Genomic DNA, 72,089 nt, shown 5'->3' with positions numbered 1-72,089 from the left:
GTATAGTGAGTTGTGGGATAATCAAAAGGAAACTTGTAGTAAGCGATTGAATTGATATGTAAATAAAAGGTTGGGCCTTGGTCATGAGAGCTGAGCTATGTAAATGTGTTGTCTGGAGATCTCCCGAGAAAGCATCTTGAGCAGAGGGCTGTCCAGAAAGCTGTCTCAAACAGAACACAGACTGTCAGCTTGTACCCCATGATTTGACTTTGAGGTTTTTTTCCCCCACCATTGTCAAATACCCATTCTCTCAGGAACCCCTTTGCAAGGTGAGGCTGGTCCTTGGCAGGGACAGTTTGTTACACAGCAATGTATAACCAATACACTGGATGAACCAACAAAATGATACTTGTATAGGTGTGTGTGTGTGTGTGTGTGTGTGTGTGTGTCTGTGTGTCTGTGTGTGTCTGTGTGTGTCCTGAAGAGTCCAGAAGAGGACTTTGACTCTCCTGAGTCTGGAAGTATAGGCAGTTTTGAGCTGCATGCTGGGAACCCAATTCATACTTTTTCAAGAACAGTACGTTCTCTTAACCCATGAGCCATCTTCCCAGGAGCCTAGAGCCATCTCCCTAGTCCCTCCTGGGGAGATGGCCCAGCTTTAAAATCATTTTGAGGACCTGGGTTTGTTTCTCACACAGTGGCACGTGCTGCACAGACAGGGAGATGAAACATATTCTGTTAAAAATGATTTTCTTCCAGGACAGGGTTTCTTTGTAGCCCTGGCTGTCCTCACTCTGTAGACCAGGCTGGCCTCGAACCCAGAGATCTACCTGCCTCTACCTCCTGAGTCCTGGGATAAAAGGCAAATGCTACCCCACATGGCTGAAAATAATGTTTTTAAGGAGAGGACTATTTGGGAAGAGGAAGAGGCCATGTGGAGGCTAGAGAGAAGTGACGGGGTGAACATGATCCAAGTATATGATATATGTGTATAAAATGTCATAAGGAAACATTGGTTTATAAACTTAGTCTATGCTGATAACCCCAATTTTCTCTGAAACCTGTCCTTTTTCTTATGCTGACTTCACAGTAACATAGGGCCTATGTTTAGGTTGTGTGCTCTCAGCCTGGGCATAAACCCCAGACTCCGGCCACGAATGGCTGGCATGAGCGAGCAAGCCGAGAGCCCAGGGCATAGCAGAGGAGCTACTTAACCTGACCAAAGTGCTTGTGTTTGCTATTTTCAGAGCATTTAAAGCACTTATTTTATTTTTATGTATGTTTGGCAGGGAGGGGGAGGGTTACCCACAGAAGCCAGAATAAGATGTTGGGTTTCCTGGAGCTGGAATCACAGGTGGTTGTGGGCCACCTGCCATGGGTGCTGGGAAGGAAACCTGAGTCCTTTGGAAAAGCAGCAAACAAACAAACCAAACCCTGAGCCATGTATCCAGTACCACCCCCCCCCCCCAGCAGCATTTTAACTTCTGTTTAGCATAGAGTAGGATTTTCCTGTGACAACTGACCCTTTAATTTAGGAAATTTTAATTACGGACTAATTGCCACTCCACCCTCACCCTGACTCCCCCCACCCACCCCAGTGACCACAGGGCTCACAGCTGCTGCTACTGTCATCTTCCCATGTGGTTGATGGGCAGCTTGAACATGTTCTGATAAATACGCCGCCAAGGGAACAATACTGCGTGATGCTCTTTCTGTGTTCAGACAGGCAGTGGGCTTGATGTGGAGCCAAAAGAAAGCTTTATGCTTTTTAGTAGGTCCCTGAGCTCCTTTCAAGGGGTCAGAAGTGTGTCCCTTTGCTTAGCATTCTGTAATGTAGTCAGTCGAAGTCACAGCCACTCATCCCCACATAGCTCACGCGTGTGACGGAAGAGGAAGTGGGACTGGTGTGGCATGTTTCCAGCGCCTGAGCCCACATGGTGCCGAGGTGTGGGAAGAGGTGCTTTCGTGCACCCCCGACTCAGACATCACGAGCTGAGGTTCAGGTTCTGGCTGTTGGTAATGACGAAGAGCTAGACGACTCAGTGTTAAACCAGCGCATCACAGAGAAACCCTGGGGGAAGAGCTGACATTAATGCAGAGGACATGAAGCATGCAGTGGAGAGGCTCACAGAGTATCTAAGAAGGCCATGGAGACTGGGGAGTCAATAGATTTGGGTCCAATCAGTAGAGATAAAATTGGGGTTTTGTTTCTTTTGTTCTCTGATGGGGATGGTGTGTAGAGGTGTTCAACATATTTGACATGTATGCCAGCTGACACAAGCTAGAGTCATCTAAAGAAAGGAGCTTCAACTGAGGAAATGCCTCCATAAGATTCAGCTGTAAGGCATTTTCTTAATTAGCGATTGATGTGGGAGGGCCAGCTCATTGTGAGTAGTGTCAGGCCTGGGCTGGTGGCCCTGGCTTCTAAAAGAAAACAGGCTGAGTAAGCCATGAGGAGCAAGTCAGTAAACAACACCCCTCTGTGACCTCTGCATCGGATCCTGCCTCCAGGTTCCTGTCTTGTTTGAGTTCCTGTCCTGACTTCCTTCAATGAACTGCTATGTGGAAGCCTAAGCTGAATAAACCCTTTCCTCCTTGGGTTGCTTTTGGTCATGGTGTTTCATCAAAGTGACGGTGGCCCTGACTGAGACATGGTGGCCCTGACTGAGACATGGTGGCCCTGACTGAGACATGGTGGCCCTGACTGAGGCGCCATCCACTGGGACACTCGGAAACCAGGCTTCTGGGGCGTCACTGGATGAGAACAGATAGTAGCTCAGAGAGTTTGGGCTTTGTTGTAAAGGAAGCTTTCTCTCTACCTTTTCACCGTCATGAGTTGACCAGTTTGCTCCACCAGGATGTTCTGCCTCACCACAGCCAGATCCAACAGGGCCAAGAGACTGTGAGCCAAATTAAATCTCTCCTCTTTTTAATTTTCTTGCTAATTTTGTCTCTCACATTACACTGTGAGATCTGAGGTCCTTGAGTAGACTTATTAAGTGGAAAGCACATGTCTGCAGTGTCAGTGCCCCGTGAACTAACCACGTCTGTGGCGAGATCAAGCAGGCTTTTGTCGTGAAGAAGCAGAAAGTGGTAGAGGTGTTAAAGGGATACACACAGCTATAAGGATAACATTTAAAAATAAAGCTGGCAGGCAGTGGTGGCACATGTCTTTCATCCCAGCACTTCGGGGGCAGAGGCAGGAGGATCTCTGAGTTTGAAGCCACCCTGGTCTACAGAGTGAGTTTCAGGACAGCCAGGGCCACACAGAGAAACCTTGTCTCAAAAGACAAAAAAAAGGGGGGAGAGATAAAAGAAATAAGGAAAAGAGAAGAAAGAAGAAAAAGAGAAGGAAGAAGAAAGAAGAGGGGGAGAAAAAAGAAAAGAAGGAAGAGGAAGCTGGCAATCATTTGGCTGGTGAAAGCTCATGCTACCAAACCTTAGTGGAAGAAGTAAACCATTTCCCACAAGATGTCTTCTGACCTCCACACATGCATCGTCTACCATAAAAAAAGAAATATATAAATGTGACGGAAGCTAGGAAGTCGACTCAGGGAGACGAACACTTACCTGCCACACAAGGTCCAAAATTTGGAGCTCACGAAATGGCGGGGTGTACTGACCACCTGCAATCCCAGTATACAGGAGAAAATTGCCAGGCCAAGATGGCTCTGGGAACAGTGAGGAACCCTACCTCAATGTATAAAGTAGAGAACAATCAAGGAAGACTCCCAACAGCAACCTCAGGTCTCCACAGGCTCATGCACACACACGTGTGTGTGCAACACATGAATGCACACACACACATGTATGCAAAAATGAGGTGGGCGCATGGTATGAAGGGCATGACTTTTCATGTTCACAGGTAGAGGTGTTGATGTGGGATGCCTTCCATTACATTTCCACTGATGTTGGAGACAAGGTCTCTCACAGAACCTGCAACTGTCCAATCTTGCTAAAATGTCTGAGCAGTGAGCTCGGGGGATGTTTCTGTCCCCTCTTCCCCGCAACACTAAAATTAGAGGTGTGCAACCACACACCCAGCTTTTATGTGGTTGTTAATCTAAACTGGGGTCCCTGGGCTTGCATAGCAAGCCCTTTACTGAAAAGTTATCTTTCCAGCCCATGGGCTCCACCTTCATAAATGGATTCATGTGTCTTAAGAGTGAGTTTAGCCTCCTCTGTTCTGGTCTGTAGTCGAGCCATGAAACACCTTCTATCATATGGTACAGCAGGAAACAGAACCATGAAATATGTTAAGATAAAGAAACACTGTAGCTCCATTAAAAACCACAATGCAGATGAATAACAGTACAGAAAGAACCCTTCATATATTGTTAGGTGAAGAGTGCTGGTTGTAAAGATACTGAATACGACATAGTTCCAATTTTAGAAAAACTATACAATATATTATGTAGTTTGAGTTTTTTTACTTATATTTTCCTTCCTTCCTTCCTTCCTTCCTTCCTTCCTTCCTTCCTTCCTTCCTTCCTTCCTTCCTTTCTTTCTTTCTTTCTTGTTTCTTTCACAGTGTCTTACTATGTGGCTCTGGCTGTCCTGGAGCTTGCTATGTACACCAGGCTAGCCTTGAACTCACAGACATCTTCCTGCCTCTGCCTCCCTAGAGCTGGGATTAAATGAAAGTGACCATGCCTGGCCTACATTCATTTTTAAATTATTTTTTAATATTTATTTTTTATTTTGTGTCTGTGTGTGTGTGTGTGTGTTTGTGTGAGTGTGTGTGCAAGTATGTATGCTTGTGAATGAAGGTGCTCTTGTAGGCCAAAAAATGGCACTGAGTTACCTGGAGCTGAAGTTACAGACAGTTGTGAGCTACCTGTGGTCCTGGGAATTGAACACAGATCCTCTGGAAGAGCAGTCATTGCTAACTGGAGCCATCTCTCCAGCCCGATATTGTTTCTTATACTATGTTTTACGTTGTTATAGGTTCCATTATGGTATTTCATGCATGTGTTACTGTATTTTCTCACTCTCACCCCTGTGATCTGTGTTTTGGGAACGATGTGCATGCATTATGATTTTAACACACTAACCATCTAGAGCAGGGCTCTGGAAGTACCGCATTATCCCAGAGCCTTATAACATCTGGGGCTCCTTTCGCTCCCCTGGGAATAATTTTCTCCCTCTGCATCTTCCCATCATCACACCACCTATTCCAGCAGCCCAGGGCCTTCGACCCTGGAGATGGCTGCGCATCAGTGATGGAGTGTCATTGCAGTGCTGCCACGGTGCTTGGCTGTGGGCGGGGCTGGTGTAGGTCTTCCTGCTCCCATTTTCTATACCCTGGGACTCCTCAGTTCCCATCCTTCCCAGGCTGGCTTTCCCTTTCCCACCATGCTCATGGGCCTCTATTAGGCTGTCAGCAAACCCTTTTCTCCTTAAGTGAGCCAGGGTCTATTTCTGTTGCTATAATAACAAAAACAATAGCAATAATAATAGTAAGTCTTCCCGATATACTAATTTTAACACCTAGATAATGAATAAAGGATTCCATTCTGTGACACCGCAGAGTCATTCTTTGGAGGGGTGGCTGAAACTCCAGCTGGCCAGACTGCAAATGTCAGGAGGAAATAGTAAACAACCAGGTTGTAGCCACAAAATGTCCACTGGATATTGGAAATGATCATTACATGAATTTTCTTAATTAACTCTTTAACTTTTTGAGACAGGGTCACACTCTGTAGACCAAGCTGGCCTCAAATTCACTGAGGAATGATGGTGTCAGAAGCCAAAGTCACTGCATCTGGCTCACTGACTTAACTTCAATTAGTTCAACGTCTAGTTATTACTGGATATCAAGTTGTTTGGCATACTATGACAACTGGTGATGATTTTCTTTTTGTGACTTGAAATTATTTATAATTACGTTTACTGTGAGAGAAAGATTAAACTATAGTAAAGCGAGACTTAAGTACAGATCCAGTCAGGGAACGCTAAATCCACTTCTGATTTTGCTGTGATGTTAGTGTCTTCCAAAGTCCCAGGCATTAGAGTCTGGTGCTACTGAGGATGGCAGGACTTTTATAGCTGTAGGAAGTCACTCCCCTGGGATGTTCTCTTGAAGAGAAGAATACTGGAGCCCTAGTTCCTTCCTCCCTCTCTAAATCTCAGATGCATGTGATGGACAACTTTGTTCCCCTTCTCACTCTCCACCATGATGAGCTGCTGTCAGAAGATCAAAAGCACTGGTTCTGGCTAACCACCAGTACTATGAGCATGTGTGTGTGTGTGTGTGTGTGTGTGTGTGTGTGTGTGTGTGTGTGAGCATGTGTATGTGTAAGCAAGCGTGAGTGTGAGCATGCGTGTGCAGACCAGATGACCACCCAAGGTGTCCTCAGGAATGCTGCCTACCTCATTTGAGAGGTCTCTCCCTCTGGAACTTTGAGGGTCTCTCACCTGCCTGCAGTTTACCCATTGGACTAAACTGCCTGGCTAGAGAGTCCCACAGGTCTTCCTGCTTCCATCTCCCTCAAGCTGGGATTACAGGCACATGCTACAATGCTACATGACTGGTGTTTTCATGTGGATTCTGGGGATGGAATGCAGGTCCTCATGCTTTGAAGCAAGCACTAGACAGACTGAGCTACCTCAACCCCAATTTTCCTCTTTCATGTGTGTGTGTGTTTGTGTGTGGCGCATGTGCATACATGTTCAGATGTGTGCACATATATGTATGTGCACATATATGTGGAGACCAGAAGTTGACATCAACTGTCTTTTTTAGTTTCCATTGTATCTTGTTTCTATTGTCTCCAGTGTGGATCGAGTCTTCCACTGAAACGAGAGCTCAACACCAGTTTAACTAGATTGGTTGGCCAGCAAGCCTTCAAAAATTGCCCTGTCTCAGCCTCTGCAACTGGGACTACAGCTTTTATGTAGGTGTGGAAGATTGAATTCAGGTCTTCAGGCTTGCTGACTTGAAGTAACTCACTGACTGAGTCATCTCTCCAGTTATAAATCTTCTTCATCTTGGTGTAAATATGCATGTGCTCATGGAATCCATGCGTGGCATATGCATGTATACCTACTCATGTATGCCTGTGTGTGCTGGGGTTTGCATATGTGTTGTCTTAGTCAGGGTTTGTATTCCTACACAAACATCATGACCAAGAAGCAAGTTGGGGAGGAAAGGGTTTATTCAGCTTACACTTCCACATTGCTGTTCATCACCAGAGGAAGTCAGGACTGGAACTCAAGCAGGTCAGGAAGCAGGAGCTGATGCAGAGGCCATGGAGGGATGGTACTTACTGGCTTGCTTCCCCTGGCTTGCTCAGCCTGCTTTCTTATAGAACCCAGGTCTACCAGCCCAGGGATGGCTCCACCCACAATGGGCTGGGCCAGGGATGGCTCCACCCACAATGGGCTGGGCCATGGATGGCTCCACCCACAATGGGCTGGGCCAGGGATGGCTCCACCCACAATGGCTGGGCCCTCCCCCCTTGATCACTAGTTGAGAAAATGCCTTACAGCTGGATCTCATGGAGGCATTTTCTCAGCTGAGGCTTCTTTCTCTGTGATGACTCCATCTGTGTCAAGCTGACACAAAACCAGTCAGTACATGTGTGTACATATGGAGTTTAGAGGCAAATGTTGAATGTCATTCTCTGTTTCTCTCCACCTTACATTTTTGAGACAGGATCTCACAGAACCTGTAGTTACCTGATTTGACTAGACTGCCTGGCCAGTGAGGTGTAGGGCTCTGCTTGTCTCTGCCTGCTGCCAGCACTGGGGTTATAACACGTCACTGCACCATGCGTTTACACAAGAACTGGGAGTGAGCTCAGTTCTGCATGCTTTACCTACTGAGCCAACTCCCAGAACCCCAGGGTCTCTTTGTAATATTGACCCAAATCATTTGTGTAGTAGAAATCTAACTAACGACATAGAGGGATAAACGTTGAACTTTGTGCTAGCAAAGTATGCCCCAGGACAGTCCACACTCCAGCCTTCGCCCGTCTGCTGACAGCAGTAATGTGTGCTGGGATTCTGTAAACCCCACCCCTCAATTACCTGGCAGTAGCCAGGTATGCTCCGCCCCAGTGACCTGACACTATAAAAGGGGCTCCTTGCCCCCTCCTCTCTCTCTTGCTCTCTTGCAACCTTGCTCTGCCCCTTACCCCTCCTCTTCCCTTTCCCTTCCCCCCTCTTTCCATGTGCTCATGGCCGGCCTCTACTCCTCTATTCCCCACCCCTCTGCCTCTACTACCCTCTTAACTCCCATGACTTGAATAAACTCTATTCTGTACTATACTGTCGTGTGGCTGGTCCCTCAGGGAGAAGAGATTCCCAACATGGGCCCCCCAGAGGCATCTCCCTTGCCCCCAGGCCTCGGCACACCTCCATGGGCCATATGCCCCCCACTCTCTCCATCCTTTTTCTAACAGTGTGCCCTTGGACACCTAACTTGGTAGCATGATACTACTTGTTTTCTAAGACTCTTTGAGCCAGTTATTAAAATGATTATAGCCTTGGTGCAGGAAAGTACTAGGTCTCCACGGAGCAGCCTTGGTCCTTAGCTTCCTAACAGTTTGGAAGTAAAACGCTTGTGTCCCCTAACACTCCTAGTTGTCTCTAGCAGTGCTCAAGAAGTTGCGAATCTGACCCAAAACGTGGATACATTTTAACACTTAGAGGATACAGTGCAATTAGGAGGCAAGCTAGAAATAATTGCTACAAATCTACTTTCACTCCCCGGGCAGCCTTTCTGATTCACAGGCACATTTCTTGAGGACAGCAGGACCAGTTTTACTTTATTCACTGCACCTCGGTTTGATGCACCCACAGAGAAATCTTCCTGAGTGACCGTAAAGGCAGAAGGAGTTTCTGGATAGCTGCTGTTGCTCAGCAAAGCCTCCCAAACACATAGGACTAAAACAGTCATTAAACAACCAGTGTCATACTTTCTCACATCCTGAGATGTGGACAGGGCTCGGTAGGATGGTTTTGTTTGTTGTTGCTGGTTGTTAATGGAGACCACAGCTGGGGCTCCTACCATAAAACACACACACACTTCCTCTTTCTATGGGCACATTGGCTTCCTCACAGCATGGTGGCTGAGTTTCACCTAGGCAACCTGGCTCCGCCATACCCCTGAGGAAGGGCATTGTGCAAGTCTGCCAAGATTGAACTCAGAGACTTCACGGATTGATGGGATGGCTGCAGACACTTTAAGAAAATGCGGGATTCTACCTGGACCTTCAAAAGCTACAGGAAGCAGCAGTAATATTCAGGAGTGATCAGGACTCTCTGGGAACACAGTGGCCATGGAATACTTTGACCAAAGAAATAAAATAGGACAATATATAAGGGTTCCAAGACTGCCTTTAGAGGAATCAGAAAGGAGGAGGCCAGAACTAAAGTCTCTTCTCTGATAAAGCGCCGAGACTATGAACCAGCCCATTTGGACAGACTGACGGCCCTCCTTCTCAGCATGAGGAGATGGTCCTTCCTCACTCCCTCCCTCCTTCATTCCCACCCACCCATTTTCCCTTTTTCATGGTACATTCAATAAAATAAAGTAAATACAAAAAAAAAAAGAACATGTGGAATGGAACTTACCGTGGTGGCCATGTTCATAAAGTCACTACAGCTGCAGTAAGGTGTGGAAGCTGAGACTTCATTTCTCTAAAAACCAGATGGTTACAGTGCTGCTGGTACTAAGCCTTTGAGTCACAAGAGTCTAGACTGCTTTTCTTTTTTAAATTAATTTACTTCATGTATGTGAGTATGCTGTCACTGTCTTAGACACACCAGAAGAGGGCATCAGACCCCATTACAGATGGTTGTGACCATGTGTTTGCTGGGAATTGAACTTAGGACCTCAGGAAGCACAGTCGGTGTTCTTAACCACTGAGCCACCTCTCCAGCCCTAGACTGCTTTTCGAAGTCAGTATGTGGATATTCTTCAAAGATGTTTTAGTGGTTTCCTTGCTGTTGCTGGGCTAACATACCAGGACAACAGGCAGCCTGAAGAGGAGGGAGCTTATTTTGGTTTGTGTTTCTGAGAAGACTCCATGATGGTGGCGTGGAGGCACAGTGCCAAGCTCGGGAATGGAGAATTCACATCCTTTACTATAAGCATAAAGCAAGGAGAATGAACTGCAAGAAGCTGGAGACTTTTTATCTCCACAACTCACCTGCAGAGATGTACTCACTCCCACCAGGCCACACCTCCTAAGCCTCCCAAAACATCATCCACCCACTGGGGACCAAACAGTCCAATGCCCTAGGTCTTGGGGACATTTCTCATTCAAACCACCACAGGGGCCAAGTAACACTTTATTTTATTTTTTGTTTTATCTTTTCTCTTCTTACAACAGTCCTTTATCCTTATCTTATTTACTCTTCTTTCTCTGTAATATCCACAAGGAAAGGAGAAATGCTTCATAAAGCTTTGGTTAGAGTCCTACTTTGTTTTCTGTGATAAGTAGCATTACCAAGAGGAACTTGAGGAGGAAAGGGTTTATTTTATCTCACGGCTTACAGTCCATCACGGAGGAAAGTCAAGGCAGAAGCTGAAGCAGAGACAGGGAGGAATGTGGCTTACTGGCTTGCTCGCAACTAACTGTCTTACGATTTTACTGCTGAGAACAGACACCATGACCAAGGCAACTCTTATAAAGACAACATTTAATTGGGGCTGGCTCACAGTTTCAGCGGTTCAGTCCATTAGCACCAAGGCAGGAACATGGTAGGATTCAGGCAGGCATGGCGCTGGAAGAGCTGAGAGTTTTACATCTTCATCTGAAGCTGCTAGGAGAAGAATGTCTTCCAAGCAGCTAGGATGAAGATCTTATAGCTCACACCCACAGTGATACACCCACTCCAACAAGGACACACTTCCTTGTAGTGTCACTCCCTAGGCCAAACATATACAAATCATCACATTCCACTTCCTGGCCCCCATAGGCTTGTTCAAACACATGAGTCTATGGGGACCATACCCACGGATAGCATAATAAAAGTTACATTTAGTCCAACTTTCAAAACCCCCGATGTTAAAAGTCCAAAGTCTCTTCTGAGAATCACCCAATTACTTAACTGCAATCCCCAAAGCAAGACAGGAAAGAAGCGGGGCAAACTCTAAACTCTGCATCTCCATGTCTGATATCAAAGCTGTCTTCAGATCTCCAATTCCTTTTTCATCTTTGTTGACTGCAACAAACTTCTTTTCCCTGGGCTGGTTCTACTCCCTGTTAGTAGCTTTCCACAGCAGATAGGTCACAGCTCTGGCATCTCAAACATCTTGGGGTCTCCAAGGCAACTTCAGTGTTACAGCTTCTTGTTTCAATGTCGGGGATCCACACATGCTCTTCTGGGCTCCTCCAAAGGGCTGACATCACATCTCCAGCTCTGCCCTCTGCAGCACTCTAAGCTCAGGTTGGTCCTGCCGCTGCTGTTCTTGGTGATCATCCATGGTACTGGCATCTCCAGTACTCTGGGGTCTTCAGTGCAACTAGGCTTCACCAATAGCCTCTCATAGGCTCTCTTCATTGTGCCAAGCCTTAACTTCTTTGCATGACCCCTTCAGTCCTGGGCTGTCAACTACAAATGAGGCTGCACCTTCACCAAACGGCCTTCCATTGTCTCTCAATGCCAAGCCTCAGCTGCTGTCCATGACTCTTCCATGCCTTCAAAATCACATTACCAAGGGCGACTCTTACACATTACCAAGTCCAGCTGCAGCATGAGGGACAACCTTGGCTATCTCTGGAACACATTTTCTTTGTGCTCTCAGAAAACACTTCTCAGAAGATTTCACCTCAGTGATACTGGTCTCTTCTTAATCACCACTAATTTTTTAGCTCCAACTAACCAGCACCAATTGTCCCAGTGGTCCCTTCTAGTTTGGACCCTAAAGCCAGAGCCACTTACTTCTGAGGCTTGCTGGAACTGGGATATGGTTCCCCTTATTCTATTACCAGCTTTCTATTTTCCAACTCCCTCATTGCCTAAGCTTGGCTGTCCTGGAACCTGCTCTGTACACTGATCTTGAACTCAGACATCTGCATGGCTCTATCTCCTGAATGCTGGTTTAAAAGTGTGTGCCACCATACCTGGATTTAAGCTTTTTCTTCTCCTAGAACCTACTCTGTCCCAGGCTGGCCTTGAACTCAGAAATCTGCTTGTCTTTGCCTCCTGGGATTAAAGGCTTGTACTACCATGCCTGGACCTAAATTTAGCTGGGTGAGATCTTACCCCAAAGTCACCACTCCCTTAATTCGATTTAATATCCTTGAACACGGGATTCAGCTGTTTCACTTCTTGGTGTCCCTTTAATACTCAGACCATATATTTTATATTTTTCCTTTCTAAGATTGCTATGCTTGCTCATAATGCTCTTCATGCAAATTAACCAGAGAACAAAGTCTGGGTGTTTCTGAGACTTCCTTTGCCAGTGCAGTGAATATAAATCTGTTTACTTTAGCCTCAGTTAGACTCTTCAGATAAGAGCAAAAAGCAGCCACATTCTTCACCAAAATACCACAAAAATAGTCTCTAGGCCACATCCTGAAAATTTTCTCCACTGAAACCTCTTGGGCCAGGTCTGCACAGTTCATATCACTCTCAGCAACAAAGTCTTCCATATTCCTACGAGGATGGCCCATTAAGCCCCACACAAATTCATTCATGAGACATTCATTCATTCAGCCAAACACCATACACATAAAATAATAATTTTTAACTTGAAAAAAGAAAAAAGAAAAGGGGTGAAAGAAATAAGAGAAAAATATAAAAGTGATGCATTGGAGAAAATATGGAGAGATCAGAATCCTTGTGCTCAAAAATTAAAAAAAAAAAAGAACTGTGATATTTTCCTGCAGTTATCATTGGATTACCTGCAATTTCTTCTGGGTAGATTCCTGAAAAGAAAGCAGAGGCTCACGTTCATAAAAAACCAGCTTGAATGTCTGTCAACAAATGGGTAGCTGTAATCGAACATACACAGTGGGCTATCGGTCTGTCTTACAAAGAAGTGGCTTGGAATTACTTCTGTCACATGCTGGAACCAAGATTGAAGCTGAGAACTTTATGCTAAATGGAACAAGCCAGTTACAAAGGGAGACACGTGGTTTCAACCAAAAAGAGGTATTTGGGATAGTCAGGCTTTTACAGAAGGGCAAAATAGTGCCTGTTCTAGGCTGGAGAGGACGTGGTAGACTCAGGAGGGCAAAATGGTGCCTGTCATAGACTGGAGAGGATGTGGCTGACTAAATGTTTAATGGGCACAGAGCTTCCACAGTGAAGGCAGCGGGGCTGGCTCCGTTGGTAATGGTGGAAACTTGTTTAAGCTTACAGGATTAGGACACAGAGATAGGTCAGGCCAGAGCAGAGGCACAGGTACCTTTCAAGGCCTGCCTCCAGTGACCTGCTTTTGCTAGCAGGGGTCACGATTCCAAATGCTTTTGGTAGTGGGAGTCTGGGCTGGGTTTCCAACTTCATGGCCTCTTAAGATCGAGAATAAAATGAAAGGCTGCGCAGATTGCAAAGTAGCGAGGAAGCTTTTAAAGCAAAGCTATGGGGTAGCAGACTAGAAACGCATCGTGGAGACCGACTGTAGGCTTAGTGAGTGATAGTCTTCAAGGACCCCATTATGGAGGCTCAGTTATTGATTTGCAGTAAAAGCTTGGTTCCTAAGGGCACAGTCTGAGTGGTTCCTGGTTGACAGATGTTATATAACCAGGTCTCTACTGCTCCTGCTCTTCACGTAAGTTCTGTGGACAGCGACCCCTTTCAAACACCCTCAAGCAGAGTCAGATATCCTGCATTTCAGACATTTACATTAAGATTCATAACGGTAGCAAAATAAGTTATGAAGTAGGATTGAAATAATTTTATGGTTTGGAATCACCACAACATGAGGAACTGAAATAAAGGGTTGCGCGGCATCAGGAAGGCTGAGCGCCACTGCCATAGGAATCTGGTTTTAATCAATGCATGCCCATAATTTATTATTATTGTTGTTGTTGTTGTTATCTATAGGCATAGAGGGTAGAGGATTTTTTAGGACACAGTTTGCTTATGTGTTTACTCAAAGCCAGTTTAAGCTGAATTGGGCCATTGACTATAGTTACTGGACCGGGTTCTGAGATGTGTTTGAATAAAGCATTATCATCCAGGGCTCTTAGGAGGAGTGACAGATTTCCACTGTTTAAAGCACATACGTGTGCAGCTAGATGCAGGTGGACTCCCATGTTGCTAACAAGTTGCTGGGTGCATTGTTCACAGAGGGTATGTGCATGTGGCCCAAGCTGAGGGGAGTCCTGGGTTGCTAAGTTATTCCTTCAGCTTGTCTGCTTCACAGAGATTCCATACACACACACACACACACACACACACACACCCAGTGCCACCAGCTAGAGACCGATATTCAAACATATAAGAGGAATTTCACATTCAAATCATGACAAGCTTGATTTCCTGCCTAGTCATGCTATAAGATGGAGATTGTCTTGCCAAGGTACGGAGGGTGACCCCAGACCCAATGAGGTTGCTAAAGAAAGGACCTAAGGAGCTGAAAGGGGAACCTCATGGGAAGATAACAACATTATCAACCAACCAAACCCTCCAAAATTCCCATGGAGTAAAACACCAACCTCTGTGTGCACTTTAAGAGACCTATTGATCCAGTTGTATATGTAGCTGAAGATAGCAGTGTCCGGCATCAATGTGAGAAAAGACTGTTCCAGAGAGGGCACGTTTCCCAGTGTAGGGGGATGCCAAGGCAATGGGGTGGAGAGGGTGATCAGGAGGGAGTGCACCTTTGTGAAGGCAAATGGAGGGGGAGGGGGGATGGGAGTGGGGGAGGGGAAAGTGATAACATCTCACATGTAAATACAGAGTTTCTAATTAAAAAAAAAAAAGATGTGACCCCAGAAAGGAGGTAGACATGACTATATAGTGGGGCCACTTCAAAGGCAAACAGCACAGTTTGGGCTGTGATAGAGGCACAGAGAAAATCCAGCAGGTACTGCCCTGGCTTCAGAGGATGTCGACTGACAGGGGGCAGCACACTGCCCACTGGTGACTTGTGTAGACCATACTGACCTGCAGGTAGAGACAGACAGATGGCACAACTACTTCCTGGACCATGATGCTCATATCTGACACAGCTGCCTGAGCCATAGGCCAGGTGAAGATCTGGAAGTGGCTGCCTAACCAGCATCCCGCCCTCAGACTCAAGAAGAGAACAGGGAGGGAGCAGTGGGTGCGAAGCCCTCCTGGAGGGGCTGATGTTTACACGAGGGCACTGACTGAGACGCTGAGACGTCTGGGCATCTAAGCAGGAGGCAAAGGGACAGAAAAGTGGTGACACCCTAGCTCCCTGTAGCACCTGCAGTGGCTCTCTGGTTGGCTGAGCACGAGGCAGCCTGGGGTATCTTAGCTGTGCACCAGGAAACGAGGAAAAGGTGGCTGAGGGATCTGTGTAGTAAACCTGAGGACACCACAGTGTGGGCCAGTCTCTCTGCTGTTTCCCCTCCACCCTTGTAAGAACTATTACACCAAGCTGAGTATGTTTGAGAATTGGTAATAACGGTTACTGTGATTAGTGCTAATTATCAGCTTGGCAGAATCTGACTCGCCGTGAGATGAAACCTGCCTGTGGGTTATCTTGATTGTATTAAGTTGGGAAAATGCGCTCGCTGTGAGTGGCACCATTCCCCGGCTAGGATCCTGCATCCATCGCTTTCTCTTCCTGGCTGTGAACACTCGAAGACCAGCAGCCACTGCCTGAACCTGAGCATCATGGTGGAGGTGTGAGTTACACACCACGTCTCGGCAGCATCCTGAACTGTGAGCCACAGCAGATCTTTCCTCTTTAGGCGTCTGTGTCAGGAAAAGAAACTGAGGCAGAGGGTTAGAAAATATCTTCAGTGGTCTGTTTATAGCCTTAGTCCATTTTCTTTCAGGGCCTCATACCTCTCTTTCTTGTTAATTTCCAAGAGCCTCATGTTTATTAAGGATGCTCACTAAGGTCACATGTTCCAACATCTGAATTTTTCTGAAAAGTCCTCTTTCGGTACATAAATTGGTACAAGATCCCTTGGTAAAGAGACATAACTTGGGCTGGAGAGATGGCTCAGAGGTTAGGAGCACTTGAGGCCCTTCCAGAGGTCCTGAGTTCAATTCCCAGCAACCACATGGTGGCTCACAACCATCTGTAATGGGATCTGATGCCCTCTTCTGGTGTGTCTGAAGACAGCTGCAGTGTACTTATATATAATAAATAAATAAATCTTTAAAAAAAGAAAAAGAGAGATGAATAAAGCCTTTAGTCCCAGAACTTGGGAGACAGAGGCAGGTGGATCTTTGTGAGTTCAAGTCCAGCCTAGTCTACAGAGTGAGACCCTGTCTTGGAAAACAAAACAAAAAAACCAACAAAAACAACCCAAGAAAAGGAGGGTGAGCACTATGGACCAGAGTCCATGTTGCCTGGTGTCATAATACACACTTGTGTCTCCAGCTATCCAGGAAGCTGAGAGAGGACGCTCGTGCCTAAGAAGCCAGATTGGGGAACATAGTGAAAGTCTGCCTCAAAACAGCCCATGGCAGCTGAAGTGCTTGGCAGGTAAGCCTGACGGCCCGGGGTTCAATGTAAGCGTTCCACGGTGGCGAGAAAGACTCATGAGGGCCTGAAGAGATGGGTCAGCAGTTAGTGCTTTCCCAGAGGACCTGAGTTCAGACCTGGTGGCTCACAGCCACCTGCTCTAGGAATCAAACCTTCCCTTTGGGCATATGCAGGCACCCCAACTCCACCCCACAGTGCTACCTAGACTCTAAAGGAGTTCATGAGAGGGAAAGTGCTGGGTAAGGACACTTGGACAGCAGAGGTGTGCTAGTCCCTGGGCTGTGTCCAATAACCATAGCCGTGGAGGACACAGCAGCATTTCCATGGTAACGGTGGGGGTTTCCCATAGAGATAGCTCTTGGAAACCAGAGTGACCTCAGTCTCCTGGAATGCTATGTGTAGGGTTGAGTGGGAAGAGTTTTGCTGTTCTGCCTCTGATGAGCCTCTGAGATGCGGCCTTCGGCATTCCTTAAACCTGGCATCTGTCCATTGTCCTTCTAAGAATGGGGGAAAGCCTCCCCTCCTGTAGGAGTCCTGTCTAGTGGTCTGGAGAAATGTCTCAGTCCCCTTGATAGGTGTGTGTGGGCCAAGAGTGGTATAGACCTTTGGATGGACTAGTTGTGACATCAGTATGGGAGGCACTTGGTCGTCTACACAGGTTTGGACCTCAGGATACCTGGAGATCTTTCAGTTTCTATTTCTCTAGCCCTAGAAGGAATACTCAGAAAGTACTAGTGTTCATGCACGTCTGAGACTGAGACAACAGACAGATTTCAGGTCCGTGTTTAAGCTGTTTGGGTCTCGTCGCACAGAAGAAAAATGCCTTTGTCACATCTAGTTGAATACTCTCAGTCTCTGTGCATTCTAATTCGCCTACATCTGCGTAAGACAAAAGTTCATTTTCAGAGCAGGGAGGCTGCACAATTCTAGTCATTGTACAGAAAAGCTGTGCACCCAGTGCTTCGCTCAGAGAAAATAATGTACCAGGGATGCTTAATGTGGTTATTTTCTGTTGCCCATACTGGTGGCCTCCTGTCTGTCTCAAACAATGGGCATTGATCTGGAGTTGTTCAGACTTTGCTGTGCTGGTCTCCATTTCAAACGGCTCTGAAATAAATGGGTGGGAAATGCTAATTTCTCAACCATTTTAAATGGTTGTCATAGATTTTAATTTTACCTGTGGTGGCATGATATTAATACTTTGGTAAGCTAACATAAGTTGAAAACTCTAAGCAAGTATTTTGACTTGGATCATGAAATAATCTTGCACAAGGATGTTAGTGGAGCTAGAGAGCTGACTCAGCGGAAAGGCACTGCCTGCCAAGGTTGAGCTTGGTCCTTGGGATACTGCAGAGAGAGGGAGGGACTCTAATATTGTCCTACACATGCATGCCATGGCACATGTATGTGCACAACCCCAAATAAGTAAATGTAATTTAAGACACTAGCTTTTCCAGTCCTGAACCAATTCTGTGTGCATTTTCTTGGGGATGGGGTAGGGGAGGGGGAGGAGACTCCTTTCAGTACAGTTACATACGGTATACTTGAAAGTGGCCCAGATGGTAAAGATTGTATGTATGTGATTTACCACATTTAAATAAAATGTTTCTCTCAGATCTTCGGAATCTGGAAGTACACATTTAACCACAGAAGTACTTACAATATCTGCTAATTTAACTCTGAGTAAGCTCCAGGTGAGTAAAATCCCAGAACTTGGGAGGCTGAGGCAGAAAGACTGAGAGCAGCCTGGGCCACTTAGTGAGTACAAGGGCCCACACAAGCTGCAAGCTAGACCCTGTCGCAGGAAAGATAAGATTACTGTGAAGTGGAGAGGAGGAGGCAGACAGACACGGGGCAGAGACCTACAGAGGCTCTAGTCCAGGAGCGGCAGGGCCTGTGCTCCACCTTGCGCCTGGGAACGGGACGGGACTAAACGTTCCCTCTTTTCAGTCTTTGGTTGGTGGTTGTCAGGACTAGGGAGCAAAACGTCAGGTGATGGATAAGCATCTTTCATGGCCTCCTTTAGTGACGGCAGTAGGGCCAGAATGTAGAGAGGCAAGTTATTTTAGCATGGCTGTAGATAACAATAGAGAACCTCAGATGACACCCTGTAGGATCGTTCCCATCCAGTCTGATATGAAGCCTTCATGGAAACAAACCCAACCCTTTGTCTGCTATATTGATAACTTCAGGAAAGGCCATTCAACCTCTCAGAACAAGTAACAAGAACCTTAGGTTTTCAAATGACAATTCATTGTTCCAAAGACGAAGAGGGAAGAATCATCCTGAGGCAAGATGCAGCAATGTTGGTCTGTCCTGCCTGTGGGGTGCCATGTGACCTGCTGCCTCCTCTCTTCTGACATGACTTCCCAGACAAGGGGAAGGACATAACCCTTTGGCTATGAATTGCAAGAAACTCTTCCTTCTCAAAGTAGCTTTCACCAGGCATTTTGCCATAGCAACAAGAAACTCGGACTGTCTGCCCAACCCTGGAAGGCGAGCCACAGGGTGACCAGCCACACGGCGACCAGCCATGTTTCCCAGGGGCAAGCAACCACTATCGTATTTTAGTCTCTAACTTCTGCTACTTCTGAATTATTCATCCTTGGGCAGTATCTATCATTCACCATGTAAGAGGAGAACTGAATTACCACCAGCGCCCCAATCTCTCTCCCTCTAAATTATGAATTCTGTTCATCCAGTAAACTGCTAATCACAGCTGAGCCATAGTAATATAGTATCTGTGCTGACTTTCCCTTTTGTGCCTGATTTTCTGCCCTGGTAGTGAAATCAGAGTTGTCTTGACTATCTATGCTAACCATACGCGCCCTGTGCTTTTGTGAACCAGTTAGTTTTTTCCTTGTGTCTTGGGTAGCACTCACTCAGATGGAAGCTGCACTCTAATTGTATCAACTCTCCTCTTAAAACACAACACATCAATACATCTGTCCCAGTTTTTCTTAGAAGCTTTTCTCTGGCAGCCTTCCCTAGCCAGGAGTGACTGTCCTTTATGTAGTCCACTTGGCAAATCCTCCCTAAGATTTTTATTGTTTGTGACTATGCGTAGGTGTGCGTGTCTGCTTGTGTGCATGTGCACATAGGTGCAGGGGCCCATGGAGGTCTGAGGCTCAAGTTATGGAGAGTTTTGAGCATGACGTGGATGCTGGGAACCCAATTCAGATCACCCCAAAGAGCAGTGAGCACACCTAACTGCTGAGTCATCTCTCCAGTCACCCCGAAGAGCAGTGAGCACACCTAACTGCTGAGTCATCTCTCCAGTCACCCTGAAGAGCAGTGAGCACACCTAACTGCTGAGTCATCTCTCCAGTCTCCCCAAAGAGCAGTGAGCACACCTAACTGCTGAGTCACCTCTCCAGTCTCCCCCGAAGAGCAGTGAGCACACCTAACTGCTGAGTCATCTCTCCAGTCTCAACCTTCCTTTTGTTGAGTCTCTTTAAAAATGTTTTTAGACAGTCTTACTACATAGAGCAGGAAGACGCCTAAGACTGTGCTCATGAGGTTGTTTTTAAGATTGAGAATGCTACTGGGGAGCAGCTCATGTTACAGGTTGGCCAAGAGTCTGAAAAGTGTTCTGAAAAGTGAGCCCACGTGTGCTGCAAACAGAGCTATACGGACAGCTCTACCCAAGCTCAAAATCTGAGGCAGGCTGGATTTAAGGGTAACAGTCATTAACTTGGCAGAAATGTCAAGAAACAGGGTAGTATGTAGGCTGTGGCAAGGTTAGGCTGGGTGGGTTGGAGAAAGCTGCTGTAACCTTTAAAAAGTAGTGCCTTACAAATACAAATCCATCTGCCTTTTCTGTAGGAAGAGCCTGCAAAGACAGCTGCCGGGGTTGGGGGCGGGTCCCGTTCAAGCAAGGTCACCTAGTTTTCCCTGAGTTCAACCACACAGTGCTACAAGCTGGCCACAGAACATGGAGTCATGGTGCTGTGAGACCCCCAACAAATGACAGAAGGGAAGCTAGCCCAGGCTCACATCATGTTACTACATACCCTGGAAGCTGGACTCGGCTTTAGAGAATGCAATGCTTGCCTTGCTGGGGCTTAGCTTTGGGTCCACTTCTGTTGCTCTTGCCTCATGCCACGGTGTAGTGGAAATGACTTTGAGAGTCCAGAAGTAAAGTGTTTGCACTGAGGGCCTGTGAGAGGCTATTAGCAGAGGCATTTGTAAGCAGACTGATGACATGGGTTCAATCTCTGGACTCTCCACAGTAACTGGAGAGACTTCTGAGACTTGTCCTCTGATCTCAGCACATATCCTGTGGCACACACACATCTGCACTCCCACCATCAATAACAGTTTTGAGTCTCAGTAGGCTGACCTTTGAGCATTCAGTGTTGGGTCTGTCAAAATGACGGGAACTCGGTGTCAGATTGGACATGACTAAACCTGCTCATGTTTTAAGCATGTGACTCCCCAGCTTGTCGCTGGGCTACTCTGAAGGCTGTGGGACTCAGAATGTGCAACCTGGCTGGTGGAAATAGTGGTGGGTCTTTGAAAGCTGTCCCCATCTTTGCTTCTGGCCTCCTGTGCTTTGTGAACAAGCCTCTGGCACATATCCCTGTCACCTTAACAAGCCAACATCTCCCCCAAACTGTCAAGTCCAAATACGCCTTTCCTCTGCTATGTAGTTTCTATTGGGGATTTTGATGACAGCACTGGAAGGGTAACTAATGTCCCAGGGAACACAAGCCAGCCTGGGAAAGGGCTCCACAGGACATGCAGGCTTAGCTATAAGTAGCCCAATCACAAGTACTAGGACCAGAAGACACAATGATATTGGAGATATTGGGGCTGGGACGAGAAGCCAAATTCAGTTGGTGACAATGACCCAAGTCCAAAGTCAAGCCTCTGAAGTAAGACTGTAAACTCTACAGTAAATTTCATGCTCTTGAGAAAAACAAGCCTGTTGTGATGCTGGGTCTGGCAGAGATGGGGACCTGAACATGGAACCGCAAATGACAGTTCACTTAGAAATCCCACCAAGAGCTGGATTTGCCCAACCCAGAACGTCTCAGTGGTGCGTTCAGGATGGAGCATGGACGGGCTACAGATATGAGAAAAACCCAAGTGCTGGTCGCCTGGATACATCTTTCACTACTGTCCCCTCACTTTACACTCACTCACTGGAGGAAAACCCCAGATCTGCTTTTACAGACGAGCTGTTTGGATCCAGTCAGACTGTAGCATCTCATGTCACGAATGATAGTGATTGGGGAAGACTTCCAGTTTCTTGTCTAACGAGCCACTCCCATCTGCCCTAGGGGAAAAAGCTGGACTAAAATTAACAGCACTTCCACCACCACCCTAACAGTGCTGACCATGGAGTCCTTGAGCATGATAGACATGTGCTCGCCTCAAGAAATGTGCACAAAGTGTTGGTCCCCAAATTGGAGACACAGGAGAATATAAAGTCCCAGCCAACTTGAGAGGTAGAGATGCTTTTACAAGTTACTGATGACTCTTGGAGCCAGTGTGTAAGTTTTTAACCCACGTCCAACTTTGAACAAAATGTTGTAAGACATTTCTTGTTGGAACACACACAGAAACAAAACCAAAAAACCAGAAACATTCAGGCATCCGTCTAGGTTTGAATCAGACTAAGAATTTAAAATAACTCATGGGGTTGGAGGTGTAGCTGAGTTAGAGGAGTGCTTACTTAGTATGTCTGAAGGCTTGAGCTTGGCCAGCATAGTAATCCCAACGCTTGGGTGAAGGCGGGACAATCACGAGCTCAGGGCTACTGTGGGTACAAGAGTTTGAGGGTAGCTTGGACTACACAGGACTCTGCTGCTAAGAACAGGTAACGCAGTGGGAAACACATGATGGACAGAGCTCCAATGGTAAAGGTGGGCAACTCGGAAATGGGTCACAGCTCCACAGACGAGACTAACAACTTAATCTCAAGGGCGTCAATGTAATGACAAAGGAGCATCTGAAGCAGTAAGAACCAAGATTCACCCAAACTAACGATACAATAAGAGCCCACAGATCTGATCAGGCACGGTAGCACAGTGCTATAGGCCTCCAGTCTCTGATCTCGGGAGGCAGAGGCGGGGGAGTCACCATACTAAAGCCAGCTTACTAGAAGATACGGTTTCAAAATCTAAAATGCCACAGGTCTGCAGTAAGCTCCCCCCACCCACACACACACACTGAAAGGGCAGTGTTTCTCAGACAAAAGCTAAAGGAAGTGAATGTCACTGGTAAAGGTTGAGACGACAGAGCTCAGACAACCAGGCCTACAGAAAGAGCACGGAGAGGAAACAAACACAAGGGGAACGGCTCCTGCCATACAACAGAGAAGCCATTCTCCAATCTGACAGAAAGATCAGAAAATATCAACCTGTGTGCTCATATTTACAGGAGAGAGAAATGGATGGAATCAGGTATTAGTTTTGTTTCTGTTGCTGCAGTAAAAGCAACTTTATTTTGGCTTATAGTTCCTGAGTGGACAGTACCCCCTCATGGGGATGAGGACATACTTGCACCCACTCCTAAAACAGGAAATAGGGCAAAGCTATAAACCCACATTGACTTGTGCCCTGAGATGTACTTTATCAAGACTCCACCTACTGTAGACTCTGTAACCCTCCCAGAACAGTGCTGGCAGGGAACCAAGTATTCAAACACATGATCCTATTGGAATGAACATTTCACGTTCAACCCTCGAGTGAGAACACGGGTGTTTAGGCTGGAACAAAGCTATGAAGAGCTCTATGTAGGACTCTGCTATGCCTACCAGGAAGTGGTACACACCAGACTGGTACTTCAATTGAATACCAATGGTGGGCTCTATCAAAGCCACACCTGGTCCTAAAACAAAGGCTGGTTATCTAGGAAGTCTGAGCCAATCACCGCTCTGGTGACATGTTTTACCTGCCACCCAATGGCTTGGCCATCTTTGAATAGAGCAGCTAGTAACTTGGTGGTAAGTCAACTACATTGTCTTCTATTCTGGAAGAACCAGAGACTTGCTTCTTCTGCTTCTGGGTCTTATGATATCCTCCTGACAGAGGTTTTAGCACATCTGATTATTTTAAGGCCTGGTGGCGTAAGAGAGGTCTGATGGTGGTGTTAGCTGAAGAACCATCTCAGAATCTAGTTTTTAAAGCACAAGATACACTCATCTAAGTATTTCTGAGTGTCCTTTGTTCCCAGAAGGGAACACCAAGTCATTTATCTTTTCCATCATGACCACGGGAATATTGTGTCCTCTATAACCCAGAGTTCTACAAAGGTAAAGGTCCAGATCCTCAAAGAGAAAAGCTTTACAACTCAAACTCAATCCTGTAGATACTCCACTGCTTCATGCAAATTCTTTGTGTGCACATGAATTTATAGGTCAAAGGTGAACCCTGGCTGTCATTCCCCAGATTATCACCTACCTTGGTTTTGAGACAGGGTCTCTTACTGCACTAGAAGTTACTATTCCGGTAACGAGCCCCAGGGAACAGTCTATCTTTGCCCCCCTGGGACTGTATTATAAACATCAAACCCAGCTCCCCCCCACGCCCCCTTTTATGTGCATTGGTGTTTTGACTGCATGTATGTCTCTGTGAATTCCTTGGAACTGGAGCTACACAATTGTGAGCTGGGAACTGAACACGGGTCTGCTAGAACAGCCAATGCTCTTAACCATTAAGCCACCTCTCCAGCCCTGCAGCTCTTTATATGGCTATAGGGACACCGCTCAAGTCAAGTCCTCACCACCGACTGAGCCATCTCCCAGATAACTGTTTTTCGTAAACTTCTTCCCACCACCAGTATCTGCATACAAAATTGAATTTTCTGTACCCAAACTTAAATTTGTATTGAGGACTCCTCTAGAATTGCCCAAGACTGAAAATTAAGAGCCCTGGATTCTGTTTAGTAACTGACAATATGTCATTACTTATCCCACAGAATCCGCGTCCTATCAACTACCCAGCACCAAGTGACCCGGTTCTCTGGCCCGTCTATCATTTGCGTATTAAAGTCTCTACTCCCTTCCTCACTGCAAGTACACATCTATCTGCACATACATCTTCCCTTGGTGAGGTCCATTACCATTCTACCCGTAACTTAGACCAGCTGTGTGATTTTGCTTGGAGAACTTTGTTTACATTTAAATTTCTTCAGAAAAGGAACCAATCTGAAAACTCATAAACCTAAAAAACTATAAACTAGGGTTGGTAAGATGGCTTAGTTGGTAAAGTGCTTGACAACTGGGGAGATGGAGCTTGTTAACTGGCATACTAGCCTAGCTGAAGTGATGAGCTTTGTGTCCAGTGAGTGGCGTGCCTCAAGGTCTGGTGGAGAGCGTGTATGTATATCAGGGGGAACAGTGAACAACAACTGGTCCTCACTGAAGATGAAATGCAGACTCAGGTACCTACTCCATCTTTCTTATGTAAACTAACCTCGGGTAACCAGACAGAAAGGCAAGTTATCTTCTGACGCTAACACAGGGATGGTAGGCTGACATTTAGTAACCCCTACTGAACACCTATGGCATTAAGTGCCTGATAACGCCTAGGAGAGACTATAAGGTATCAATACCACTCATGCAATACTAACTAACAGGACCACAGGTGAAGCAAGTCCCCCTTTAGTGAAATAAAACACCTAAATCCCAGTGGACCAGAACAACTGAACAGAAAATACAGACAGCAGAGCGTGTGAGCAGCAACCTCTATGGCAGGCCACCTGCTTTCTCTGTAAGCCAGTTTCAAGGGAACAGCAAGCGATACGAGGACTCTGCATAGGTGGCCTTTAACTGGATCTCGATGTCAACAAGCTTCTTATAAAACTAAAATATCTGGTTAAGAAATTTCCTTTTTTGGTGTGACAATGGTACCTGGTGTGTCTATGTTCTTTTAAGACAAGGCGTAAGACAGGGCCCAGGCTGGCCTTGAACCCAAAGGCCCCTTGCTTCTGCTTCCAGGGTCTGACATTAAAGGCATGACGCACCAAACCTGCCTTTGCTGTATGCTTTAAGCATCGCCATGTAAATACCATCAAAATACAATGTACAATTAGGGTTACAGATAAAATAGTGAACTTGTAGCTGTTGAAAATCAGGGACTAGTACTTAGAGGTTACTTATGTATTCTACTCTGATACATGGTTTCTGATTAAAACTTTCTACGATTCTAAAAGATGCAAGCCAAAACATAACTCATGTAAACATACAGATGAGCAGAGGGATACAGCCCCTCCCCCAGCCCACTACAGTCAGAGCAGGCCATTCAATGATATAAAAATCAAGCTAACACTTCATGAAGTAAGGCTCAAATGTGTCATAACAGTTCAAAAAGATTTTCCTTTATTTAAACACATTTACAGCATGCAGGTTAACTTAAAATTATATGTTGTTTTCCCAAACCAATTATGTTTAAATGTAACCCTAAACACTGAAAATAAACCATATTCCACAGGTAGACTTAGACTCTCTTCTGTTACCTCAAATCAACTGAGAGTTGCAACTAAATTCAGTTATGCATAGTAGTTAGTTTCCTTAAATTAGGCAAATAATTTAATTGATCACCATGAATAAATACTATTCTTATGTCATTGAGTATCTCTTCTGAACCAATTACCAATACCACTCAGAGGAACATTAATATATCCAGTCACAAAAAAGAAGATACCGCAAATTAAAATATTTTCAATATTCTAGATGATTAAAAATGTCCATTTTGAGTGAATGCTATATTTAATGACCTATCATAGCAAAAAAGAACAGTTCAGTTCACTGAAAAGAAATTTATGAAATTCTTAGTATACTTTATGAAAGTTTGAAATTATAAATAGAAAAGAAACATTTAAGATAAAAAAAAAAAAACTAACAACGTGTTTTCTTAACAACATGCTAGTTACAATTCATTGTGTGTTATACAAGCACCAATTCCCATGATACATCTTAAAACTTCTATACTCAGACAAAAGAGACTTTTTTTCCATTATGAAAACTGCCAAAGAAGCAAGTTCTCATTTGGAAAGAATGTCCTTACGGATGCAGCCAGATGCCACTCACAGCCAGTGAGAGCCGTGCGTCTTACCCCGGGACTCACACTCGCTGCGTCCAGCCCCTCTCCAATCTGTGCAGCGTTTCTTTCAGTCACAAAAGCAACACAGTCATTAAAGGCTGCAGACTACAACAGCAAAGATTCTGACTGTTAAAAAAATAAATAAATTTATTTTTCAAATCAAAATTATTATAAAAGTGGAAATTACAATAGTTAAGGAAATAGAAAAATAAGCCAATTATGATCTGAGTCTTCTGACTATGGCTCCAAATTTAATACAAATATCTGTATATAAAACTTTTCCAAAGGTTCTGCCAGCCAGATTCTAACACAGAACTTCCAAAGCTGCTCTACTTATCAAATAACCTCAGACATTCCATTTCCTGTGGATTTCTGCTAACAGGGCTGCAGTTACCCCCAGTGCTGAGGAAGCAGATGTTGAAAAATCTTTCCGTTACTTTTATAGATCCTTAAAATATACTTGATTGAGTTTAATCATCTGAAAAATAAGTGCCAAAAATAGGTGCACACTTAGTTCTAATTTAAAAATTATTCACTATGGCCAATAAATTTTTTTTTGAGAATTACTAGTGACTTGCAAACAATTTATTATTTCTAACTAAACAAATTATAGTGTATAACTTAGTGTAACAGGTAAAAACCACCTTCAAGATTTCAGAGCAAAATTAACCATGTAGTTTTAAATTTAGAGTTTATCTGTCCTGTTCACAACTTTTCTCATTTTTCAAATTGATCAGTCAATATAATTATTTAACATTTGAAAATTATTTAATTCTATAATTTCTTAATTCACTTATTTCCTAATTAAGGATGACTAAGCTTCTGTTCAATTCCTTAGCAGGCAGACATAACAGTAAAGTGGGGCACCACTGTCCCGCTGCACTATGCTGAGTGCACAAGTAGGAAGGAGAGATACAGTCGTTCCCAAATTCATCTCTAACAGGAGATTCATTTCTGATATGGAAGATATGTGTATTCAAAGTAATACGCAACAGACATCTCATGAGCTAATAGAGCCTCTTCAGTCTTGAACTCCTGGCTAATTAGTCACAGGTCTCAAAGCTCAACATTTTCGAAGGCAAGCTTCAGAGACTATACCAGCAACATAAACACTAATTTTATTTCAAGAAAATTTTATTTATTTTTAACTTAATTTTTTTATTTTTTGAGTTTTGAGACAGGGTCTCCCTATGTGGCCCTGGCTGTCCTGGAACTCACTATGTAGACCAGGCTGGACTCAAACTGACTTGACAGATATTCATCTGCCTCTGCCTGGGACTAAAGGTGTGTGCCACCACACTCTGCTTGAGGGAGTTTTAAAACACAGGACTGACTGACTTGACATACTTTGTGGCAAGTAGTGTTCTAAGTGGTAAAATTTAGGACATTTAGTCTAAATGTTCCATATTTCCTTTAAAAACAAAGAGACATTTCAGTAGAAAAGGGAAAATGAGAAGCAATAGCAGCTAGGCAATGTAAACCAAGACCACACACACACAGAAAAGGCCACCAAGGAGCACGTCCTGGAGCAGTTACTCGGCACGGTGAAGACAGAAAGACAGTGTGTATAAATAGGGCTGCAGCTGTAAACGGTCGTCTCCTTCTAGGACGTCAGCATTGCACTCTAGTGTTGGGAAGCAGCAGAGTTCACAAGAGTGGGTAGGACACAGCTGTACAGGCTAGGAGTGATTTACACATTAAAAAATTAAATTTCTACAATCCCAAGGGATAGAGGTTAGTTATCGAAAGACTGATTTTATGTCCTCTTCAAACTTCAATTACTTGTCAACACCTGAAATAAGAGAAAGCAGAGAAAATTTTAGTTCTTATAAAACTCATCTGAGATAATGGAGAACAAAATAGAAATGATTTAATTTTTTTAAACAATACATTTTAGTAAGAGTTTATGTGCGTAACTGTATTGCCTGCATGGTGCATGTGTACCACATGACTGCCTGGTGCCCACGGGAACTGGAATTATGGATGACCGTAAGTCACTATGTGGATAATGGGAACCAAACTTAGGTCCTCTGCAAGAGAGCAAGTGCTCTTAACCAATGCACACCTCTCCAGCTCCTGATTTGTTTCTTTCACTTACCTGTCTTCTACCTAGACTGTTTATGAATTTTAACATGAAAAAACAACATCTGAAGATACCAACTTCTGGGCTCTAAACCTCTCTCCTCTAGGAAGCAGGAGGAGCAGCTTCTGTGTAGTGAAAGCTTGGTGGTATGTGAGGAAATCCTAACTCATGGTTCTCAACTGTTTCCAGCTTACTAATAAAGGAGGTTAACATCAGCTATTAATCCAATATGGGCAGACAAAACATGGAGTGCGTGTCTGTCTGTGAAAGGTGTATCTCTCAGTGTAAACAATTAATCTGATCTTGTATCACTAGAATATAAGTCAAGCAAAAATGCTTACACTATGGGCATGGTGATATACAACTTTAATCTCAGCACTCAGGAAGCAAAGGCAGGTGGATCTTTGTTGAGTTCATATTTACATAGCGAGCTCCAGGCAAGCCAAAGTATACAATGAGATGCTGACTCAAAGAAAGAAAGAGGAAAGAAAACCTCACAAAAATAAAACATAATCCCCCCCCCCCAATATATACTAAATCATTTAGTCTACATTGAGTAAAGCAATATGGTAGCTACAAACATAATTCAACATATCCAGAAGGAGGTAGCATGCATTTGTGATACTGGGTATCTTTGGTAGTTCACTGTCACTAAAAGGTAGAGATCTGTTCTAGATTAAAAGAAACTTAAAAATTCAAAGTCCTAGAATTTAGAAGAATTAGATACACAGAACATTAACAAAAAATAAAGAAGAGCTGAGGGGTAGGAGAGTTCAGTGGCTCGAGCCTTGATCGCAGGTACAAAGCCACAGCACCCCAGAGATACAAGAGGAAGATCCAAATTTAAACATCAGATATTACACAGTGTTAGCTGTGACTATTATACAGCTGTACAAAAAGCTATTTTTCATGAATGTGTAACTTATTTTTATAGTGAATTCTAAAAGGACTCAGAGGAGAATGACACAGGGTATCTTACTGAGTTCCAGGGACACCTGCTCCCCTGAGCTGGGTTTACAGATGTCCTCTTCCCTGTCTAACTTCTACATGCGTGCCAAGCCAAACTCAGGTCCTCCGGCTTTGGTGGCAGCACTTGTGCACTTGGCAGACGGAGCCGTCTCTCCAGCCCAGAAAGAATCAACTTTAACAAGCTGCTTTGTTCAAGCTCATGAACACAGCAAAGCCAGACTGACTCTTACCTCTCACTTAAATCTTACACTGGACAGAACAGATTGTTGGTTTGATTTCTACTCAAAACAGCACTATACAAAGTACCAAACCAAGCAAAATTAAAACAAACCAACTTTAAGATTTCTCCGAAGCAATTAGAGCTAACCATCTCTTAATTATTTAGTATTTTAAAATTTCAGCATCTCTGTGAAACTTCTATAATTAAAAGTCAGACTTCTGCAATGTGTCATAAACTATCAGATAGCCATTTACTAGTGAATGTGATATAAAACCAAGTGTTAAGTGTATTACTAAATTAAAAAGGAAGCTATTAAGTACACATAGGGAACAGGTGTGGTATGGTATGTGTGGTAACTTATAAATGGGAAGTTATAGTAGTATGCACAGAAAGCCCTCAACTGACATTCGTTATCTTCAGCCAGAAACACAAGCCTGCATTTGACCCCAGAGCCCACACTGTAGAAGGAGAATAGCCTCTCAAAGTGCCCTCTAATTTCCACACTTACATACATGTGCGTGCATGTACACACACATATCAAAAAGTGGAGGGGAAAAAAAATTCGGAAACCTGTTAGAAAAATCAACTCACAGAGGCTGGATAACTCAGCATTTAAGAGCTGAGTCCTCTTCCAGAGGACAGGGGTTCAGTTTCTAGCACTAACATGGCAGTTCATTTCTGTCTATAACTCCAGTCCCCGAGGGTCCAACACTCTCTTCTAGCCCATAGGAACACTATATACACGTGGTACACAGATATACATGCAGGCAAAATACTCACACATAAAATTAAAACAGAGAAAAATCAACTCCCGATAGGCGAATGAGGATGGTCGACTGTTTAAACGGGGTGTAAATGGAGGTGTGCTGCACACCAAGTCTCCTTCACTCAGGACACCCACGGGACACTACTGTGGGCCTATCAAATTAGAAGCTTATAAACTACTAATAACCAATTCTGGCAAGGATACAACCAAATGCTAATTTTTATTAAGATGCAATTTTAGGCTGTCTTTCTAGACGGCAACTGTAAGATCCTTAAAAATGTTCACACTGAAGAATCCCAGTTTTCAGAATCTCCTCATAAGTATTTAAAGGGTGAGGGAGTATATAAGATACTTCATATTTCATATGTTACTGATAAAAATAAAATTAGAACAAAATTAGGGTGCTTTATTATGTTTCTAGTAAAGGGAATATCATAAACCAGTGCATACCTGTTGTGTAGGATACAAAGAATTATTACAAATGATCAAATGTGAACTTTAAAATTAGTAATGCCAAACTAAACACAGATTATCTGTAGCATGAAACAAGAAATCATGCCAAGTTGCATTTATAAAACCACACACTAAAAAAAAAAAAAAAAAAAAAGTCCTCATTCTACTGTGAAACTCAAATCCTATGCTAGCAGCTCAGTTTTCCACACACAGTCACAACTCAAAAGCCAGACACAGATACACACCTGTGGTTGTCAATGTTTATGCCTGCTTGCCTCCACCACCTCGAAGCCCAACTGGCTGGTTGTTCTGAACAAATGAGCCTCCTCCACGAACGGCCCCTGGGTGAGTTGGAGAGGCTGCTGGATGCTGTCCAGGACGAATAGGTTTAGCTGTGAGACAGAAGACAGAGTCAGAGTAAGGGTGACAGTAACCACAGTGAGGCCTTAGTTTCTCTCCTCACTGACATTCCCAGTATTTTATTGTGTTAGTTTTTGTGTCTTTGTTTCTTGATACCTTTTTCTTGGTTATCACCCATTTTCCAGAAACAATATGATCTCTTGCCTCTAATAATCTTTCAAAATATTTGCTATTTGTTAAGTTTTGATCTATGTAGTCCTGGAACTCTCTACATGGACGAGGCTGAACTGGACTTCACAGATGGGTACTTCGCAGAGTCCACTCTCTCCACTGTGGGATGCAGGGATCAAACACAAGGCAGGTTTGCACAGCAGGTGCTTTTGCCCACATGCTTGTATAATCCCCTTTCTGTGCCAATGACTGTTCTGAAACCCAGGAAATAGTTGTTTCTATTATCGGTCCTTTCTGGAAACTCTCTTGTGCTTTGGTGGTGTCTCCTGGTCTTCCCACGTAGTTACTTATTCAGTTACCTGCTGAGTGAACATGGCTACCTCTCAGTTTCTACCTTCTTTCCAAAAAGTGTCACTCTTTAATAATTTAGAAAATAAAGACAGGAAACTCCACCACGATACAGCATGACAAAGGAGACGAAGTTTTCGAGCTGAAGGACCACAAGCTCCCGGAGCTTGTTCCACTCACCAATCTGTGCAGAGTGTCCCCTTCTGGCCATATTCTTTGACCTGACTGCTTCCTTTATCCGGTCTACTTCTTGCTGATAGCGTTTGCGGTCTCGAGATGCATTTTCTTTGGCTTCTTTCAGGGCCGACTCCAAAGCTTTCACTCTTTCTGCAGTAGCTCGGAGTCGTTTCTCTAACTTAGGAAGTTCACAGCGGAGATCTGCATTATCACGTACCAACTAAAGGTGCACAGAAAATACAGATAGCTTTTAATAAGATGTTTTTTAAAAATGAGTATTTCATAACTCAGTTTAGCAAGTTAAACTACATTTTCTGTTGAGCTTTTTCCATTTAGGCAGCACTATGTAAAAATACATACGTATCAGACATAACATCTCACAAAGCACACACACTCACTTAGTTGTTTGGAGACAGTAGCCTAGAATAGTCTTAAACTCACTCTTTAGCAGATGACCTAAAGCCCTAATCCGGCCTCTATCCCAAGTGCTGGGAGTATAAGTACTGTCACCACACCAGGTGTCTGTGACGCTGAGGACAGAAGGCAAGCACTCTCCCAACAGAGCTAGCATCCTCATCCTGCTCATTTGGTTATTTTTATCCAGCTGACTGGCCTGTAACCCTCTGTACCTAGGTGGACTACGCAGTAGACAATATGACACAGCTGGTAAAGCAACTGTCCCTTCAGGTGTATTTTTGAGACAGGAGTCCATGTATCTTACACGGCCTCCCAACACAAGCAGTGAAGGCTGATCCTGATCCTCTGGTCTGTCTCTATGGCCCAGTGGGGACAACAGGTAGTCACCACCATTCCATCCAGTTTTTATGGCGCCGAACCCAGGCTTTCGTGCATCCATGGTGAACACTACTGAGTTAAACCTCTAGATTGCTCTTTAGGCATATGAAAAGCCCGAGTAAACATACTAATAAAAGCTGAAAAGTCTACATTGGCAAAACCAGAGTTCGAATAATAAAGTTACATTTTAAAAAGCAAAACATACATGTTCCTGTACAAAATACAAACTGCTCACTATATTACATTGTGTATTTCAGATTACGGGAAAAAAAGAGCAACAAAGAAAAAGACTGCATTAACTACAAGAGGAAGCCTATCCAATAAATTAACAAAAAATTTCAACCTTGAATGCCTATAGAGAAAGTATGAGTATTTCATGCTTTTCATAGGAAATGTTTAATAACATGTTGATAAGAAATGTTAACCCCTGGCCTGGGCACAGTAGTTCACACCTGTAATCACAGCACTTGGGAAGGACTCACAAAATTGAAAGTGAACAAGTTAACTTCCCTACACAAGCCTGGTCTCAAGGGAGTGGCACATCATTAACAGTCCGGGGCTCTGGAAGGATCAAAGCTGCCCACTCCCCCATCTGTAGTCTTGTAGTGCTGCCACAGGAAACTCCATTACCTGTTTGTGCACTTTGGTGAGCTGCTCAAGATTGTTTTCGAGGAAGGAGATTTTCTGCTTCTGTGCCGCACTGCCACCAGTGTCGTCTGAGTCCACCTCAGCACTCTGAAGGGATGGGGGACAAAGTGTAAGGACCAGGGGACCCAAGCTTCCTCCACACATACATGGACACCCCAGACTCACACGGGCACGACCACATACATATTCTCAGAGCACCACACACAGCAAGCATTTATACAGGCAGCCCTGGGCACTACGAGATCACCTTTTTCACCCGGGTAGCCAAGTCCTGAACAAAGAGCTTGCGCAGGTTGTGTAAAGTCTGAAGTTCTTTTGCCTTGAATTAAGAACAGAGAGATTGGTCTGACAATCACAACACTTAAGGCAGAGAACACCAAAGTGCACTCCCCAGTCCTGTGTCCGTATGTCCTTACCACCGTCTCTTCCAAGCCCTTCAGGTCCTGCCTCGCTTGTTCTCGTCTGTCTTGCATGACCCTAAATTGAAGCAACAATTACATGCTTTCACCTCTGACTCCATAAATTCCAACTTTACTTAGCAAAAATTAAATCAAACTTTATTAAATTCTAATAGAAATGTATTTAAACAACAGTTTGCCCATGAAACCTATATGTATTTCCATCTCTTTTCATTATCTCGATTATTAGGGAGAAACAGCTCATACAGCAATGGAAGAGATCAAACAGTATGTGCCAGAGTTCATATAAGAATGACTTTTATTTTAAAATATGGTACACAGAGTAAATGGCTATTTATCCAAAAAGATATTAAGTGGAAGTTGTTGATAATAAAATTTGCCTGAAATTAAAGTATTTTACACTATACAAAACTATAGCTGAAATTCAGTAGATTCTATACCCCCACCCCATCCCTCACTAAAGAGCTGGGACTTAAACCCAGGGCCTGTGCTTACCTGGCACATTCCCAGCCCCCAGCAGAACCTTTATGCAACACACTCTAAACTGGTCCTCTTTTGTAACCATCCTAACTGCTGTAGTTTACTTGCAAATTATTTCTTAAAACTCAAGAAACTCAAGGCCCTGTGGAACACTATTATGAGTAAAAGCCATGGGGGGAAAAAACTCTGCTCAAGAAATTAAGGTTGGGGGTAGCTGGTCTGGCGGCTGAGAACACGTTACTCTAGCAGAGGACTCCAGTTTGAGTCCAGGACCCACATGCTGACTCTACAGTCTGTGGCTCCAGTTCCAGGGACCTGTCACCCACTTCTGATGTCTGTGGGTACCAGGTATGCACAGTAAATATAATAAATCTGGGCAGGCCATTCATACACACTAAGAGAGGGAGGAAAAGAAAAATCAAACACCACAACTTTATTTTAAAAAGAAGACCATAACATATGATTTTATGAAAAACCAAATTTGACAGAATGTAGTATTAGACATAGATCCTACAATTTTCTAGATTAGCATCAGATTTTAAGATGGTCTTCAAGATATGCTTTTATTCAAAAAAAAGAAAAAAAACCAAAAGCCTAAGCACATGTCATGAATCAAAGCAAGGCAGAAAAAGAAGACAGTCATGCATATGGGCAGTACCTCCCGCCTTGCATTTGTAAGCTTTAACCTAAGTGACACTCACGTGAGCTCATGCAGCTTCCTGCTTTTCTCTTGGTCTGTAGCCTTCAGCCTCTCATGCTCCACCCTTAGCCGCTCCTGCTCCAACACCATCTTCTGGTTTTGGCTGACAAAAGAATGGAATACAAGCTTAACCTCAAAAGTTGTCTGAATGTCATCATCAAATTTAACTTTTTAAGGGGTCCTGCCTTTTAAAATAGGATGTTACTACATATTTCTGATTAGGAACTTGACATCTTCCTGCCTCAGCCTAGAATTACAAGTCTGTGTGCTATACTGAGCTTGAACTCTGACAAGCTCAATCTCCTCACCAGCTGCTCAGGATCTCGTTACTCTGATCTCATAAGGGTAGGAAAAGGAAGGGCACGGCTACCCCAGCCATTCATGATTTCTGCTCTGGTCACCCAGGTCCTGATCATTCTGTTCTCCACACCTTTATCTCCGTCTCCCAACTTGTCCTCACTTGTTCTCTTTTATTTACTCAAATTATCACAGATTTCTCCAATTTATACTTTATATATGTGAAGACAGAGAACATGGGAAGAAAAAAACATTATCATTTCGCTGAACAGAGTAGGTTTCTATGAGGAGGCTTGCCCATCAGTGCCTCCTGTCTGAAGAGCCAACCTCTCTGAGTTAGTCTCTACCAATGCAGAGAAAAGCATGCTACTTACTCTTGGAGATCAGTGATTAGCTTTTCCTTTGCCTCAACTTCATCTCGCAAACTACTGATCTGTTTCTGGTGGGTTTCTCTGTGACTCTGGATCTGTTGTTCAACAGCTTGCTAAAATTTGTTTGGAAGGGAAAAGACCAAAGTGAGATTAAGATTACTAATAATGATGGATTAAACACATCAGGGTGCACTGGACATCAAACTTGCCTTGACTTCATTTGCAGTCTGAACCTTGTTCAAGTGCTCTTTTTCCATTTCATGGACTTTCTCTGTTTTATACACGAGACACGAGAGTAAGATAAAAAAAAACAAAACAAAACAAACAAGCAAACAAATAGCAAAAAGAGAGGGTCAAAGTGATGATTAAGATACCTGAGATAAACCAGAGGGCAAATAGGTTTTTAAGAACTTGGCAAAACCTTCCAAGTTCAGTAACATTAGGATACTTTGTTACCACTGTTGTAATGATATCACAAAAGAAAGTGTTGTATGTTAGGATTTACTTACACACACACACACACACACACACACACACACACACACACACACACACACACACGAGCTCTGTGGGAAGTACCTTGAATTACTACTGATAGTCAATACAACTTTTATTTTTTGTAACATGTATGTTTGGACCATGCATGTTCATATGGAAGTGTTCACCTGTGTGCGTGTGCATTATGTATCCTCTATCACTCCTTAATTAAAAAAAAAAAAAATTTCAATACCACACAGAGGTGGATAATTTGCTATTTCAAATTTTCTGCATTCTTACTATTTTCTTTCAGTTTATGTGTATATGTGCACAACAATTATGTTAAAGTGAGGAAGAATACAGACACAGCAGTCGAAGCTAAATATACCTTGTGCTCGAAGTTGGACTAGTTCCTCACCAAGGGAATCAACAGATTCCTCCAGCTGTCTCTTCTTTTGTTCTACATTTTGAAGGTATTCAGTCAGTGACTTGATTTTGGCTTCATGCTATTGGGGAAAAAATACTAGTATGAGGTGGGGACATATCTCACACATATTATGCAGTTAAAACGTGCAAGATGGGACCATTGTCTGTAGAACTTACAGCACCTGTAACCTGAGACACTTCCTAGTGCAGTGCTCACCATTACTGAGCAGCCACTGACAGAAGAGCACCATCAGTCCCTGCAGTTCTGCACATCCTCTGTCAACCGGTCACATCTCTAGCTAACTTTTAGACCTAGTATGTACACATTACATCACTCAAGCTGTCATGCTGCAGCTACACTAAGAAACACAAAGGCTTTATTACTGAAAATAAACAGAAGTGTATGATTCTGAAAGCCTTTAAAATACATGAGATGTAGACATGACATTTTAGAGAAATGAAAAACCATCTGGAACACATACTTGGGAGATCCGAAGCTGGCACGCTGCTAACTCCTTCTCATTCTCTTCCATTTTCTTGTTGCTCTCAGTCTGGGTGCTTTCGAGCTGTTTGCAGCGCTTCACCATGGTTTTTACTTCTGACTTCATTTTGCTAATGTAGAGCCTGGCAACAGTAAACTCTTCATCTATCATACCAGTTCCCTCTGGCTGCTAAGAGAAAGACATGGAACAAGTTAAAGCCGGGGCCACATGGTGGCACACACCTTTAATCCCAGTACTTAGGAGGCAGAGGCAATCAGAATATCTATAAATTCAAGAGCAGCCTGCTCTACAAGGTGAACCAAGTAAGACACTCCCTCCCTGCAACCTTCCCATTACCATACATACAAAGGGATAAAAAAATTAGAACCAAACATGTTCAAGTCTATTTTCCCAAGCTAGGCTAGAAAACCTAACAGAAGTCATACGAATTCATGATGTTTGTGTGAGTAAGCATGTGAGCCATGGTGTGCCAGTGGAGACCACAGGGAGATCTTGCAATTCTTTCCTCTATTCCATGCATTCCAGATTCATAATCAGTCACTAGATTGGTGAAAGTCCCCTCTCTCCCATAGTCACCTCACCTGTTTTTGTTTGCTTGTTTATGACACAGGGCCTCACTGAGTAACTCTGACTGGCTTGAATTTGAATTTCATTCACCTTCACATGTATAAAGTGACTTGCAGTGCGTAAGCACAGACAGATGAGCAGTGAACTTTCTGACATGACCACACAAGAATGAGCTGCCTCAAACTCATGTACAGCTAGGCAAGGTAGTGTGCACTTGTGATCTCATGACTGGGGAAGGCAGAGAGAGGGACAAGTGACTTTCTGGGGCTTGCTGGCCAGTTGGTCTATGCAAGTCATTGAGCTTTTAGCTCAGGGAAGCCTTTGTTCCAAACTATAATGTATACGGCCAGGTAGACAGCTCTAGGGCTGAAGTGCTTGGTGCCAAGTGTGAGGACTGAGGTTCTGGGCTACAGAGTCCAAATAAAGCTCAGCAGGCGTGGTGGTCACTTTTAATCCCCGGTATTCAGAAAGCAGAGCCACGGATCTCTGTAGCAAAGATGCTAGCTAGCTGAGCTGCAGGCTCTGTGAAAGACTGTGTCTCAACAACTAAAGGGGGAATGAATAAGAAAGACACCTGAGGTCTACCTCTGGCCTCCACACACATCCATGGACACCATGACTTAAAAATAGGCTACTACCTGAGTGGACCTACCACTGTTCTGTTCAAGTATGCACACAGAAATATCGCAAGATACTTAAAATTATTTACTATCAATACCAACATGCATTTAGTCAGTTCTCTCCTCCCTCCCACCATGGGTTCCAGGGACAAATTCAGGTCAGCAGAATTATGGAGTGAAGCACCTTTACCTACTACTAAGGCACCTCAGCTGCCCAACAAGGCCATTTTTAAGTAAAAATCTTCACCATGGTTCAACGAGGTACTTAGTGAATATTCTAAGAATATTCTATTTCTATGACCCTGGTTTTCTCCCTCTTAGCTCTTCTACTTAAATCAAACCTAAGGGGATGGAGAGATGGCTAAGTGTTAAGAGTCCTCACTGCTCTTCCAGAGGAGCTGAACTGGGTTCCCAGAACCCATGTGAGGCATCCCAACAGCCTGTAACTCTAGCTCCAAAGGCTCCAACACCCTCTTCTGACCTCCAGAGATACCTGCATACACACTCTCACACACACAGACATAAATATAAATACATCTAAAATGTCGTTAATATCATCTACCATACACAGTTATGAGGATAACAGGTATGAAAAGAACTTTGTAAAACAAAACAAACAAAATAGCAGGGCTGGGGATATAATTGAGTCATTAAATATCTGCCGAAAATGCTTAAGGATTTTTTTTTTAATCAACACTAAAAGCACCAAAACTGAAAACAAAAAACTAACAGCTAGGTGTAGTGGGCATGTGTCTATACTCCCAATGCTTGGGAGGCAGGTGGAGGAGGGTCCCATAGGAAAGCTCCAGGCCCTACTGGGAGACACTGTTTTAAAAAACAAGGGAAGATGGAAAGAAAAAAGAAAGAAAAGAAAAAAGAAAGAGATCATATTGGGAATTGGTTCTAATGCGTTGTCTTAATTTCATGCCTGAGGGTCACCACGCCCACTGGCTTCAATTGGTAATAAAGAATTGCTGTATAGCCCAGAGCTGGGCAAGGAGATGGAGGCGGGACTTGGAGATTGCTAGAGAGAAGATAATCACTTCCCTCAGAGGGACAGGGATCAGATTTAAGAGCTGCTGGAGAAAAATCATCCAGCAAAGTGGGTAGAAAGGGAAAGGGCTCCTATGGGGGTGGGGGTGGACCTGCCCAGAAGGTAATGACAACAAAGATAAAAATACAGATTTAGAAGGTGTTAAGCCAGAAATACTGGAGAGAAATGTGTGTCCAGCCATTGAGCTACTCAAGGCATATCAAAATTAGCTGGTGCAGTCTTTCATTCATAAATCCAGAGGTCTTGTGCGGGTGCAGCTGGGAGTCAGTTACAAAAGCCAAAGGGAAGGTGTTGAGCAACACTACCCAAGGCTGATCCCCGAGCTTCACACGCACTTGAAAACATGCTGCACCTGTACCACTGCACATGCACACAACACATAATGAATGCACCAGAGTAAGAGCTGTGCACAAAACATGATATGTGACCAACAGTGTTACCTTTACGTCATTATTCCCCACAGCAATCCCTATTTCTGCAAGATCTTTTAATAGGGATGCCATCATTTCTGCAGCTCGTTTCTTCTGGTGGTTGGTCATTTCCTTCAGCTTCTGAAGCTCAGCATCAATGCTCGCTAGAGTTGCCTGACAGAATGAAGACAGAACAGATGAGACTCCAGTCACTACAGTCCTTACAAAGCCACTTATTCCTTGTTCTGAGATGCTTGATCAATAGTGAATTATGAGGTAGCTTCTAGTTCAAGCTATTATTATTTTTCCTAACATTAGAAATGCTAATCATTTAAATTGATAATTAAATTACGTATCAATATGCTTATAGAAACCAAAATTACAACACTATTGCTCTACCTCCTAGGCTTTGTATGTGAAGAGAGAAGAAGGAAGGTGAGGCCTGGGTGTCTTAAGAACCTGTGTTACCCATATCTTAGGCTTATATAGTAGTGATGTACTTAACTAACTTCATTTAGCATTATTTATACTTAAGTATTAAGAAAACAAAATTTATCTTACAGATTTTTGATTCAGTTCATCACTAAGCAATTCATATTCCTTCGTTTTGTCTTCAACTTCCTGAGACTTCTGGTCATAATTAACAGCCAGTTCTTCTAGAGCCTGTAAAACTTCTTTGACTTCTTCTTTAGAAGCATCATTTTCTGCTTGGAGGCGATTCAGTTCAGCTTGCATATTATCTTGATCCCTTCTGGTTGATGCAAGAAGCTAGATAAAAGAAGAAAACAGAATTTTAACAAACCTGCAAAAAAACATTAATTTGCTTCATGATTTAGGCAAGCCACAGACAGGAGAAGTGGCACTAGCAAAGGTGCCGATACCTCACTGTCTGCCGCAGACGGACTGAGCAGTTATGAGCAGGCGCTAGGCTACACTCTGCAACACAGAAAGGAAGACGTCTACTAAGCGTGAAGTTCAGGAAAGTAAGACCAACAACACAAGACATAATTTAGTAACTAAAAAGACACAGCAGAGCTCTTGGTACCATAAAAAGGGAGATCTTTCTTAATGATATCCATGGACAAGTTAGCTAAGAATTTTACTCCAGTTAGTTGAATTTTAGTCATGTGAATTAAAACAAAACAAAACAAACAAACAAACAAACAAACAAACAAAAAATCCAAAGGCATTCTAGACTTGTAAGGACCGTGTGCAAAATCGAATCAGAACAGTTCTTTAAAAACTTGACATCTGCAGCAAGTTCACCACTTAAGAGCATTTGCTGCTCTTTCAAGATGACCTGGACTCAGATCAGAGCAACCAGAACAAAACTGTTTCCAATTTCAGGGAAGCAAATAACTTCTGCTTTCTGAGGGTACCAGGCACAAACGGTACATATGCATACATGCAGGTACTAACATACATACATGAAATCAAAGTAAATCATTTTTAAAGAACTTAAGATTTGTTTTAGGAAACTAAGAGTAGCTTCAGAGAAATGCCCCAGAGAAGTATGTCAGCCTATTAAGTTTGAACTGGAGAGAAGACAAAGGCCCATCCAGGTCAGTTACTTTTCATCAAAGACAGTTGGAAATAAATGGGAATGTTAGTAATAGTTAGTAATAGCTATTAATAACATTAAAAAACAGGAACCATGAATGCTAAATGTCCTTCAGTGCATGGGACAGAGTGTTAAAAAGTTGTCAAACCCCAAATGCTAACAATCTGCCTCTAAGAATGATGTCATAGTTGAAGAGAACAATAAAAGACACCAGGCACAGTGGTGCTCACCAGGAGGCTCTGTTGGATAATTTGGGCTCAATGTCAAGTTCAAGGCCAACTAAAAAGAAGGACCTCTCAACAATTCAAAAGGAGAAATTGATTAAGAGATTTTTCTGATAATGGATATTTCATTCTGCTGGATGCTACAGCCTTTTCTATTTCTTCAGGGTCTCAAAAAGCACTAAATAGGGAATATTTTTCTATTATCTCCACTATGCTGGGTGAAATAAAATACAGATTCAAATTAAATCATAGGAAAAGATGAGCGTGGGAGAAATGAAATGAAAGGTGGCACAGACTGGGAGTAGGAAGACAACATGGAGAAGTATGTTTATTCATGTGACATTCACACTGAAAATTACACAATCTAACAACTGCGATAGCTATACTGGGTTGTCACTTGACTGCATCTGTAATGAACTAAAACCCAAATGGCTGGGTACACCCAAATTTTTTTCTTTGTTTGGGGATGGGGGTCAAGACAGAGTTTCTCTGTGTAGCCCTGGTTGTCCAGGAACTTGCTCTGTAGACCAGGATGGCCTTGAACCCAGAAACCCACCTGCCTGAACCTTCCAAATGCTAGGACTGAAGTGTGACCCATCACCAACCAGCATGCTGGCTTGTTTTATATCAAGCTGATGCTAGTAAGGTTCACTTTGGAAGAGAACATAAACTGAGAAAATGTCCCCACCTCTAGGCTGGTAGTCCTGGGCACTATGAGAAAGCAGGCTGAGCAAGCCACGAGAAGTCAGTAAAGAATACTCATCCATGGCTTCTGCTCTGGTTCCTGCCTTCAGGTTCCTGCCCTGGCTTCTCTAAAGGTTTCTGCCCTGGCTTCCCTAAGTGATAAACATACTAAGCTATAAGGCAAAACAAACTCTCCTCCCCAAGTTGCTTTTGGTCATGGTATTTCAGCACAGCAACAGAAAACCTAACAAAGGCACTTGTGTTAAGTATCTTTTTCTCTAAAGGACAGTGTCTTAACAATTATTCCAGGTCACTGTCTACCCCAAATTTCTTAAAAATTATGAAATATTTAGGAGTGAAGAGTAGAAGATATAGAATGCAATAAGTAACGTGAAAGAGTTAAAAACTCTGCAGTCATATGGTCCAGAATTCCCCTACTGTTGTTTCTGAAAAAGGATCATATTATATATTGCTGTCCTCAAACCTGAAATTCTGTCTCAGTATCCTTAATATTGAGATTATAAATTTATACAGATTACATGCCACTACACCTGGCAAAAAATAAATGTTTTGTAGAAGCTGTCTTCTCTCTTCCATATATATAACAGGAAACTCAAACATCAAAACCAAATAACAAAAAACTTCTAAAGGAAGAAACCAGCCTGTTTCAATACAATCAAGGGTTAATCTCGTAGCACATTGATAATTAAGCATGTACACACTCAATAACTTTAAAGATATAGAATTTACATAGTCTGAATTCCATAGATTCCTTTATCTTTAGTGATAAACACTAAAGATTGTCTGGAAGCATTTAACTCACCTCTTCCTGATCCAACATTTGTGTCTTCAATTTCTCCACCAGTTGGCTCTGTTGGTTAATCTCTTCATCCTAAGAAATATTAAAGAATCCAATTAACAAAATAGACCATAACTTCCCAGCACCAATTCTGAATTATTACTCCTCCAAAGTAGTCAAAAGAATTTACACACAGTTTCCACACAGAATTAAAATTACATTTTCTTCCCTGATGCTGGTAATGGAATCCGAAGCCCCATGCAATGCAAGCATTCTTCACTTAGCTGTACCTCCATCCCCATGAAGTATGTCAGCACTTAAATGTACTGTGACTGATGCTCCAGCCCTCTGTAATCACCTCCAAACTCACTGTACACTCAAGGCTAGCCTTATACTCCTCCTGCCTCCACCCCCTCAGTACTAGAATTTCAGCATGTCCCACTAAATCCAGTAATAGTTTGGCCTTCTAAAAGCTAACAGAAATAAATTTAAAAAACAAAATACTGATATCAATAGTATTTGAAAACACACAAGTCTAAAACAAGGAATGTGAACTCTACCTTGTCATCAAGTTGTTTATACAATTTAGCAATTTCTTCTTCACACTTTCTTCTTTCAGCATCTGTAAAACTACCAGCCATTCCAATTGCAGCAGCTGGTTTATCATTGGCAATAGCAGTATCTTTATCTGCTGTGAAGGCTTCCAAATTAGCTTTCTCTTTGTCAAACTGCTCATCAACAGGCACTGTCTCCCCTAAAACGACAATGAAATGGTGACTAAGAATGTGCCTACCTAAAACAGGCATTCCTTCCCTCACACATTCCTTCTGCTGTTGGTGCTCCCTACTGCCATTTTATGAGTCCCAGTTCACCATCTTCTTTGCTCCTCTTCCTTACACAGTATCAGCAGCTCTTACCAGCCTTTCTTTCTGCTCCCATTCTGAGCTGTTTGTTTGGTTTTTAGAATGGGAGATTCCTGCCATGTAGAGAAGGTTCTGCCTTCCAAGCGCTAGGATTAAAGGTACATACTACCACTCCCATCTACATTTTACATATAAGTATAGATAAATGTACCTAAGTATATATGCATTATACATGTATATATGTATGTATGAGTGTGTGCACAGGTACTTCATACACGTAACTGTATTTGATCCAAGGCTATGCTTCCCATGTGCTAGGGCTGCAGTCTTATACCACAGAGCTCTGTCCCTGACATCTGGACATCTGCACTTTCCCTTCATCTTACCCCTTCTCTGAAATCCATCCACACTTACCTGTTACTGACTTCTTCCTAATGTAGCCTTACTATACTGTAGCATCTACAGCTCTTACTTATTGTTTGAGGTAATGTAAAAGTTTAATGACAGACCTTCATCTTTATTGAAGACCTCTACAGGTTTAAAAACTGAAAGCGGGCTTTATTTTCATTTTCATTCATATAAAACTCTCAGGTAGGTAAGAGGTCTAAGAAAGGTGAAATGGTGCTTAAGTGATTACTTACCATTACGCCATCGGTTGAGCTCATTCTCCAGCCACTGGATGGTGTTCCGTAGAGTCTTATTTTTTTCCTTTTCCTTTTCATACTTCTTTTTCCACTGCTCTGCAGTTAACTCTACGTTGACACAGACCGTGTTCTTAATTGTTTTGGCCCTAAGCGATGCAATTCCAGAAAGGATGACATCATTAAGGAAGAGTAATCATTACAAAAAAAGGATATGACACAAGTATTTTCAATTGACATCCCTATTTAATATATGACAGAGCTAAGTAACAAACTGTCCAAGTTTATCTAGTTCTTTCTTAGAACAAATATTAAAGATAACTATTCACAACCCAAATAAATATCTGTCAGCACTCAATCTTTGGTAATATTTAAAAGAAAAAAAATCAAAACTAAGACTATATTTATTTTCCCAACTCACGTGCAAGGTTGAAGCAGTAACCTGTGTTACCCATCACTGCATATGTAAGACACGGCTGTCACTGATTTTCCTACAGTAGCTGTTTCATGTATGTTACTTGAGCCTTCAAGTGTCAGTGAGCTTGACATAGGCTCATATATCTGAAAAGCTTTTACTTCATCACCTGACTCAGAAGTTTACTTTCATCAACAGGAAATCAGACAATTAAATTTCCCAGTTAATTTTAATGTCTACGAAAAGTTAAAGTTCGTTACGTCCAAAATACAGCTCTAACTTACACGACCTATGTCCTGACAACAGATTCTAGTTGTCTGACAATACGTCTGGACTTGAGTAGTAGCTATCTGACCTATCTGACATTAGGCTTTGTATTTCAACAACAAACCTTTGACCAAAGAGGAGAGTTGACTTGGTCTCAGACTCGTTGTAGGATGATGGAGAGCAGCAGATGACAATAGTGGTCCTGCAGTTGCCACCTAATGAGTCTTGAAGGATTCTGGTCATTTTACTATCTCGATAAGGAACATAGGTCTACAAACAAAAACAAAACCAGTGGGGTTTTCAATAACAACATTTGTTGGATAACTCTTGGTCATCTTGTTTCTGCCTCAAGCATTGTGACCAGATGTACTTTAACTATATGACTGATTTCAAGATGGGATACAAACAGTAAACTCAGAAGACAGCACATACTCACTCAGTTTTACGTCTGTGTACATGCATACTCTCTAAATAACTACCATAAAACAGGGAACCGACAGACTTAGTTATACTCACACTGCCCTCTGCCAAAGCAGAAATGACATTTCCAAGTGCAGAAAGTGACTTGTTGATGTTCTTAGCTTCATCCAGCACAGCACCTTCAGCTCCAGTTTTACTAACCTGTAAGTAAAATTTCATAGTGAGACAAACTCACAAGTTTAAAATAATTTTCTTCTACCTTTCCAAATACCCACCAATAAACAGTAGTATAAAATTACAAAGAAGAAGGGTGTTCACACTAAGGACTAGAAATCCTTAAATACCCACTATTTGTCCAATAGCCTGGTCAGAGAACTAGCTAGATAAGAATGTGATTAGAGAAATATTAAAATGTATTTCTAGTATGCTTTTGTCAATAATAAATTTATAAGCGAGTCTGTAGTTTTCACTGTTATCTCTCTGTGCAGTATAAAACAAGGAACTGGAAATCACCTAACCCATAAAGCAGATGTCATAATTTGCTAAAAATAAAGGACAGTTCTAACACTATATAAACCCAAGCACTAAATGGCTTCTAGAATTAAGAGTAGTGGGACTAACTGATAGATAAGCTGTGTGTAAGACTTTCAGGAAACACGACTACGTACAACACTCTAAATCAGAAGAAGCAAAATAGCATAATGGCCACAGAGTTCTATGTTAATACATTTAAATATTCTAACTTTTATAGACTACAGTTGACCCCCTATACCCATGGATTCAACTAGCCAAGGTTGAGAAGCATTCCAAAACAAGCTTCATTTATTTTTAACATATATGGTTTGTCTCTAGTCATAGTCTCTATAAACAATACAGTCTAACATTCTGTACACGGTCTCCCTACACTAGGCATCACACAAGAGAGATGAAGAATAAAATCATCATGGCATATGCTAACAAGTTGTCAATAAAAGCATACTTCTTAATCCAAATACCCTACTAACTGAATCAGATGTAGCTAAATGACAGTCACTTGAGAACAGGTTACTGACTTTAATTATCATATAGCATTGGTATCAACAGTATAATTCCCAGATTACTAAATCCAATTCCACAGGTTCTCAAGATGCAACAATGCATAGCATATAAATTGCAATTCAAGGTAAAGGTTATAGAAAAGCCTAAGTATCCACTAGATTTTCAAAAGAGGGCTTACCTTTTCACTGCCAGCTAAATCAACCAGATAAAGCTTTCCACTGAGCTTCTGTTCTGTTTGAGTGTTCTCTTGCTTTACATTAATGAGAAATATACTGTGACTCCTAGAGCTGTGTTCATTCATATCTGCAATGACATTAGTAAGCAAGTATAAATAGTTCCTTCACGAATAATCCCCCTAAAGCATTATTTTATACCAAAAATATCTTGAAGTTAATAGACTGCATTAAGTTGTAAGATAAATATGCCGTGGTCAGTACTGAGTACTCCACTTACTTGTAACTGCTACATGTCTGTTGGATTTCCCTTCATCTATGGTATCCATGACTTCATCTGGACTACACACGAATCGCTCTGTGCACCCCTGTGGAGTAATTTTAAAGTATTCTTAGTACTCTTTCAAAACTCTCTTGCAGGGTTTTCTACAGTAATCATTCTCTTAAGTACCTTTACATAGGGAACACGGTTTTTGTCTTCATGGACTGAAAGGTTAGTCTTTGAAACTGAAAAAGAAAAGTTGTATTAGCAATATTACCTTGACTCTAATATCAGTTATGAAATAACCAATATAAGTAGTAGGTTTCCTTTAGCTTAACAACAGAAATGTAAAAATATACATTTTATACACATCTATGCACTACTATTTTTTAAAAAAAGCAAGGCGCTGTAAACATTAGGGGAGTAATCTAGAAACTAATGTAAAAGAAAAAACAAAAAAACAGAAATTTCAAACTTCTACCACCCACATTTTACAAATAACATTAGGCCTAAGGGAAGGACAATTTATTTAACACCTGGAACCAACACTTTGTGTTTAAGCTCTACAACTCCCGATTTAAAGCCCTCATCACTTAGGAAGTGCCGACAGAATGGCATCTCAAGTTCACATTCCCTCCCAGCTATAAGGAGCTATTCCTTCACTTCTTAGTAAATGTTGCTTGACTTAAAGTAGAAGTACACGTATGCTATTAAGTTATCCTATGTATAATTTATCACTTTATAAAATCTCACCTATGCTACTAAGAACATATAACCCTAGAAAAGCAACAGTTACTACTGAAATTATTAAAGCAAGAATTTAACTTACCATCTAACAGGTCCCTTATCTTATCCAAATATATTTCAAAATATGAAACCTAAAGCACAAAGAAGAGTCAATCAGTTAAGTTACTACAGCTTGTTCTCTCTACAAACAATGTGGTCTAAGTGCCAGATACCTAGACTAGCACACTCCACTAGGACACCTCACATGCTAACAGAAAAGTGAGTCACTAAGCTGCTTAGATAATGAAAAGCCCTTTTCTGTTACAACCACCCACAATGGACGAGAAGAGGTAAATGTGGTGGGAATCTTGAAGCTCTGTAGTTAAACTGCTTTCTACAGTGAAAAGCTAAGAACAGACTTAACTTACCCAGTTAGTCATCTAATGGCAAATAAACTAGATAATTCTAACCAACTCTAACAAACCCTTCAGCCTTATAGACCTCTAACAACTTTTAAATGTGACTTTCAGAAAGCAGCTATTTTGGAAAATAAGTATCCTAAGTAAAATAAAATATAACCTTTCCCACAAAAGCTTACCTTAATATGAAATTCCAAATTTTCGTCCATGGAGTAAATATAATTAAAAATATCTTGCACTATTCTTGGAATAATTCCCATGCCCTCTGGATCATGAAGTTTACCCTGCATAGAAAACAAAGCATAACTGTTAACAAATTTCAAGAGAAAAACTGAAACAAAAAAAAAACCTCGTGGCTCTTTACTGATATGTAATTAATAGGATAAACATTGTGACTGGGTTTTTTCTTTTAGAAATAGCTCTACAAATAATTTCAAAGTTTCAACTATTACATATCATATTGTATAAGGATATACCAAATAAGTTTTCTTTTTCTCTTCTTTTTTTTTTGGGGGGGGGGGGGGGAACAGGGTTTCTCTGTGTGGTCCTGGCTGATCCAAATCTCACACTGTAGACAATCTTATCAGAAGTGTAGCAGATATTCAGGAGACAATCACTTTTAATACGATCTAAGTTTTCTCAAATCATAGACCAGAAGAAAAAGTCCCGTTTAGTGTTAAAATACTTTATAGTTATACTAATTTGTAAGACTCTGTAATATAAAATGCAGGTACAGCTTACTAACCAAGCTCAGGAGCTAATCAGAATCTTGCTCTTACATGTGTATTATTTGTATGAGAAAAGGCAATAAAGATTAAAAAAGTAAACACAATGAATTAACTACAAGAAAGCAGTAAGTGGCTGACTTACTCACACTGTAAATTACCCTTACGCAGACTATGAAACGTTACCTCCATCGTATGGGTCTTCCCAGATGATGTTTGTCCATATGCAAATATCGTTCCATTATAGCCCTCAAGAACATCTACAAAAAAACAAAACATCTTGTATTTCTAGGTCTTTTTCCTTAAGAAATGCTCTCATTATCTAATGTTATATGTAATGAGCTTATAATCATCAAAGAAGGCATGGAAAGATGGTATATTGGTTAGTTTTAGGTTAAGTTGACACAAGCTAGAGTCTCTGAGAGGAGGGAATCTCAACTAAGAAAATCCCTCTATAAGATCTGGCTGTAGGCAAGCATGTAGAATTTTTTTTTTATTAGTGAGTGATATGGGAGGGCCCAGCCCATTGTGGGTAAGACCATCTCTAGATTGGTGGTCCTGGGTTCTGTGAAAAGCAAGCCAGTAAGCAGTGTTCTTCCATGGCCTCTGCATCAACGCATGCCTCCAGGTTCCTGCCCTGCCTGAGTTCCTGCTTTCACTGCTTGTGATGAACTGTGTAAGTGAAATAAACCCCTTGTTTTCCAAGTTGCTTTGGGTCATGGTGTTTTATCACAATAATAGACATAACTAAGATAGATGGCTCAGTGGTTAAGGGTACTCTCGTTCTTCCAGAGGACCCAAATTCAGTTCCCAGCATCCACATACGATGGCTCATAACCACATGAAAGACATCTAATGGCTCTGGCCTCCAAGGTCAACTGTATTCCTAAGTGTGTAAACGCCAGCCCAAAACACACAAACACTTTAAAATTTCCACTGCTTAAGATCAACTTACCAACATAGAGTTCACCATTTCACTATACGTAAATTCTAAAGCTTTATTATCTATTGACAAAAACCCTATGAATTAAAATATACACAGATGAATCAGCTCTACAAGCAAGTATAACTAACTGATTCAATCATGGTTTGGATGAGACTGGCCTCCACGGGCCTGTATTTCTGCGTGCTTAGTCCCCATTTTGTATGCAGTGTGTTAGGTAAGGTGCATAATTAGAAGACATTACAGCCTGCTGTGGTGGGTCCTGTCTCATGTTCTTCCCTTCCACCAATCTCAACAGAGAATCAGGAGTTCAAGGCCACTCTGGGCTATAAAGCCCTTGGAGACAGAGTGGATACAGGGGGAAAGGCATTGTTTACTACTGAAGGTAATTAAGAAACACCACACATCTAAAACTTCCTTTCAAAGTCCTTTTGTTGTTACTGTATTCTCTCCTTCCCTTTTCTGCAGTACCAGGGATTGAACCGAGGGCCTTGTGCATGGCAGGCAAGTGCTGAGCCACGCCCTCCAGTGCCTTTTATTTGGGCTATTATTGCTCTTTCCTGTTAGCTCATTTATTTGGTGGTACTGGGATCGAACCTAGAGCCTTATTTATGGCAGACAAGCACCCTTGAGCTACACTGCATTTCCCAAAGACCTTTTATTTTTAAGGGGAACAAAATAATTTCTTGAGTTACACTTATAATACATGGGATAGCAACACTTATGCTAGTAAGTCTAAAGAAGCAGGGTAAACAGGGCCAGAGCCATTCCAATTCACCTTATATGTAACTGCTATCAATAGGTCTACGTCAAATACCCTGGCTTAAGATCTTTCAACCAATCACACACCTAAGCATACAATTCAATGTTTTGATAAATCTTTTAAAAAGATCCTTTCTGGGGCTGGAGAAGTGGCTCAGCAGTTAAGAGTACTGGCTGGCTGCTCTTCCAGGATGTAGGGGTCAATTCCCAGCACCTACATGGTAGCTCACAACTGTAACTCTAGTTCAAGGGGATCCAATGCCTCTTTTGGCTTCTGCAGGCACCAAACACACAGTGTTGACTATACATGCAGGTAATATACCCGAACAAGTAAAATAAGACAAAAAAATTAAAATAATAAAAGTAAAAATGTCCTCTCATGATATATCCAATTATCCTGCTACTTCACAATTGGGCACTAACACTTGTAGGTAGATATCTATATAATACATTTGCCAGACTACATACAGCTGTATAACACCGGGGCAATAAATGCATACATGTAACACATCTGAGATTTAAAGTGCACTTTTTAATGTTTCATGTAATCACAGAGGCTGTGAACTATGTAATACTGAAACATTAAGCACCCACATTCACCTATGTTATTTGGGGTGTAGAAAAGACAACAAATGCTAAAATTATATTTAAGTATTCCAAATAGAGTGACTGCATTTTTATCGGTTAAAGGAGTATCAAGAAGGGCTAGTTTCAGCACCTCTGAGGTACTTGGTCTTGGGTGCTCGTCTCTTCCATAAAATGGTCTGCATATGACCTGCGCACATCCTCTCATGTACTTAAGTCATCGGTTCATTTCCTGCTAAATGTAAGCCAGTGCTGTGAAGTTGTTCCACTGTATTGTTTAGGGAACAAAGGATCGGGTACATGCATACATGGGGTGTATGTGTGTTTGAAATGGCATTATTTTATTTGTATGTATATTTGAGATGGCACAAAGACGTTGGACCTGCAGTTGATGGACCTATGGCTGACTGCAATAATTCTTTTCTTCAAGTCTGCTCACCTTTGTGCTTTATAATGTCACTGCTCCACTCTCAATGTCATGTGCAGAAAGTGTGTGACCAGGACTCTGTCACTAACACCATTTTACTGTTTGCTCTGGTCACGTGTGTGCTTGTTCCTTATCTATTAGTACATCTCAAGGTAAGCTGCAGATGTCTAGACACTTCAGGACTTTCTACCTCACACTATGAGGATATACACACCATTACCTAGCATTCAGTAATTTTCATTTTTCTTTTTAGGCAAAAACTAATGTAAAATCTCTTACAATGTACTTTAAAATCGTGGAGAATACCAATCTGCAGCCACATAACCCTAGCGTAAATTACACACACGCTTACCTGGCTCTTACTCATCTTATTTCCCCACCATCCTTCCCCATATTTTGCAGTCAAATGTAACAATTTCATGATACATGGTCTCCTCCACATGTGTTGCACATTGTTTTCTTGGAAATGCCCTAAGGGTGGACGTCACCTCTACCTAGAAGGCACCCCCTTTCTTCACCTTCCTTTAGGAAGACTAACTTTCAGCTTTAGTACTTTCGTGATTTGAACAACCACTCCAAGTACAGGAAAGCCCCATGCTTACAGCTGTGCATCCACCCTGACACTTGTCACTGAGATCACCACACATCCTACAGCCCCATAATCACAGTATCAGTGCTTGGCAGGAGGAACCCAAATTTTGTTGAATGATTATGAATGGTATACAACTTTCTAAGAACCCCCCCCCCTTTCCTTTTAATAAAATCTTGTCTTTTGAGAAACAGGAAGACAGCCGCAGAACGTCCACCAGATCTGGAGGCGCAGGTCTATGAACCCAGCTTCTGAGACTGGTGGTATCCATTTACGATGGACCTGGGCTACTGAGATTCCTGGTAAGACAGATACCTATGAACTTATACATGACTAAGACCTAAGCTAAACAAAATGAAATCCATCAGTGTGTGGTGTAACTTGCACATCAACACCACTGCAGCACATGTTAAAAGATTTGTCCACTTAAAGTGTCCACAAATTAATTAAATCAATCTTTTACTATTTAAAAAGGCAGAATGTAGCTCAATGGTAGAGCATTTGCCTATCGTATAGAGGGCTTTATTTCAGCATAACAAAACCAAAAGGCTAATGTAATTTTAAATTGTACTGATTTAAATTGCTACAGGCAGTGGTTTGTGCCTGCAATCCTGGCTCTGGGGAACTGGAGGCAAGCCAGCGCAGCCTAAATGTCCACCTACTGTATGACCTGAGACCCTGACCTTCCCTTACTAACCAACCACGCCACCTCCACCATCTTCTATTACTCTGGACTGATGGAACCCAAGTTGGGTTTTTTGGTCTTCTGGAAACTATAATCTACTAACTTTTTTTATCGGTTTGCTTTGGTTTTTAGAGACAGGATCTTAATAGGTAGCCCTAGCTGGTCTGGAACCCCTTAGGAAGCCCAGACTGTGGTAATCCTTCTGCCTCTTCCTCCTAAGAGCTGAGATCTCAGGCATACCATGTGTTTGTTTTCCACTCCTTTCCCGGTCTCTCACAAAGTAACTTAAAGGTATCATGGTACACTAATCTAAACATTACATGGACAATATTCTCAATTCTCTTGCCCTTCAACCTCCTCTTCTGTACTAGGTTGGTAAAATTCCAAGTAGGTGAATTCAATTCTTCTGGAAGTTAACTTCGGTTGGGCCCTTAATACTGCCCAGCAGAGCTTCCACATGCCTCAATTCCTACACTGCATCCTGTTCCTGGAACCACCCCCATTCCTCACTTTTCATGACTTACATTCACTATGCAGTATGAAATCAATGCCAAGTGTTTATAGTCCCCATCTCCTCTATAGATCTGCTCTCTACACACCCAACTTGCTATTGTTATTAAGTTACACCACCTCTGCTGTTTAATCCTAATTTAGCTGCTTTTTGAGACAGGTTTCACTGCCTAGACTTGGCTGGCCTGGAACTTACTATGTAGAACAGCTTAGCCTTGATCTCACAGAGATTGGTCTGTTTCTGCTTTCTAAGTCCTCGGTTTCCAAGTCCTCGGTTTAAACCTCTGCCACCACACCTGCCCTTACTCATTCATGTTTATATTGAAGCCCAACATGTCTGATAAATATCTAAGATTTTTGCTATAAGCTAAGGGGCATTTTTAGAACTGTCAAAAGTATCATTATCATAAACAGCTATTTAACAGTAAAAGCCCTTTGATAAAAAGGTATTTTTATAGTAAACAGAAAGTCTAGCACCCTCTCTGCTTTTAGAGTTCTAAGGTTTTAGAAAATATAAAACTAAAAAAAAAAAAAAAATTCTTGTAGGTGCAACTTTTTTTAATCCTTGGCAATCCCTAATAAGTTCCTATAGAATTTCTCTCATGCCTGTAAGTTAAGCCTCTAAGGAAAGAACAATGGAATAGGAAAAAAGACTTATTTTCTAATCTTTAAAAATGTATCCAGCCACTTCATTTCACACAGTTCTGCTTCTACACTAGTGCCTTGGGAATTCTCCCTTCAATAGTAGGCTGGTAACATAACTGTAACAGTCTTCACTAGGTACAATATATCATGGAATACAGTAACTAAAAGTACAGTATGTTTACTAGTTGTGTTTAGATTTTGTTACTTTAACTCTCTAGTCAATGCAGGTAAAAGCGGGCATTAAAGAAAAAAGCAATGTTGGGTAAAACTGGAAAGATCACAAACCAAATCTTACTTAATGCTAGATAGTAAATAGACTGAGTTTGACAAGTTACACATATTTACCTTTAACAATCTTTTTTGCACAATCGTTGTACACTTGCTCCTGAGATGTGCTTGACTGGAACACACGATCAAATGCATAAGGCTTCGACTAAAAATGAAAACAAAAGCGTTACAGACCGTAGGTGAGTCCACGCTTTTAAACAAACCATAGGTGAGCGCACGTTCTTAACCTCAGACACTGTGGTGTCTCTAGCTTTAAAAACAGTACACCTGCTATGCATCTTGAGGGTAAGATACCTTAGAAAATCAGCTCCATGAAAACAAGAACTGAGGAAAAAAAAGCATTTTTGTTCTGAGATAGGGTTTCACTAAACTGTCCAAGTTGGCCTTCAACATGAGAGTCCCTTGGCTCCAACTCCAAAGTAGCTTGGATTTCAGGCCTTCAGCACCAGGACTAGTGTCCATTTTCAATACTAATATTACTTTGCAAATTCGAAAAATTAAGAGTTTGACAGGCATAAAAACCATTGTTAATGACAAAATTAAAATAGAATTTCTACCGAATAAAATTCAGTACTCTTAGGAAAATTTCATCCAGCTTTTCATCTTTGCATTAAACAAATATTTATGGAATGAAGCCACAATGACCAAGACAGATTCTGTTTTAATGGAGCTTAAATTTACAGTGAGATACACATGACACAATTAAGTGACCACAGCTTAACTGACAGACACACTGAAAGAGTACGCTAGAGGACAGCAAAGGTGTCAAGACAGTCTTAGGAAAAGCACCTGACTCACTGGCCCTCTTTTCAGTCCTAGCCATGAAGCCAGTGGGGTGATGTGAGGAGGGAGTGTGGCCATCAATAAGATGTTTGCAGAGCTGCCGTCAAAAGCAGCTTATGTGACAGTCAAGAAACAGAAGTCCAGTCTAAGTGTCAGGAGCAAGGAGCAAATGCAAAAGGATCAATACAGTGAAAAGGCCATTATATTTTGTAGATATTTTTAAATATCTACGTAGAATTTTTTTTAAGTTCAGAATATGTGGCCATGGAGATGACTCACTGGGTGATGGAGCTGCCAAGTCTGATGACCTGCCAACCCCCAGTACTCAGGAAGGGGCCTAGTATGCACTCTACGATGCTAAAATCATGTTTTCCCTAGAGTCATGGCTGCCGTATTTTTTCCTTTAGGAAAAACTAGGGAACAGGTAGATGCATACTTAGGTCTTCTGTTCCTCTTTTCCTTGTCTTTAGGGGACTGATCTTAATTACATTGTTCCTACCAATGTTCAACCCACCTTACAAATTAAATCTCAGACTCACAATTCTCTACTTGATTGTTCCTTCTTTTCCAACCTGACCTTCTTTGAAGTCAATGCTCTACTACTGACCCATACCCCTGTACAAACCTGACCTTTGGTTAAGTACGTATTTTTCAATTTGCAGCTACCTTTCCTTGAGGTATACATACTTTATATTCTGTTTTTCATAAGAATTAAATTACCCATATACTGTGTGTATACTTACGTGCACATACACATTGAAGACAACTTGGAGTAGTCAATACTTTCCAACTACTGAAGATAATTCTATATATTGCAGTATCAGATACTCAACTAAAACTCATTTAAAAGTAAACAAGAACATCCATCTCAGTATATAAAATTGTGTTCATCTTTAATAAGTGGTATCACAAAGGAATGTCTTAAAGTAAATTTATGATTGTCAGTAAATGTCTGATATTTCACATACCCACATGCCGTAAGTAGCATAAGACTATGCTTACTACTTCTTTGGCAAATGGGAAAGCTTCCAACCCAAGCCTTGTCTTTTCCCTACTACTTCCCACTAGTCGAGTCCCCTTGCAATTGGTGAGCATGTGACCCAGTTCTGAGTCAGATAAAGAGGTTCTCACTTTACTGATGTCCGTGGGATAAAATCTGGAGCTGTAGCATCCACCGTGCAAACTTAACTATGACAATCAAAAGTGAGCAGCTAAGCATGATAGACTAACAGTTCGGGTCTTGGAAGCAGAAGCAATATGAGCCTATTTCTAAAATCTCTATGGTACGAGAAAAATTACCTTTAATTTGTTTAAGCCCCAGTTGTTTTCCCTCAGCAACTGGAAGCATAGCCAGAATGACTTCATTTGGGCATCAATTTTGACTATTCTCAAAGTATCCTTTTGCTAACATGCTACTGACACATTAACACTCAATCCCAAACACTATGGACTAACTGCAGGGTCTTAAAAAAGACAATTTGGTATTTTACTATTTGACGAAGCATTCTTTTTGGATTGCAGTTCTAAGGTATTAATTGGGACTGGAACAATGGCTCAGGAGTTAAGAACTCCTATTATTCTAGAGGACCCGAGTTCTGTTCCTAACAGCCATGTCAAACACCCGCACCCAATAGCTTGTAACTAACTCTGCCTGCCTCCTGGGGATCCAGTGCCCTCTCCTGGCCTCCAAGGGTCTGAATGCATACATGCTTATATATTCTCACACACTCCAATAAAAATAAATCATTAATTTCACTGTGTAAGTCAAATGTTGACATTAAAGATACTGCCTGAAGTTACTAACTGAACCTGGCTTCCAGGAAGAAATCAAGACCTTGTGAATGAAAAATTCACAATTAAGATAATTTTAATCTTTTGAATAAATTAAACAAAGAAAACCTATATATCAGGTCTTAAGTTTTTTTTCTATTCATTTTTTGACTTGAAATACACATTACAAAACCTATAATTTGATGTGTTTTCAAAATTACTCTATTTTACAAACTCTCAAGTCACAAGATGCATCCACATCGGACTTAGCCCTCACAGGTAAGTCTAAGGAATGAGTTGAACTAAAGTACATGACACCTCAGACTTTTTGAATGACTTCCATGTGAGACTGCACAGAGCAAACCAAATTTGGTCATGAAGCAGGGATGTGTTACTGTTAGAGGGAGTCTGAAAAATGGTTGTTCAGACCGCAGTGTGCACTGGGCTTTTCCTCAGACACCTGGTGAGGACTCCTTCCTCTTTCCATTTTCAAGGCACTCAAGGTGTAATATCAAGCCAGTACTGACTTGTAAGTGCAAGTTGTGTTTGCTTGAGGCAAGGAAATGGAAAAGATAATCTAATTACTTTAATTCTTTTCTAATGTCCATGAATTCTAGCAGGTTGGCTTAGGTTTGGCAGCCTGAACAATATACCATATAAGGAACTATGATTAAGAGACATTTAACCCTGCCTATGCAGATGCAGAAACACTTCCATGAACCGTTTTGCTTTGGGGTTTTCACTTACAGCAAGTTCAGTGGAACACATTCTCATGTGCTCTCTCCTTGTTTTGTGAACTCTCTAAAGTAAGCCATTTTGTATTGTTTAAAGATTTTTAGGAAATAATTTGTTTCACTCAGTGTGGTCGTATTTGTGGTACTTTAACAAGCATTTATATCACAAATAAGACTAAAAGCTACTCAAATCATGTATAATACTGCAAGATCAAAAGCCTGCTTACCAGAATGCCACATTATATTATTAAAATTAATTATGAAGGTAACAGGAAAAAATTTGGACAAAATATTAAGAGCTAAACTTAGAAGAAAAGCAGAATCCTTATTTTCTATCTGCGAAGTGATTATGATTACCATTCATTTAAAATTATATACTAACACGTGTAGGTTTAAAATTTTGACTTAACTTAAAGATAAAGAACACCTAAATACCATATTAAAAACCATCTAGTTTACATGTTATACTGCTGTAATTCTCTCCTAAACAAGTTCTAATTTATCATGTTTAGGATCCAATAAAATGAAGAAAATAAATTATGTTTTACAATTTCTTTTCAATCTGGTTGTTGGGCACAGAGACTTTCATTTCATTCCTTAAACCCCCTTAAAATTCCTAAAAAGGCTTTTAAAATACAATTCGCTAAAAATTGAACACAAATACTCCAGCCAGCATATAAATATGGGTAATAAATGTAAGAAGTCAATTCCTAAAATAGTGAATGAAATATAGTAAATATCTTTAGTGTCCTCAATGTTTCCTTTGGTTTTATAATGTACTTTACTTTTCATTCATCATCAACCCTGAGTGTCTATTCATTGCTTAAACTTATTTGTATTACTTACAGAAACTTTGAAACAGAAATTATAACAACTTTCCCCAAAAGAAAGGACCTAAAATAAATGTTTTCTGTAGCAGTAACTATCTTTTGTTTCATGTATTACGGTCACAACCCTCTTGTCTGAGGCTCACAAGTGCTATGATTACAAGTAGATAAACTCCCATAACTTAAAACACAACTTAACACAAAGGCCTAAATTTTGGCATTCCAAGCAAAACAAATCTAAACGATATTTACAGATTTTAAAAAATATGCACAAAAACTCAGAATTAAGACTATCTTAATAAAAGTGGCAAATGAAATATGTCTTTATTGTATAAATCATTGCTAAAGCTGAATCATCACAGACTGTAAGTAAGTTTGGGAACTAACACTGGAGCTGAAACCTGCTATGGACTAACTGCAGGCTCCGCACCCACCTAACCACCGTCCTGGCCTCTGTGCACTAAGGAACAGGGTTCCTATGCTCCTTTAGTCCCTTCTTTACTGTGATGTCTTTTATAGCAGGAGCACCTGGGAGACTTACCAACAAAGGACTGGCCTGACAGTCTTCACCCAGCACTACTGGTGCTGGTGACCCGGTTTTTTTCTTTTCTGCCAACCAGGAGGATGTAACACTAACACATTCAATTTCCCAAACTGAACTTTGGAAACCCTCACATCAACACGCCCACTAAAGAACTATAGCACTACCTTCAGGCCAATGCATTCAATCAACAACCAGTCTCCTGTGACCTCAACGCCCTATTTCTAAATTAAGTAGCTCAAACAATATACTAAATATAGATTTCTATTCAAGAACAAACAATTGCAAGTAAAAAGTGATATTAACAACCGAACCCTAATAACGAGGTCCGTGGCATCATCCCTAATGATGACTTTACTTTTTAGTTTAGCTTGCTGGTATATATACAGAGGCAAATCTTACCAGTCACCTTTTAATCTTGAACTCAGAATGAGGTTTTCAGAGAACCTAAAATCCTAGATATATATACATACATACATACATACATACATACATATATATACATATATACATACATACATATATATACATATATATATATATATACACATATATATATAAAACCCTCCCTTTCAGGTTTCTTTAACAATAATCAATCAGCTCAGTTACATCTTACACTGCGAAGGAGTATTTGCTACCTCTCAGATTACCATGATCAATTAAAAATAGACTGTGTCTGTATTAACATGAATTTAATAACAGCGATTCCCTACCCCGCCATAAGGTCTTTATAATACTATGTCTCCGTTATAGTTATCTTTTCTACAATGTTAAAACACGGTAAAGAATAACATTCTAGATCTCTGACACTTATTTGGCCCAATCTAAATCTACTTATATCTATTACATTAGAGATAACCCTAATTTAAAAGAAAAGCCACTAGTACTTTTTACAGGCTTCGATTTCTCACTTATTACTGTTAACATGAAAAGTCTAGAGGGAGAACATTTGAGAAACATGCACATTGTTGTTACACACACACACACACAATGAACGTGCACTAAACTAGCTCCTGGGACGTAGCCTCCAGAGCCCCAGGTGGGGGAGTGTCCAGGCTGGGAAACAAGACACCTCCCAGCTGCCAGAGCTTAGCAATGGGGTGGGGGGTGATCCTCGAATCTTCACGGAGTCGCCTCAACTCAGCTCGCTCCTCCCTGGCAGTCTGAACCCGCAAACCCGGCTCGGGAGAGCGAGCACCCTCTGCTCCCTCTGGGCTCTGCGACCGGCCACGTCCCAGAACTCACCGCCCTGCCCGACCCGAGTGACGTGGGGACAGGGCCACTTACCGCGATCATCACCGTGTCTTCTCCCTGGAACTTGGCGACGTACTTGTCGCCGCGGTTCACTTCAGACTCGTTGAGAGGTCTGAAGCGACACATCACTTTGATATTGCACTCCGCCGGGTCCGCCATCTTTCTGGTAGCCGGGTCCGCAGGCCGGGCGCCACTCCCCGCCGCTCACTCTTGGGGTAAGCGACGGGAGCCAAGAAGCAGGCGTCGCGAGGACCCGAAGGCCCGGGCTCCGCAGCGTCTCGCGCCCCGGGCAGCGCCCGGCAGCGAGACCGAAGCGCTATCGCCCGCACCCGCGCCCGAAGTTCACTTCCGCTCTATCATGGCGGCCATGGCGGCGGCGCCCACCGAGCCTCGGTGCTCCTCAGGGTCTCCCTCACCAGCCTCCGCAGGCCGCGGGGACTGGCGAGCGGCTCCTTTTCTTTTCGGGAGGAATAGCCGCGGCCTGCGGCTCGGCCCACTATCCTGTCCCGGCAGCTCGCCGGCTTCCCGGCCAGCTGACGATCGCACCCTCCGAAGGCCCTAGTGCACAGGCCGGCGGCGAGCTGGGCGGGCGGGAGGAACACTGCGCAGGCGCGGGGCGACGCCCAGCAGCCAATCGTAGCCCGCGACGGGCCGCAGGCCTTGGCCGGCTCCACCTCAGCTGTAGGTTTAGGGCTTCCAGATCGAGTTTTCCTGGGAGTATCGCCAAGGCTGCTACGTAATTTCTCCGAGCGCAGGAAGGGTCACATCTTTTTCTTTGGAGAAGTTTGTTTTAACTACTTAATGGATGGTGTTCAACTTAGTTTAAGGCCAGACCCCTGAAAAGAAGAGCGCTTTCATTTTGGCTTTAGAGGGGAAAAATGATTACCGACGCACTCTTGGGTTTTATTTTGTTTCTGTTTTAGATCGCTCTGCCAAAACCGGGGAGATTTGAATTAAGGGTGGGGCATGGCCGGGGTGCAGCGGTAACCCACCCCGCCCCGCCCCGCACGCACGGGCTTTATTCAGACATATAACAAAGAAAGAGGAAGTTTCTTTCAAGTAATGAAAGGAGTTTCCCAAGAGATATGGTACAGCTGGGTGGGATGGAAAAAGAACCTCCCCTCACTTGTCACCTTTGGCTGCCCAAGGCTTGACGTCACGCAGCCTGGCCAGAGAATCCCAAAGGTATTTGGTGAATCTGAGGTCCCACTTCCCTGACCAATGGGAAACTCAGCTGCCACACCAGAGGGATGGTATTGCAACCTGTGGGTCGCAACCTCCTTGTGATTCGCATATCGGATTTTTATATTACTATCCACAACAGCAAAATTATAGTTATGAAATAGCGATGTTATCACCACAACATAAACTGTATTAATGGGTCTCAGCATTAGGAAGGTTTGACCAGATTAATACGTGTGGGTTACATGTCTAAGAAAACCATTCCCAGGCCTGGAGTTGTAACTCTGGTAGTATGCTTGCTCAGAAAGCAGGAGGCCCTGGCTTCAACCACCACCTGCACTTCAAAAACAAATGACTTACCATTCTCTTTTCAGAAGATAAATATCACAAAAACTCTGTGTGGAAAATGGCTCTGAGGTGCTGCAAGAGAAAACTTCAAAAAGATTAGAAACCTTTCTCCTGGTTCCCAGACTTCGCTGGGCAAATGAATGATGGAACTATGGACACCTCCACTGACCCCTGAGCTCGCTAGAACGTTCTAGCACCTCCAGAAGCAAACCCAGAGTTTAATAGATCCATCTTGATTGGCCTTCTGCAATGGAAGGAAAGAGCTCAGTTGCAGGGGAGCAGCGGAGACTAAGAAATGAAGAAAAGCAGGGCATTATTCCAGGCCTTGGAAGTGTGCAGTTTGGATACAATTTAAAGGATCCAGTGTTCTGTGAGGCTCCAGGAAAGGCAGAACTTTGAACAAAGGCATCGTCGTCAGATCTGGATAGCAGTGGGCCAAGGCACCAAGTCCTTGAGCATGACAAAGCACCTGTGTGGAGTGTTGTCCTGAGAGTACTCTTTTTCTCTGAATGCTTCACTTTTGAATTGAAGGCTGCTTTGCTGTTTCTGTCCTCCAGACAGACTGGAAGCTGTTCTCTTTGCAGATATTTGGAACCACAGGTTCAGGTAGTCCATGAACATAAAGAACAGAATTTTCCAGAAAGAAGTGGAGGGTCGGTGTAAGGAGGAATTGGCCACGATGCTTTTTGGACGTAGCATGTCCTTGAGAGACTTATCTTTTCCTGCTCTGTATTCTCGGTGTCTATTATTAGCCCAGGATACTAAGATTTTACTTTGCAGCCTCTTCCGTTCTATTATCATCTGATTTCTTCATCATTATCTGTATCCTGTCATCTTTATCTCTAATTTCAAAAGGATCTAGTTCTTCTGAAAAGCAGGTTTTTCATTTACATTCCGAATTCTCCAGTACCCAACTCCTGCAATAGTCAGCTTCTCTCTTTCCTCCTCTTCCTCTCCTCCTCTTCTTCCTCCTCTTTACTACCTCCTTCCTCTTCCTTTTCTTTTTTTAAACTTACCTTAAGGAAAAAAATTAGACGAATGTGTACCCTTTTGTAATCCAGAACTCGAGAGGCTGAGATAGAAGGATTTTGAGTTCAAAGCCAGCCTGGCTTACATAATGAGTTCCAGGCTACTTGAGATAGATACCCTATCTCAAATAAACAAAACAAAAAGAAAGCCAATAATAAAGGTAAGACCTTCAATAGTTTCTTTGACTATTAGCCCACTATCAAAGGTAAAACAGTGCCAAGCAGCCGTAAGCTATTGCAGTTGAAAAGGAAACCATAGTAAACAGAACTCTGGCTTATACTGAGAAAATTGGATGTTTTAAGGGAAAAATAGAGGAGCATTCCCAAGAGTTAACTCAGAAGGCTTCATGGGTCTGGGAACAAAGAAGGAAGATGTATGGGCCCGGGACAGATACTCTGGGGTACTGCTCTGAACAAAGGACCCAACAATGTCCTGGCCTTCCAACCCTTGTGTCTTAGTCAGGGTTTCTATGAAGCACTGGGGAGGAAAGGTTTATCTGGCTTACACTAACATGTTGGTGTTCACCACTGAATGAACCCAACAGCAGGATCCTGGAAGCAGAAGCTGTTGCAGAGGCCATGGAGGGGTGCCGCTTACTTGCTTGGTCCCCATGGCTTGCAGAGCCTACTTTCTTATAGGACCCAGGACAACCAGCCTAGAGATGGAACCACCCACAGTGGGCTGGGCCCTCCCCCATCAATCACTAATTAAGAAAAATGCCTTACAACAGGATCTTATGGAGATATTTTCTCAGTTAAAGTTCTCTCCTTTCAGATACCTATGGTTTGTCCTTAGTTGACACAAGGCTAGCCCGCACTTCTTACTGCTTCTTCCTGCATATCAGAATTTGGAATTTCAGGCCTCATAAAAACAAAAGCCATAGAGGGAAATGCCTTGCAAGAGCCTTCCGCTTTCAGACCCACCGTACATACTCAGGAAGGAAGCACCATACATATACTGTCACAGAACCACGAAGGAGAAAAAATGCTATGTAGGAAATGAGACCTTTCTCAACCTTTTGTGAAAATAGGTAAGTATGATGATAAAGTCCTATGGGATACTTCTGTCTCTGTGTTCTGTGAACAAAACCTGTCTGTGAGCAGACACCGTGACCAAGACAACTCTATAAGGACAACATTTAATTAAGGCTGGCTTACAGGTTCAGAGGGTCAGTTCATTATCACCAAGGAAGAAACATAGCAGCATTCAGGCAGGTATGGTGCAGGAGGAGCTGAGAGTTCTGCATCTTCATCTGAAGATTACTAGCAGCTACGATGAGGGTCTTAAAGCCCACACCCACAGTGCCACACCTACTCCCAAAACGTCACACCTACTCAAATAGGGCCACACTTTTTAAAATTGAATATTCTCTGTATTTAAATTTCAGATATTATCCCCTTTCTTTCATATTCATCACCCCTCCCCCTTCCATTGCCTCCATAAAAGTGCTCCCTCTCCCAACCACCCTTTCCCACCTCAGCATTCCCCTACACTGAGAAAACAGGCCTTCACTGGACCAAAGGCCTCTCCTCCCATTGATTCCAGAGAATGGTTATCCTCTGCTGCATATGTACCTGGAGCCATGGGTCTCTCCATGGGAACTCATTGGTTGGTGTTTTAGTCCCTGGGAGCTGTGGCAGGTTTGGTTAGTTGATAATTTTGTTCTTCCCATGGGATTGTAGACCCTTTCAGCTCCTTCAGTCCTTTCTCTAGCTCCTTCATTGAGGTCCCCGTGTTCAGTCAGATGCTTAGCTGCAAGCATCTTCCTCTGTATCTATATGACTCTGGCAGAGCCTCTGAGGAGGCATCCATATCAGGCTCCTGCCAGTAAGCATTTCTTGGCAACAGCAATAGTGTATGGGTTTAATGGCTGCATGTGGGGTGGATCCACAGGTAAAGCAGCCTCTGGATGATCTTTTCTCTGATCCCTGCTCCTCTATTTGTCCCTTTGTTCCTCCCATGAGTGCTTTGTTCTCCCTTCTAAGAAGGACTGAGGCATCTTCCTTCTTAGGGCCACATCTTCTAACAGTGCCACTCCTTCGGACGAGCATATATGAGCCATCACAACATTCATGAAGAGACAAATGATTGAATTTTTTAATTCTACTTTTAATTTGTGTGTATGTCTATGAGTGTGTGCTCTGTATGCAAGTGTCTACAAAGCCAGCTGAGGGCATAGGATCCCCTGGAGTTTCGGGTACAGATGGTTATTAGCCCCTTGACTTGAGACTGGGACCAAACTGACATCCTCTGGAACAGTAGTAATCGCTTCTAACCATTGAGATATCTGCCCATTTCCCCAAAAGACTGAGTTTCAAACCTTTGCCTCCCATGTTGTCTTCCATATATAAACCCAACAATTATAGTCCTGTGCAAGTCCTGTGTGGCTTGGTCCCAGAAGCCTGCCTAGGATGACTAGGAAAGGAGGAAAGGACAGACATACAGACACACAAGCAAGGAGTGGCTAAGCTGTGCTCTCCCTGACAGTGCCTCATTCTGTACAGCAGAAAAGGGGTTTGCTGACTCAGTGGAGGTGTCCGTATAAGAGCAGTGGGGTAGGAAGCTGCTCCCCATGAACCCTGTCAGCATTGGCACAGACACCAAAGGGAACTTTGCCAGTTCCCTGAGCCTAACCCAGAGGAGGCTTTGCAAATGTCTGTGGGTCCGGGGCATGGATGTTCATGTCAGTAACTCACATGCACCCAGGGCTTCCTCCACTCCCCGTACTACACTATTTTCAGTAAAATAATAAACTTCTTTGAGTTTTTGACTTGTCAACATAATGCCTTAAGGAAAATGTGAGTGATGTCTTTATACAGGTTAAGTTAGTCTTCAGTAATAACCCTCCAAGGAATGAAGTCTCCAGGAATACACATCTCTGTGTGATCTCTTTACAAAGATCTAAACTGGCCCTGTGACCCTCATTCACTGTGGAAGAAGTATAAGACTTCATGGTGTCTTAAACTAACAGTGAAGACGGCTTGCAGCATCAACTCCAATCTTTGGGAATACCCCTTTTGTGGTTCTGACTGGCACATCAAGTCCAGCCTCCCTGAAAGCACAGTACTAGCAAGGTCATGTGTAGACACTCCAGGCAATAGTCTCAGATGATCTCAGCTTCCAGCCATTCCTACCTAGGGACCAGACTTGTTAGGGGAGCCATTTTGGACATGCAGACCAACATTATCCATTAGTTGAACACCAGTAAGTAATCTCAGTTGACACTCTCAGAGCAGAAAAGCCAACCAGCTGAGGCCTGCCTAATTTCCTAGCCCATAAAACCATGAAATACAATAAAGCAGTTATTGTTTCAAGCTGCTCTTGCAACAACTTAAATTTCATCTTCCAGAAATAAGTTTGTAATAGGTAATTTATACAGAATGAATGTACTTAAATTGGGCTTTATTTTAGAGTCATTATAAATTTAAAAGTTTGAGAGGGTGCTGGGAAGATGGCTCAGTGGTTAAGAGAACTGGAGCTCTTCCAGAGGACCCAGGTTTGATTCCTGTCACCAATATGGAGGCTCACACCCATCTGCAACTCTTGTTCCAGGGGATTGTACTTCCTCTTCAGGCCTCCTCAGGCACTACATGCACATGGTGCACGGACATACGTGTAGGCAAAAACCCATACATGAAAGAGTTGGAGAGGATCTATCATAACTACTATATAGAACAACATTACTCTTTTAAAAGAAGATTTATTAATTTTATGTATATAAGTACACTGTAGCTGCCTTCGGACACACCAGAAGAGGTACTGGGTTCCATTACAGATGATTGTGAACCACCATGTGGTTGTTGAGAATTAAACTCAGTACCTCTGGAAGAGCGGTCAGTCTTAACTGCTGAGCCATCTCTCCAGCCCCAAATGGCTTTTATTTATTTACATTAGTTATTTTATTTATTTACATTTCAGCCATTGCCTCTCCTTCTGATCCCTCCACACAGTTCTTCACCCCATTTTCCCGCCCCCCTTCCCTTGGTTCTCAAGTCTCTCAAAGATTAGGTACATTTTCTAAGACCAGGCAGTCCTCTGCTATATATGTGCCAGGGACCTGGACCAGCCTGCGTATGCTGCCTTTTGTAGCTCTGTTTCTGGGATCTCCACAGGATCTTGGTTAATTGAGACTGCTGGTCTTCCTATGGGGCCGCCTTTCCCTTCAGCTCCTTCAGTCCTTCCCCTAGTTCCTCCATAGGGGACCCCGACTTCAGTCCAGTGGTTGGGTATAAGTATCTATCTGTGTCTGTCTCCGTCAGCTGCTGGTAGGGCCTCTCAGAGGACAGCCATGCCAGGCTGTAAACATATCATAGAATCAGTTCAAAACAGCCTTTAAAATGGGCTTCTGGGTTATTAATAGCCATCTCTTCAACCCCCGAAAGCTGTTTATTATTATTATCATCATCATCATTGTTAGCAGTGCCTCTCTACATAACACTGGCCATCCTGGAACTCACTGTGTAGACCAGGCTGCCCTTAAACTCACAGAGATCGACTTACCTCTGCCTCATGAGTGCTAAGATTAAAATTCCCAGCACCTTAAAAGCTATTCTTTAGAACTATGTATTTGGAGAGATTGCTCAGTGGTTAGGAGCACTTGCTGTTCTTACAGAGGCCACAGTTTTTTTCCCAGCTCCCACGCCAGGTGCCTTTGCAACCTACTATCACTTAGGCTCCATGGGATTCTACAGCATCCTCTGGCCTCAGAGAGCACCTGAACACACTTGGCATAGACAGATGCACACATAAGGAGAAATAAATCTTTAAAAATTACTTAATTAATTAATATAGCAAATAAGATTTATTTAAAGTATCTAGCATGAGGCTTTGAAGTGTGTGTATGTATGTGTTATGGAATGATTATACCTAGCTAATTAACATATGCATTACCTCACATAATTATCATTTTGCAACAGGAACACTCTGTATATATTCTCTTAAAGTATTTCAAGAATACACTACACAGTTAATTATCATGTTTACAAAGATGCCCTGAAATTATCCTTCCTGTTTCAGTGAAATTTCTCTATTTTGGCCAGTATCTCCCTCAACTGCCCTTAGCCATTCACCCCATTTTCTGGCCATTACTTTGTGATTCCATGAGTCAATGTTTTAGATTCCACATGTGGTTGAGAGGTATTTGGATTTCAGAACAAATTTTTTTTAAGTTTTTTTTTTTTTTTTTACAGATTTTAAACATTTTTTTTGCTTAAAATTATATATTTTTGTCAGTACTTATTTTTCAGATTTTAAAATAATTTTTACATAAAACTATATGAATATATTTTTTAGTCAGTACTTGATTTTTTTCAAGGTTTGATAGTATGCCTTGAAAACTTAATAGTTACAATGAGCATAAAGTACATGTAAAATAAAGTGTAACATGGAAATAGTTAAAGTTTTCTTGTTTTGTAAATATATTTTTTGTTTTGTTTTGTTTTCTTTATTTCTTGGACTTCATACAGTCTGTGAGTTGTTTCTGGGGGAGTGCAAGCCTCTGGGGTTAGCATCCCACTATCAGTGACTGCATATTATGTCTGTTCTTTTGTGACTGGGTTATCTCACTCAGGATGATATTCTCTAGATTCAGCCATTTTCTTAAGAATTTGGTTAAGTCATTGTTTCTGGTGGCTGAGTAGTATTCCATTGTGTAAATGTACCACAATTTTTGTATCCATTCAACTTCTGAAGGACATCTGGGTTCCTTCCAGCTTCTGGCTATTATAAATAGAGCCGCTATGAACATTGTGGTGCATATATCTTTGTTGTGTATTAAAGTGTCTCTGGGGTATATGCCCAGAAGTGGAATAGCTGGGTCTTCAGGTAGTACTATATCCAATTTTCTGAGGTATCGCCAGACTGATTTCCAGAGTGGTTATATTAGCTTGCAACCCCTTCAGAACAAATTTTATATTTCACTTTTTTTTTAAAGCAGGAATATTATGTAGCCCAGACTGTGGGGCAAATGGACTATACCACCAGACAGAGAAAGGCAAGGTGAGCAGTGTAAACCCCCAAAAATCTCAGAATAGGCATGAGGCCAGCTCCCTGCCAAACTCCCTGATCTGAAACATGTAACCATGCACATCCCACGACGACAGTGGTCCATGTCGCATAAAAACCTGGAGTTCTCCACGCTAATGAGGTATCTAGACCAATCTAGTCAATGAGCTTCCCTTTCTAGGCATTCCTTCCTGCAAAAGATGTATAATCCCTGGTCCACCCTGAGTAAGGTGTATGCATTCAAGTATGCCATCAGATAAAGCAGTCTGGACAAGCAAGGACCATCTTCTTTTTCAAGGATCCGGGCTGGAGCGGTGGGAGGAGTCTTCATTATAAGAGCCTTGCCTAAATCTCCCAGAGAAGGCCTTCTGCACTCAGAACAAACCGGATGCAGCCTGTCTCCGGCTCAACCCGTCTCCAGCTCAGCTAGCCCTTTGCTGCTTGGACCACACAGTTCCTAACTCCCTGAGACCCCATGGCATCTGGGTACGCAGGAGGTCAGAAACCCAGCACCCATCCAGACCTCGCTGCAGTGGAAGCACAGGGTGGGACCCCTATTACCAACTGGGTTCTGCCTCCCCTGAGCAGCTTGCTGGCAGACGCTCTGCCTGGGATTGGGTGTTTTTCACAGAGACAAACTCTTAATTTATTGCTGGGGTTAATATACATCCTGCTATCAGGTTTTTTTTTTTTTTTTTCTTAAATACTCTTTTCTTTTAATTGACTTGGGTTGAGTGAAAACTACATTCAGCTTGTGGTTTAGTTCCCGGTTTTCAGGGAGGCCAGGAAGCCTTCTCCTCAGCCATCTGCTGTTCCCGAGTCGTCGGCCGCTCTGACTCAGCCTACCTAGACGGGAAGTTTCCTTCCTTTGATTATGCTAGGATGGTGCAGACTTTTGGCATTCCTGTTTGAGGGTGACTTTATGTCAAAAGGTCTCTATAGAAACTTCAACTAAACTTCCCTATTTCCCACTCTAGTTCGCCCCACACCTCCTGGTATTTACAGCTCGGAAGGCTTTTGGGTGTGTGTGTAGAACACAGACTGGATTTTTAATGTTCTGCTCTGCTGGCATAGGACTGGGCATCCTCCAGAATATTTAGGTGCATTACATCTCCAAATGTTGCTGTGCTGTCGGTTGGGGTCTCCTTCAAGTTTTCCTTACACTTGAGCACTTCGGACTTTTGCATGAACCCACTGTCACTTTCATGGAAAGTCGGGGGGCTGAGGGCAAATGTGAGCATTCGGTCTGCACTCTTTTTTTTCCCTTTTGCAGTATGGGGGATCGCTTTCAGGTGTTAGGAACCACTCTACCACTGAGCCGTGTCTCCACCCTCGATTTGCCACATGTAACTGGCCACAGTTTGTGTCTGTGCTCCTCGTGATCCCGCTAAGAATGTGCTGTTCACTCTCCAATACGCTTATTTAGCTCAACACTTAGTCTCTCTTATGTGCTAATGAGTCATCTATTACGTCAGACTGGAATTCAGTGAATGCTCCTTAATTACTATGGTCTCAAGAGGTGGTGGGATACCTCGGGAAACAGCTTCCTGTTGCAGAAGTCCTGTTTGAGGATGGGGTCATTATAATCCCAAGTCAGCAGAGCGAGTTCTATGGAAGTGATGCCACCACAGCAGGAAAGTGGGCATCCGGGAAACCAGTTCTCACTGATTTACTCAGTGAGTGCACCCACCCACCCCGGCTTGCTGCAGCACCTCTGGGAAGTCAGACTTGTTGATTCTCTCCCACCATGTGGATTCTGGGAATAGAACTCAAATTATAAGGCTCGGGGGCCTTTACCCATTTAGTCATCTTACTGCCTCCGAAGAGTTCAGATCTCTCTGTCTCTCTGTCTCTCTGTCTCTCTGTCTCTCACTCTCAGACATACACACATCTATGTATGTTCATTTGAGAACATGCATGTGTGCCATGGAACACACGTAGAGGTTAGAAGTCAATATTTCTTGTTTTGCTTTGCTGGCTTTTAAAAATTGCTTTATTTGGGAAACGTACAGCCACAAACTTGGTGACTTTGCAAAGTCTGTGTGCCTTTCTTGAGTGACAGACGGGCGGGTTTCAGGGAGACGAGGCTGAACAGTGGACCCTGAGCATCTCCCAAGATATTTCAGGAACCAGAGCTGCAAAATGCAAAGCTGAGATGTTCATCAAGGAATTCTAGCACCTTAACTTTGCCCCACTGTTAGTGGGAGGGAGGTTTATTACTGCAGACCAGCTCAGATAAGTATCAGGAGATACACAGTCTGTTTGGGTTTGGTTCTTCCTTCTACCGTGTGTGTGTGAACATACACACCAACACTGCAGGCACGTTGTACTTATCTCTGCAAAGACTTGATCTTTCACATAAAACCCACCAGCCGGTGCTCTCCCAACAACTGTTCTCTTCTTTACCTGAAACCAAAAACAAACCCGAGTGACTGAATGGCCCTCCACTGAACAGCAAAGAATGTGAACCTAATTTAAGTGACAGTTAGGGCTCTTTCCAAGTGTTTTGTTCTTGTTTTCACTTTGGTTTCTAACCAAATCTGTATGTATGTGGATATGTACATGTGAGTCAGATACCTGAAGCCCTGGTTCCCCTAGAGCTGTGGTTACAGGCACCTATAGTGAGCTGAGACAAATCCTGTTCAGAAGGGGCACAAGAATGCCTGCCTTAGTATGGAGACCTGAAGAGTGTGTGTAAAAGCATAGCCTCATATTTTATCACAACATCTTAACGATAGAATCAAAATAAAAGTCTTTAAAGTCGAAATCAAGACAGTAAACCCACACTTGTCTTAATAGTAGTCATGTTGGAACATGCCTGTTTTAGTCAAGGCTTAATCAGGACAACTCTACCTCATGCTAGGTATAAAATACACAAAATAACCAGAGGCACAGTTGTCTCCCTTGTCTGAGGGGAACATGTTCCAGTCCCTCCAGTGAATGCCTGAAATGCCAACGGCACCAGTCCCCGTTTTCCCTCCACATACACACAGTGCACTGTGGGCATCCATGACAAAGGGATGGCCCACGCTCTGGGTGAGATGTAGGAGAGCAGAAGATTTCATTATGC

General features: G+C 42.5%; 1 protein-coding gene across 2 annotated transcripts; it reads right to left on the bottom strand.

The window, feature by feature from the left end:
- Positions 1–25,831: 25,831 nt before the first annotated feature.
- Positions 25,832–61,030, bottom strand: KIF5B (kinesin family member 5B). 2 transcript variants are annotated; one of them, XM_080917122.1, is made up of 26 exons: positions 60,491–61,030; positions 54,606–54,693; positions 49,301–49,374; positions 48,569–48,673; positions 48,074–48,122; positions 47,434–47,489; positions 47,263–47,350; positions 46,988–47,112; positions 45,868–45,972; positions 45,476–45,621; positions 44,670–44,818; positions 43,726–43,919; positions 43,190–43,258; positions 40,459–40,665; positions 39,928–40,071; positions 37,226–37,414; positions 36,706–36,823; positions 36,046–36,111; positions 35,844–35,949; positions 35,174–35,275; positions 33,990–34,050; positions 33,821–33,892; positions 33,556–33,660; positions 32,134–32,350; positions 31,320–31,466; positions 25,832–28,375 (listed from the first exon to the last, which is right to left on the bottom strand). In XM_080917122.1, the coding sequence occupies exons 1-25, from the start codon at positions 60,614–60,616 to the stop codon at positions 31,336–31,338; spliced, it is 2,892 nt and encodes a 963-aa protein (XP_080773248.1). In that variant the 5' UTR covers positions 60,617–61,030; the 3' UTR covers positions 25,832–28,375; positions 31,320–31,335. The 2 variants fall into 2 exon arrangements, with proteins under 2 accessions (XP_080773248.1, XP_080773249.1); XM_080917123.1 differs by having other exon boundaries at positions 37,226–37,411.
- Positions 61,031–72,089: the final 11,059 nt, after the last annotated feature.

The sequence above is a fragment of the Micromys minutus genome (assembly GCF_963924665.1).
Source record: "Micromys minutus genome assembly, chromosome: 5".
NCBI lineage: Eukaryota > Metazoa > Chordata > Mammalia > Rodentia > Muridae > Micromys > Micromys minutus.
Note: the sequence above shows the minus strand (reverse complement) of the source record. Positions and strands in the feature narration are given on the sequence as shown.

What these genes read in the sequence shown, in the direction of transcription:
- KIF5B (XM_080917122.1), bottom strand. Translation starts at nt 60,616, where the DNA reads ATGGCGGACCCGGCGGAGTGCAATATCAAAGTGATGTGTCGCTTCAGA. An exon ending in AAGACACGGTGATGATCGCG is followed by an intron (nt 54,694 to 60,490) that starts GTAAGTGGCCCT and finishes TTTCATTTTTAG; the next exon opens with TCGAAGCCTTATGCATTTGA. An exon ending in AAATGTTGGATCAGGAAGAG is followed by an intron (nt 40,666 to 43,189) that starts GTGAGTTAAATG and finishes TCTTTTATCTAG; the next exon opens with CTTCTTGCATCAACCAGAAG.